The 70981-nt window shown below is 36.1% G+C and overlaps 6 protein-coding genes across 28 annotated transcripts; 4 read left to right on the forward strand and 2 right to left on the reverse strand.

Annotated features, from left to right (window-relative positions):
- Nucleotides 1-1563: 1563 nt before the first annotated feature.
- On the forward strand, nt 1564-16329 carry LOC127813970 (transcription termination factor MTEF18, mitochondrial). Of its 20 annotated transcripts, XM_052355142.1 has the most exons (6): nt 1564-3636; nt 6824-7741; nt 13866-13922; nt 15425-15448; nt 15555-15645; nt 15925-16329. In XM_052355142.1, the coding sequence occupies exon 1, from the start codon at nt 1661-1663 to the stop codon at nt 3359-3361; it is 1701 nt and encodes a 566-aa protein (XP_052211102.1). In that variant the 5' UTR covers nt 1564-1660; the 3' UTR covers nt 3362-3636; nt 6824-7741; nt 13866-13922; nt 15425-15448; nt 15555-15645; nt 15925-16329. The 20 variants fall into 20 exon arrangements, with proteins under 20 accessions (XP_052211102.1, XP_052211100.1, XP_052211097.1 ...); XM_052355140.1 differs by having other exon boundaries at nt 13866-15448; XM_052355137.1 differs by having other exon boundaries at nt 15555-16329.
- A 3357-nt stretch (nt 16330-19686) lies between these two features.
- LOC127813979 (uncharacterized) lies at nt 19687-21438 on the forward strand. Its single transcript, XM_052355172.1, has 3 exons — nt 19687-20874; nt 20972-21043; nt 21156-21438. Exons 1-3 carry the CDS (start codon nt 20086-20088, stop codon nt 21159-21161), a joined length of 867 nt encoding a protein of 288 aa, XP_052211132.1. The 5' UTR covers nt 19687-20085; the 3' UTR covers nt 21162-21438.
- A 5699-nt stretch (nt 21439-27137) lies between these two features.
- Nucleotides 27138-30021, forward strand: LOC127813986 (uncharacterized). Of its 3 annotated transcripts, none has more exons than XM_052355185.1 (3): nt 27138-27424; nt 29458-29543; nt 29700-30021. In XM_052355185.1, the coding sequence occupies exons 1-2, from the start codon at nt 27191-27193 to the stop codon at nt 29521-29523; spliced, it is 300 nt and encodes a 99-aa protein (XP_052211145.1). In that variant the 5' UTR covers nt 27138-27190; the 3' UTR covers nt 29524-29543; nt 29700-30021. The 3 variants fall into 3 exon arrangements, with proteins under 3 accessions (XP_052211145.1, XP_052211144.1, XP_052211146.1); XM_052355184.1 differs by having other exon boundaries at nt 29763-30021; XM_052355186.1 differs by lacking the exons at nt 29458-29543; nt 29700-30021 and adding an exon at nt 27532-29443.
- Nucleotides 29762-44416, reverse strand: LOC127813978 (probable mitochondrial import inner membrane translocase subunit TIM21). The gene is made up of 8 exons (XM_052355171.1): nt 44102-44416; nt 43349-43405; nt 43246-43264; nt 41688-41839; nt 40049-40227; nt 39832-39880; nt 30796-30915; nt 29762-30552 (listed from the first exon to the last, which is right to left on the reverse strand). The coding sequence occupies exons 1-8, from the start codon at nt 44264-44266 to the stop codon at nt 30394-30396; spliced, it is 900 nt and encodes a 299-aa protein (XP_052211131.1). The 5' UTR covers nt 44267-44416; the 3' UTR covers nt 29762-30393.
- LOC127813977 (transcription factor DUO1) lies at nt 30914-48265 on the forward strand. 2 transcript variants are annotated; one of them, XM_052355169.1, is made up of 4 exons: nt 30914-36864; nt 45649-45969; nt 46507-46750; nt 47588-48265. In XM_052355169.1, the coding sequence occupies exons 2-4, from the start codon at nt 45734-45736 to the stop codon at nt 48089-48091; spliced, it is 984 nt and encodes a 327-aa protein (XP_052211129.1). In that variant the 5' UTR covers nt 30914-36864; nt 45649-45733; the 3' UTR covers nt 48092-48265. The 2 variants fall into 2 exon arrangements, with proteins under 2 accessions (XP_052211129.1, XP_052211130.1); XM_052355170.1 differs by lacking the exon at nt 30914-36864 and having other exon boundaries at nt 45565-45969.
- Nucleotides 48266-50444: 2179 nt separating this feature from the next.
- On the reverse strand, nt 50445-54633 carry LOC127813980 (uncharacterized). The gene is made up of 4 exons (XM_052355174.1): nt 54243-54633; nt 51714-51872; nt 51457-51565; nt 50445-50881 (listed from the first exon to the last, which is right to left on the reverse strand). Exons 1-4 carry the CDS (start codon nt 54570-54572, stop codon nt 50664-50666), a joined length of 816 nt encoding a protein of 271 aa, XP_052211134.1. The 5' UTR covers nt 54573-54633; the 3' UTR covers nt 50445-50663.
- Nucleotides 54634-70981: the final 16348 nt, after the last annotated feature.

Genomic DNA, 70981 nt, shown 5'->3' on the forward strand with positions numbered 1-70981 from the left:
ATTTATATTTGTATTGATATAACATAAAATATAAGACATCAATGTAGAGTGCTACTTAAAGTGTCAAACTCCAATGTTTAGATAAGAATTTTCAAGATTTTATGGCTCCAATGCCATCTGAAATAAATTAATGCAAGTTTTTATGTTTTTTAAATGAAAATATGACATTTGAGATTTAGTAGAGAAGTAATTGAGATTTATGAAACTTAGATTTGAGACTTTGAACTCACCAATAGTGTCACTAACTATTAAAGCACAATTCCGATCCTTATTAATTCGAACAAAAGCGTTGTGCGTAGAGATAAAATCGAAACCCTCGAAAATAAGAAGAGTGATAGACTATTCTGTAGCAGCTTTTAGATCAAATTCAACAAATCTTATTGCTACTAGGTGCCATCTTCAATCCACCTTCCTATTTCACTCTTTATTATATTATAAATAATTCGTTCCTTATTTTGATTTTGTCTCGAAAACTGTACATGTTTTAACCACATTTTTTATTCTCCTCTCTATTTCATTCTTTATCTCACTTATTTATTAATAAATTTTAATTTTATTTATTTTACCTCACTTATAATTTTTATTACTATAAAAATTTATTATTTATTTGATAATTTAATCATAATCAAATACACACATACACATTACATTAAAATAATGAGATATACACATAATCAATAATTAAATACACAAAATATATAATCAAATACACAAAATAATCAAATATTTGCCTACAAAGAAATATATAATCAAATACACATATAGAAAATTAATAATTAAATACACAAAATATAATTCACCCCATATCTTCAATACATACAAAATATATACAAAATCAAAATATACATCACAAATGCAGGTATTTGAAAGAGGGACAGGAAATTGCTGGAGGAAGGAGTTGTTGTCGCCGTCGCTACTCCTTGCCTCACCGACGTTGTTCCTCGCCGCCAACGTTGCTTGTTGGATTTAGTGTCTGTAAGTTGGAAAAGCTCGAAAAAAACGACATTCTGCTCGTTGTCGACACCAAATCTGCTTGCTGTTCTACTCACTGTCACTGTTGTTGCTCATCGCCGACAACACGTTCAAATTCCAGATCTAATACAAAGAGCCATTGAGACAAAATGTAATAGAGAGCCAAATTAAATTCCTCATCTCTAACAAGCCGTTTTAAGTTTAGCCAAAATTTGGAAAGTGACAAGAAAGATAGAGAGGTGTGTCGGAGCTGAATTTCAATAATTTTTTTCTTAAATTTTGATTTGACGAGAATTTAGGGATAGCATTGGAGATGGTTGTAGTGATCTAATCTTTGTTGTCTTCAATTACTAGTGAGTATCACACTTGATGACTGCATATATATATATATATATTTTTATTTTTATTTTTTCTTATACAATGATGGCCTATGTCAATGGTGGATTACACCGTCGCAATAAAAAGTCGTTATAATTTTTTAAAATATAATAATAATCAATATTTTTTAAATAAAATTATCATCTTTTTCTCTTATAACCTAGCGAATCTTACATCAAACTGTGGTCCTTTTTGCTTTTCAGAATCCGAGAATCCAAACACGGTCTTAGTCTTCTTCTATTATCCACCATTTCTGCGACATCGTTTAAGCCCTAAAATCCAGGACCCCACCGTCGCTCTCCTCCCCACAATGCGCTTCCCTCCTCCCACCGCTGCGGCGTTATCTCTCTCCGCCGCCTTCTCCCGCCACCTCTCCTCCGCTGCAAAGCTCCCGAGCCTCTCCAAGATCCCCTCCAGGTACCGGCCCCAAGCGATCCAGGAAGCGCAGGTCGCCCTCACCGAATACCTCCACGCCACCCGAGCACTCCCCTTCACCTTCGCCGAGCACATCACGAAGAACGCCGTCTTCTCCCTCTACGCCATCGTTTCCAGGGTCCAGTTCTCGCCCTCCACTTTCTCCAAATCGATCCAGCGCTTCCTCATGTACCATCCCATCAACGAATTCGAATTCTTCTACGAGAGCATCGGCATTGGATATCACGAAATCAATGCGTTTTTGCCCCCTAGCAAGTTCTTTCTCTGCGAGGATTCCCGGGTCCTGGGTGTGGCCTGCGCGTTGTCTGGTTTCGGGTTTCCGTGGACCATGTTGGGGGAGTTGTACAGGAAGGAAGCTTCGGTTTTCGGGAAAGACCCAGATGAGTTGAACGAGATGCTGCGCGTGTTTGCGGGGTTTGGGTTTAGTAATGTTGCGATTATTGGGATTTGTATGGTTTTCCCCCATGTTTTTGGCGGGGATCCAGAATTGAGTGGTGAAATCAGTGCCTTGTTTGATGATTTGAGAAGGGTGTTTGTTGATTATGATTTGTTGGGCTGTGGTGAGCAGAATGTGAATGGTTACATTGAGGTTTGTCGGAAACTAAGGGTGTTTTATGACTTGGGTTGCCAAAAGGGCAAGATGGTGGAGTTGATCGGTAGGAACAAAAATGTTTTTGTCCGGTGCCCGGAAGAGGTTTTGGTCAATAAAATTGAGTTCTTTCTTAGATTGGGTGTTGATAAGAGCGATGCTGGTATGTTGGTTCTTGAGAGACCTGAGATTTTGGATTTTAATTTAGAGGAAACTGTAATCTCTGTGTTGGGCTTTCTGAGACACTTTGGGATGAGTATAAACGAACTAAAATATATCGCTAAAGAGTTTCCTTATGTTTTAGGAAGAAATAAAATGGTTAACTTGCCTTATATAATGAGAGCTTTGGATAAACATGAATGGTTCTTCAATGAGATCAGAACCGGAAATCATCATCTGTTGTGTACTTATGCAATTGGCAATTCGACAGAAGACTTGAATGAGGATTACCAAGGTGGCTTGGATAAGATTCTCTCTTCAAGAACCCCAATTCACGGTCAGAGTAAATTGAGTTTCTTGCATAGTATTGGATTCGGAGAAAACACCTTGACATTAAAAGTCCTAGTTCATTTGCACGGAACTAGTACTGAGTTACAAGAACGGTTTGACTGTCTTCTTTGTACTGGTATCCGATTCTCAAAACTTTGTAAAATGTTGAGATTGTCGCCAAAGATCTTAAACCAAAAACCAGAGATTCTTGAACAGAAAATGAAGTTCCTTTGCGAGGACAAAGGATCCTTGTGGAAGTACCTTGATGTTTTCCCAGCCTTTTTGTGTTATGATTTAGAGAAGAGAATTAAACCAAGGTACAGATTTCATATATGGCTTACAGAAAAGGGTTTGTGTGCAAAACAATACTCTCTTGCTAGCATGATTGCAACTAGTGAGAAAAATTTTGTTGCTCGTGTTTATGGAATTCACCCTGCTGCTCCAAAACATTGGTTTGAGTGTTTCTCAAAACCAAACCACATTAATGACAAGGTCTAGCTTAGGAGTCAATGTTAAAACGCTGATGATGAAATCAGAGAGCTGGATGTATTTTAGGGTGGATTGTTTACTGGCCACAGTGCAGTGTGCTGAAAGTCCCAAGTGGGAATCGCTGTTCCAAAGTCATATCACCAAGATTATCCTGAAAATATGTCTCTTGGTGGATTATCTTGGAAAAATGGAGAATCCATTTGCACTATACTGTATGACAGCATTATTTCGATCTTTGGAAGTTGTATCCAATAGAGCCGCAGAATACTTCATTCACTTTTCAGGTATCAGTCATAGTTTTATTTTTGTCAAATAGACCAGGAATTAGTTGTATATGGAATTTTAAGAGACTGTTTTACAGAGCTTTCATTTTTCATTTAAAATTTTTTTATGTTCAGTTTTGGTTTCCGTTTAAAAAAAATGGAAAGTGACATAGTTTGATGACTTTGTGTTTGTTTTCAGTTTTGTATTTGATTTGTTTTCTCCCGCCCCTATCAGTGTTGGTGACTGGAGATGCTGGAAGTCGCTGGTGAGTTGCTGACATGACTGCCAATGGCTCCCAGAAATGATCTCTAGGATTTGACGATTTCCGCCAAAGGCCATGGCTTTGGTTCTTTCAACACACTTGCCTGCCTTATCCAAACTCTCCTTTCAGAAGCAACATATGCTCTTCTCTTCTTCCATGGATCCCTTCTGATTTCTCCTTCCCAATCCCACCCACTTTCAAAATCTGCCTCTTGAGCTCTCTCAGGCAACCAACCCCTCCATAAACCAAGATCCCATCTATCTTTCCCACCTATTCCCAGCGAAACCGACTCAATTTCACCTCTTCAGAAAGGCCCAAGCCTAACATCAGGTTCATTTAAAACTCCATTGATTTCTCCAAAGAAGACCAACTCACTTCCAAGAAACAAAATTCAGCGATGGCCACCTGCCCATCTCCTCTGAGTCTCCATCTCCCGACCCCTTAAAATTTGACAAACAGCTTCTAGAAGAGAAGTTTGCAGTACTAAACATGGGTATGAATGAGTGCAGGTCTTGCAGGATACCGGTATGAATATGATGAGTTGATTTGTGACCTCTCATATTTGGTCCTGGCAGGGCTGCCCTTTGGGAGGTTGCTGGATGTCACTGCTGGGTGGCGACAATAACTGCATTCCTGATTTGGTGAGAATCAGATAGTAGCAACAGAGAAATAACTGGGGAGAAATAGAGAAGAATAGGGAAAGAGAGAACAGAGGAAGAGAAGAGAAATGAGAGAAAATTGAGAGATAATTCAGATTGTTCTTGATGAAATTTGATAATCCTCTCCAAGAGTGCCTTGGAGAGTATATACACTCTTAGCAAGGGGGCTGCCGCAGCAGATCACACCCTTCAAGTGGTTATAACAACCCCTTTTGTCCTATTCTGGCCCTCACACGTGGGCCCTCCCTAGGCTAACAATCTGATAATAGAATTACAGCTGGGAAATGGAATAACAAAATTACAGTAACAAGAAATAACATCAGTAAAAATGAAATAAAAATGACTGCAAGATAAAAAAGAAGAATTTGAATTGGGTATCTCGGTCACAGCTTGTGACACTGGAGGACTGGCAATGCCTGACTTTCAGGGCAGAAAAGACTTTCTTTTAGAGCAAGAGTGTGGAGATTGTTGGTCTTGCCTAGATCTAGGAGTCAGGCAATTCCCATAAGCTCTCTGCGAGTCGGAGACTCTCAGAAACTCTTCTTTGGGAGTCACCACAAGTGTCAAATCCTGGAGTAGGGTCCCTAGCAACTGTTGGCTGTTGTCAGTGGCCACTCTAGAGATATTCTGGCGACATCAAGTTGCTGGAGAGGAGTGGTGGGGGAGGAAAAGTAACAATGAATGAAAAATGTTAAAACTTGTCTTATTTGTTTTCAAAATTTTGAAAACAAACACTAGCAGCCAAGTGCCATTGTGATTTTCATAGTCAAAATAGTGAAATTGAAATTGAACTGAAAATGAAACGCCTATTGAACAGGCCCAAAGTGTATTTCAAGTTTTCTAGTTTCCTAGGGCTGCATCAACTCCATTGTTGCAAAATTTCTAATTAGATGAGTGATTTCCTTGAATTAATGTGTTCTGGAAATTTAAGATTGAGCTTTCCTTTCAAGTTATAAATCTTGTTTTGTTATTCATACTTCGTATGGGTTGACAACGTGATCATCATTTTTAGCAAACACAATTCATTATACCTTTCTCTGTTGAGATTGACAGAGCTAATTATTGTTGACAGCCCTTGGATTAGAAAACCAAAGGTAAGATAGAGACTTAAAGAAGGTTTGAGTTATAGCTTATAGCTTATAGCCTAACCCTAGCCCAACCAAGGTGCAAGTGAATCCAAAATTCCTAGAGCACTAGAGCACGGGCAAAAATAAAACCTTTGACCATATATCATAGAAAACTCACTGGGAGTAAGCCTTAGACCACTTGGCCAATTGCTTCATTGGCTAATTGATTTTGGCTTTTCCATTAGTCAATTGCCTCTATTTTGTGTACATTAAAACATTTGGGTGGATGCCAGATTCTGATGTGAGTTCATTGCTCTTTTTCCATTTTCAGTTACTTCTCTTATAATTTGGATTTGGTATTAAGATGAGTACCTGGTTAATTAAAGCTTGCATCTTTGGATTTTTACACTTAAAAGGTTTATGCCACTTAACATTTGACTTAAAGCTGCTTGTTTTTCTTTTCCTTTTTTTCTTACTTAGTTTAGTATTTTTTTTTCCTTTTCTAAGGAAGGGAAATATATGTCACGAGTTAGCAGTTGATCTGTGCATGCAGAGTTTTGTAGGCACAAATGTCAGCTTAAATATCATGTACACACACATACACATACATACACAGAGAGAGGGGGAGGGTGGGTGGGTAAATAAAATACGGCCTCTTAGTTATATCTGGAATGAACATGGTGCACATAGAACGTGTTTATCTATTGCCACTGGAACAGAACTGAATTGTTGTGAATATGAGATCAGTGGAGGATGGCAAATAAGAGGCAGAAGATGAAAGTGGATGTTTTCCAGAACTTTCTAATATATTCTCTATTATCAGTGAGGAGGAACTGGGTGCCCGAGTTTATAATGTAATCTTGGATGAAATTTTTAGCTAGTTTCCCATTTGAAAACCTTACCTGCTTCCAGAATGTGAGCCTTTTGTATTTCTGAAAATATCTAGATGCCATGCAGTGATATGTCTAGGTCTTTCACTCAAATTCCTCTGCATTTTTAAAGGTTACTACCCCTTATTATATGTAGCTTGTGATTTTGTGCATAGTTATTTGGATGGGTAGCAGAAAATTCCAGTCTATAACTTGGTATAACTTTTTTTGTTTTTAAATTACCAGTCTTCAGAATGGAAATTATTTTTGGGATTTACAGAGAATGGGTTTGTTTTATAACTGGAATGATGCCAGCTATTATTAATTCTGTTTTCTTTCCTTTTTGGCAGGGTCTGCTGTATCAAATTGAAGACATGAAAGCAGCAGTATGAAGGTGTCACACAATTCTGCTTCTTCCTCTTTGTTCAACTCTTTTAATTTTTATTTGTTTTATAACAAGGAATCTAGCTAGGATCACATTGAACCTGCAAAATTCAACCATGACCTGGGTATCTCCCACAAACCATCAGTGTCAAGTAAGCCTGATATCCTAGGATTTGGTTCCAAGAGTTCTGGGTTCACGGCTGATCTCAGAGTTCAGCTCCCAGTCCAATGGGCATTTTGTGCTTGTTCCTCTCATCTATCCTTTTCAAATCTAAAATTGATTTATTCAGAATTGAAGGATGAGGGTTCATGGACCGAACTAGAAGTGATACTTACCAATGCCGAACTAGAAGTGATACTTACCAATGCATCTGTTCATAATCATCCCACTGTTGGTTCTTGGCAGGGTGAAGTGATGGTTTCTTTGGTCAATAATTGCATCCATGATGTTTATCTTATCATTGAATGATAGATGATTATTTATAGGCAGAGAAATCTGATTATTATAGTCTATTAACAACTGGGCAATAGATGACAATCAATATTACCATGTATGCTCTTTAAAAAGGTTAAGTTTGGTCAATTCTCAATTGCATGTTCATTACAGTTTGTATAACTCTTCTCCCTGAGAGAAGTGGTGCAAATGGTGAAACTATGTGCACAAATTATTGGATGGTTTCTATTGAGAGAAGTTAATAGGGTTAGAATGTGGAGATATTATATCCAGCATTCTCTCTGGCAATCCCCACTGCATGCAGATGATGAAGACAGTGCAAAAATTGGTGAGTTCCGTGCATTGGAACAATCTGCATTGAGAGTCATGGACGTGCACTGCTGGCTGGTTTTGCATAAATTGTTCTTTATGGAATGTTTTATTTTCAAAGGTGAGCCAACTTCTTTAACATGTTGAATTATTAACTACCATTTGAATTTTGTATGTAAGCTTTTAGATGGGATGGGATGTTGATAAACAATTAACAATATCTAAGTACCTTAACCCATGCCCAAACTGGAACTTGACATATGCACTGATTCTTGTGCTGGTGTGAAAATTCTTACTAGTTTGGATGCTTGGCATTTATTTTCCAAGTTACTAATGAAATGTAAATGTTATTTTATGATAAGAAAAATATAATCAGGAGTAAACATGTTGCTAATTAAAATGTAGTGATCCTCTGTCTTTTGCAGCTCAGCTATGAAGAGAAGTTGGCATCTATGAGTAGCTCTCCCTGCTATTCATGAACAACTGTCATATACTTACGAGGGAAATAATAGAAGTAGGAATATTGTAATAAAACAGAATTCAATTAGTGCAGTGAGTGATTGTACACGGATAGAGAGCTGAGGTGTGTAGTACATAGGCGGTTATCAACATTGGGCAGGAAACTATGTACATGTGTGGGAAGGTTATAAATTCAAGCCAACCCCTCTATTGGAAGTATCTGGAGATTGAATGAATTTTTCCTGACTTCCCGCTCAATTCTCTCGTTCTTCCTTTCTCTTTGTCTTTCTACTCTCTTTCTCCCTCACTTTAACGAGAATTCTCTCATTTCCCCTGGTGATCTCTCTCTCATCTCAGAAGAGATCAGAATTATACAATTGCTAGATCCCTTAGGGTCTGACAATTTTGGTATCAGAGCCGATCCGGCTCACGAGATCAAAGGTGACAACGATGGCCGAAGGAACGAGGATGAATAACTTGGAGGCTCAAGTGCAACAATGTGGATCATCGATGAGTGATCTACAAGCGCAGGTGGATCAATTGGAATTGGGATCCAATCGGAACCACGAGGCCATCATGGCGGTCGATAGGAAATTGGAAGGCCCAGTGGCTTGAGTCAGGGAGGATATGGGAATTCAAATCTGTGAGTAGCTTTAGGGATTTATGGTGATGTTTGCGAGACAGAACCAGGTGAGCCTCTCTCCTGACTTCCCTCCTAGGGAGAGATTAGATCTAATTTTGCTGGGGTAGGGTAGATCGGATCCAATTCTATAGGGCTGAGGGATGAACCCGAGGATAGTTGGGACCTCTATAGGAGGGGAGGATCATGGAGAGCTAGGTGAGAATGGGTGGGATCGACGACTTGAGGTGCCAATAGGACAAAACTAGCATGGTTTGCCCATGCCTTGTTTGGAGATTCCATTATTTGATGGGGTGAGTCCACGTTGGTGGATTAGAAGGTGTGAACAAATGTTTGAGTGGTACGGGGTGGCAAAGAGGCACAAGGTGACTATAGCAACATCTTAGCTTAATGATGCAGGGGACATTTGGTATCAAGGGTGGTCCAAGGTCTGCGAGGGTTGCAGATGGGGGGATTTCATTGAGGAGTTTTGTGAGAGGTTTGGAGATCAGGGCTTGTCTGATGTAGTGGAAGAGTTCAATAAAATTAGATAGGTAGGGTAAGTGATGGAGTATCAGTTGAGGTTTGAAGAGCTGAAGGCCTTGATGCTTAACCATAATCCCTATTTGACAGAGGCCTATTTCATTTCAAGCTTCATAAGTGGCTTGAATTAGGAGTTGAGGCCAATGGTGAAAGTGCTCCAGTCTAGGACTCTCAAGCATGTTGTCGATAGTGCTAGGCTCCATGAATTAAGGGTGGAAGCATTAATAAAGAAGTAGAGAATGATGAACAAAGGAGTTGCCCCAAGGAGTCTACTGCAAGGCAAGAGCTATGTTTAAGGAGTTTGGAAGGGGATCCCTTGGAATGAAGAATTTGGCATTACCTGCCCCATCAACCAAAGTGGGAAAACTATGGAACAGAGGAGGCAAGCTGGCCTTTGTTTTAGGTGTGGGGATAAATACTTCCTTGGTCACTAATGTAAGAAACAACTCCTGTTACTGGAAGGGGAAGAAGAAGATGTAGCTGAGGAGGGGGAAGCATCCTAGCCCCAAGAAAAGGAAGAGGAGGACAATGGAGAGATATCCCTGCATGCCCTAAAGGGATTAACTAATAGTAAGATAATCAAAATAGAGGGAAAGGTGGAGGATAACCGACTTATGATCCTCATTATCAGTGGAGCACCCACAGTTTTTTGGATGAGGGGACGGTTAGAAGATTGAAATGCCCCTTGATTCCCACACAGCTATTGACAGTAACTGTAGCTAATGGAAATAAAGTCATGAGCCGATCTGCATGCACTGGGTTCTGCTAGAAGATGCAAGGAGAGAAAGGGTTTGAAGTGGATTTGAGGCTCCTAAAATTGGGAGGGTGTGATGTGGTGTTAAGGGTTGACTAGATGAAGTACGTCAGCCTGATTTGTTTTGACTTTAACCAAATAGAGGTGACATTCAAGAAAGAGGGAAGGAAGATGACACTAACAGGTAGCAAGGAGTTGGGAATTTGTAAGATGATTATGGGGAGGAAGTTACAAAAAGATGTTCAAACACAAGATGAATCAAGTGGCTCAATTGTTCTCTATCCAAGCCACTGAAAGAAAAGAAGAGGAGCTGGAAACAGAAGGGGAATTTATGTTGATTGTCAGCCCCCCCCCCCCCCCCCTCCCAAGCTGACATTGAGGTACGCAACTTTGACCTACTTAATATGCTGCTAGTTGAATTTGAGAATCTTTTTGTGGAGACTAACTCCCTACCCCCAACCCAATCTATTGACCACACAATCAACCTAAAGCCAATACAAATCTTGTTAATATCCGTGCCTATAGATACCCTCCTAACCAGAAGACAGAAATAGAAAAATTGGTTCAGGAGATGCCCACAAATCACTCATAAGGCTCAACCATAGCCCTTTTGCATCCCAAGTGTTGTTGGTTAAAAAAAAAAAATGATGGTTCTTAGTGTTTTTGCATTGATTACTGCCAGCTAAATGAAATAGTCATCAAAGACAAATTTCCCACCCCATTCATTAAAGATAAGCTAGATGAGTTAAAACATGCCACCATTTTCTCTAAGCTTGACCTAAGATCCGGTTATCACCAAATCCAGATGAACCCACCCCTTTGACATACCTAAAACTGCATTCGAACCCACCATGCCCACTACGAAGTCCTTGTCATGCTCTTTGGCCTAACAATGCTCTAGCTACCTTCCAGTCACTAATGAACCGGATTTTTGAACCTCGCCTCAGAGATTTTATCCTCATATTCTTTGATGATATATAGCCAAACTTTTGACACCCACCTAAAACATTTAAGGACTACATTTAAGATTCTCAAACTCAATCGACTATATATTAAGGGGGTTCAAAATGTGCCTTCGCACAAGGCCAAGTGGAGTATTTGGGGTACGTCATATTGGGCTTACGGGTGAGTACAAATCCAAAGAAGGTGGCAGCCATGACCAATTAGGCAAGGCCTACGACCATTAAGGCCTTGAGGGGGTTCTTGGGGCTGACTGGCTACTATAGGAGATTTGTGAAAGGGTATGGGAAAATCAACAAACCACTCACATATTTGCTAAAGAAGGACAACTTTGTGTGGGATCAAAAGGTTGAGGCAGCCTTTGAATTATTGAAGAGATCAATGAGTGAAGGTCTAGTATTGAGCTTACCAGATTTCAGTAAAGCATTTGTGGTAGAGACTGATGCAAGTGGAATGGGAATAGGGGTTGTCCTCATGCAAGAAGGTAGGCCCTTGGCCTTTATAAGTCAAGCCTTATCCCCAAGGCGTATGGGCCTCAGCATATATGAAAAAGAGTTATTAGCAGTCATCTTTGTAGTGGACAAGTGGAGACACTACTTGGAGGGGGGTAGATTTATCATTAAAATCGACCAAGAAAGTTTGAAGTTTCTACTACAATAGGAACTTTACACTCATTTGCAAAGAAAGGGGATGACTAAATTGATGGGCTTAGATTATGTTATTCAATATAAGAAGGGGAAGGAGAATATTGCAGCAGATGCTCTCTCTCGGTGCCATGAGGAGGGAACAACTTCCTCTATTTTCGCTTTAGTTCTGGAGTGGTGCCAAGAAGTGTCCAAGAGTTATGAGGGAGATGAGCAGGTCAGAGCCCTCTTGGAGCAATTAATAATTGATCCAACAAGTAAGGAAGGATATACATTGGCAAATGGGGTGATTCGATTTAAAGGAAGGCTAGTTGTTGGGAATGGCATAGAACTGAAGAAGAAGATTCTATAGGCCCTACATGAATCCCCTATTGGGGGTTATTCGGGGGTACAAACACTTATCATAAGGTGAAGCAATTATTTTGCTGGTCTAAGCTCAAAGAGGAGGTGATGAAGTTTGTCCTAGCATGTGATGTGTGTAAAACATGCAAACATGAAACTGTGGCTTATCCAGGGCTTTTACAACCTATAACCATTCCGGGGCAAGCATGGGAGTGTATATCAATGGATTTTATTGAAGGACTCCCAAAATTTGAAGGGAAGGACTGCATCTTCATAGTAGTGGACTGGTTCACAAAATTTGCCTACTTCCTAGGTCTTACCCTTACATAGCACAAGAAGTGGCTTGGTCTTCCTAGATCAAGTGGTGAAAGTGCATGGGGTCCCAAAAACTATAGTTTCTGACAAAGACAAGGTGTTTACTAGTCTTCTATGGCAGTCCTTGATGAAATCCTTGGGGGCTAAGCTTAACCCATCCTCTGCCTATCATCCCCAAATTAATGGACAGACAGAACAAGCCAATCAATGTTTGGAGACTTACCTAGGATGCTTGTGTTTTGCACACCCTAAAGGTTGCCCCAAATGGATATCTGTGGCGCAGTGGTGGTATAACTCTAGCCACTATAGTGCCATTTAGATGCCACCTTTTGAGGCCTTTTTTGGTTGCAAACCACCCCTACTGCCAGCCCTACCAGGTCCCGCAAGTGTGGTAGCTGTGGATGAACATTTGCAAATGAGACAGCAGATCCTATAGCTGCTTAAAAAGGATCTGGCCATGGCTAAAAATCAGATGAAGCAATTGGCTGACAAGGGTAGAAGTGAAAGAGAATTCAGTGTGGGAAATGAAGTCTATTTGAAGCTGAAAGGGCCCCGCCTTAAGTCTTTACCCACTGGTCCTATATCCAAGCTATGCCCCAGGTATTTTGGCCCTTTTCCTATTGTGTCTAAGGTGGATAATGTGGCCTATAAACTACAATTACTGGAGGGAACTTAGATCCATCCGGTGTTTCATGTATCGTTGTTGAAAAAAGCTGTAGGGGCATAACTGGTTAGTTCCCAGTTACCACAAGGAGCCATGGGCATTGGCCCTTCCCCAGAACCAGCAGCCATTGTGGATAGACGAGTGATCTATCAACTAGGAGCTCCAATCATGCAAGTACTTGTGAAATGGTCCAACATACATCAGGACAACAACACTTGGGAGTATCTCTCGGACTTGCTTAATCAGTTCCCTAGAGCAGCGAGCCTTCTAACCATTTCTTGAGGACAAGAAATGTCTCAAGGGAAGGGTATTGTCATGTACTTACAGGGCGAAATAATAGAAGTAGGAATATTATAATAAAGCAGAATTTAGTTAGTGCAGTGAGTGATTGTACATGGGTAGAGCTGAGGCATGTAGTACATAGGTGGTTATCAACATTGGGCGGGAAACTATGTACATGTGCAGGAAAGCTATAAATTGAAGCCAACCCCTCTATTGGAAGTATCTGGAGATTGAATGAATTTTTCCTGACTTCCCTCTCAATTCTCTCGTTCTTCGTTTCTCTGTCTTTCTACTCTCTTTCTCCCTCACTTTAATGACAATTCTCTCGTTTCCCCTGGCGATCTCTCTTCTCTTGAAAGAGATCAGAATTATACAATTTCTAGATCCCTTAGGATTTGACAACCACCTTTTGCAATAACTTATTATCCACCCAGTGCTTTCTGGAAGTGCATTTTTAACTTCTGAAGCTTGCAATTAATCTACATTTTCGATCACTTCAACAAGAAACAATGGTCAAACTAGAAACTTTCAGTTATAGTGAATACATTTCGCAAGATATCTGGGACTTTCAACATAATACCTTCATCTAAAGAACATATTTAACTTTTTTGTGACCATGGGATAATTACCTGTTTGATGAAACAATTTGTTTACTGGATGCAGTTTATGTGCAACTGTTATACTTCAAATGGGATTTGCATCAGATGCTGGAATTGTCAGGTAACTACATCTCTTTGTTTTCTTTTCTTTATTTCTTTGGATGGGGATACTTGGACTGAGTTCAGAGGGCATAAGAAGACCAGATAAAATATGGGAACCTGGACACGTTGCTTCAGATTACTAAGGTTGGGTTTCTTGAAAGCTTCCTCAATGGTGTAAAGTGACTGGTCAAATACTCTTTCATAGTCAAGTAGCAATCACATGTAGGCAATAATTCAAACTCACTTTGTTGATATGTGATTTTCCATACTTTACCAACCAGATCTTTTCCTCTACTATGCCTGCATATGTTTTTTTTATGGTAGTTCCATCTTTCGAAAGTTCAGCACCAATAAAATAATATAATATGGAATGCTAATATCTTAATCAACTCTGGATCAAGACAATTTTTTTTCTCTCTTTCATTTTCTTTCTTGAAAGGAATATATGAAGGGAGATACTAAGACTCTCAATTACAATTAGATAACATCAAGGATTTCCATTGAGTCTACCTCTTTGCTTTTGTCATGGATGAACTCAGAGCACATCCATGGAAAAGTGTCTTGGTGTATGTTATTTACAAACTGCATTGGCCCAATGGATGAGGGGAAAAAAAGACTATAATAACAAACTTGAACTTTGGAGAGAAGTGTTAGAATCCAAAGGTTAAGTTGGTTGAAAACTGAGTATGTGGAATGTGTGTTCAATAAAATTGGGAGTCTGGATGACATTATTGTGAAACTTGGAGGTCGAGTTATCTTATCTGGAAAGATGATCAATTTTGATGTCTTTGATCAATTTTTCTAAAAGAAAGGTTGATAACAAAGGAAGTTAATGTGGAGAAGTGTGTTTAACATTTTATAAGATCATAAAATGCCTTTAAAGCTAAAAGAACGGTTATATTAGATGACTATAGGACAAATTTGTATGCTCAACATCTTGTATAATTAAGTGCCAATGATTGCAAAATATGATCATAGTTGATACTATGGTGTATCTGTGGCCATATGAAAAAAGACAAGAAGAGACAAGATCTTACATAATAAGGTTAAGGTGGAGTGTGTTGAAGATAAGAGGGGAGAGATGATTAAGATGGTTTGAACTTGTGAAAAGAAGACTGATAGGATTACTTGTGAGGTGAGTCGATAGAATAGAGGAATTCATAGTAGAAGAGGGAATGAAAGACCAACAAATCTTGATGGGATATAATAGGCTTATCAATGATGTAACTATAGATAGAGATGGTTAGGGGTCTAGAATTCATGTAACTGACCCTACCTAATGGGTTTAGGGCTTGTAACTGTTCTCGTTAGGATTTAACTGCAGTTAAAGGTTTCAACAATAAAAAAAGACAAGAGACTATGAGAGTCAACGGAGCCCTATATGTGGCTCCGATATGCTATTTTAGGGTTTTTCTAACACCCCAACATTTAGTTTTAACCTACTCATCCAGAGTAAAAGGAAATATTGATTCCGGTCAACTTAGTGAATGTTTATCAAGTGACCTTTTACCTTTTATGCAGGCATCAAGCTCCAACTTCTGACAGGTCATGATTAATATAATATTGATGGGCCATCATAAATTGTTTTCTTTATACAAAATCTCAAAGTTTAGAAACTGGGTTTTGACATATTGATGGATTGTTGGAACAGAAAGCTGTTGTTTCCCAATTGAAATCCGATCTCTGTTGACGATGCCAGCCATCCGACCTTCAAATGTTTCTTAGGGGTTGAAGCACACGTCGTATGTAATGCCATATCTTGTATTACTTTATTTGTTCTTTAATTTTTACCAAGGATGAACAGAAAACTCCTATCAAGCCAAGAGATGTATTCTCATGTTTGCCGTTGGTTTTTGTTGTACATACTGAACCAGGAATGACCACAATTTTTTCTTGATTTGGTTTACAAATCAAAGGAATGTTTTTCTTCTTAAAATTTGGGACAAATAATAAGTACCTAGATCTCCATAATCTGGAGAATTTTAATGTAGTAACTGTGTACTCGTTTTACATCTATGCAGGTGCACTTGCCCTAGTGGAGGAAATAAGCCGGCAGGGTTAGCGGCTTAACAATCTGACATGGGCATCAGTAGACTAGGGATTGTTATTTACTTGCTCAGACCTGGTAATGGTAGGATGATAGGACGATGGGGCGGAAGAGAATTAGATAAAACTTAGAGGGGGGGGCAACTGGCCTCTGGTAATCGTTGCTATTTGCTCCTCCTAGCCAGGAGCTGACAGGTACGGGCCAAGTTCGTTATTAGTTCCATCATCAGAATCAGAATCGAGGCAGTTGCCATTTGCTCAATCCAAAAACCCGAAAAGATAGAAGGGGTCTTTGGAATTGAGCCATAATTCGACACTTAGCTGTGTCTCAGTCGGCTGTGCTTGACATTTAGGCTTTGTTTGGAATAAGAATATTTTTGTATGTATACAATAAGAATTCATTTTTGTTTCTTTCACGAGTCTTTGTTGCTGGATAAGTCATGAGATGGTTGATTCAGGCCCGTGTTGTTGATGATGGCAAGGTTGAAGAAGAAGCAAAAGGCTGTTTGGAAAATCTTGAAACAAGTGGCTGAGGATGGCCTTGTTAGGTGTCTCTCAATTCTTTTACCTCCCTTCTAATGGGAAAACGACGACTTACCTGCTAAAGGCATGTTTGTTTCTGAATTAATCTCTTCTCTTGTCAGCATCCTTGACCTCTCCTTCCATCCACTAACCCTATGACATGCTGCATCTTCTCCTCTCTTGCTATGGAAATATAGGGAATAAATTTGCCTTGATTTTGGATTTTTCTTCTAAACCAAAGAGCCATTTTGTTCATCCCACAAGAAACACTGTTTATATTATTTTTTTTTTCAATTGTAATCCCTCGTGTTATCAAATTTTATAATGTATGATATCAATATAATATGGATTATAAGGGTTTTATTCAAAACAAAGTTTTAAATACAAAAAATTGGTGGGTTAAATTTTACGTAGGCAATTTGCATGTTACAATGTTACGATTTTAATTTGTTGTTGTTATTGGTTGGCAAGCACATATTACTCTATTTAGATAGTATTTGTTAATCAAGATATAGATCGAAAAAAAGTAAAATATAAAAAATATTTTAAATTTTTATCTTTTTTAATATATTTGTTAAACTTATCTGATAACTCTTGTAAAAGAAATTACGTGACCTTTTATCTGTTATTGTCTAAATATATTTATCTATCTCATTTTTTCAAGATAAGTATATATTGGATCTTACATATAAGAAAAAATAATAAATAAGAAAAAATAATGAATCTCTTCTAATGCATTCTAAAAAATTTAACAAATAATTTAATAAAAAATTTAAAATATTTTTTAATGTTATATTGATCATTTTATATATTAGTTCGAAAAATATTTTAATTTTATTTTGATATAACTTTATCTTATTTATTTTAACAAACATTTTTTTAGTGGGATTAAAGGTTTGTTTGCGTTTATTTATTAATTTTTACTTTTTCGGTGAGGAGAGATAATTTATATTTTATTTTTAAGGTCAACAAATTAAATTCAATATTTGCCATTTGGGATTTTTTTTACTTACAAAGAAAATAGAAAACAAAAATAAAACAGTGTCTAGAGATAGTTATGATAGTATTCTCAAAAATTTATATTTTTAATTTAAATTAAGAAATCAAGTGTACAAACTGTAATAAAACAAAGTACATGTCTTGTTTTGATAGATGTCTGTTTCCCAAACACAAACCTTTTTTTGCAACTGTGGAAGTATAGATCAATCATCAATATCTTTGATGACCTTAAAACAATGTGTTGAGATAGGACATGATAGGTCAACAACATTGGCTACGTGGCATGTCGGTTTTGTAACGGTGGGTGATTCAACGTTAGATATATGATTAGGTTTGTTATAATTATTTGTATTTAGTTAGATGATATTTTCTTAATTGATAACAGCTTAACAATGGTAAGTTTTTAAATAAACAAACTATATACAGAAAAGTCAAATATTCTCGTGTATCGAAGAGACAACCTTGTCTTGCCCAAAAATACTCCGAGAATCTAGGTTATAGGGAAATAAAAAAATCACTATTTTCGATCTCATATCTTATTTAATTCATCTTTTTTTTTTAATCTTATACTAGCGTATTCAATCAATATCTACAATAAGATTGACAATTCTACACCTTAAGGTTGTTATTGTCAAACCAACTTACAAATCTTCACTAGCGGATTCTACATCTTGAGATTTTCATCGTTGGATCAACTTACAATTTTTTTAGTGAAATCCTAAGCTTTCAATCAGTCATGTTTGGTATAGTAACATGTAAGGTTCCATTTGGTAACCATGAGAGGTAATATTGTTTGAAGAATTAAAAATTTTAAATATATTTCTCAAACAAAAGATCTAGATCTTAGATAGAGTAGATTTATGTTCAAATATGATCTAAATGAGGTTGTATATAAAATAATAATATATTTTAATAGAAAATAAAATATTATATCATATCTTTTGTAGGTCTTTGTAATTCTCCAATACAAAAATGACACATTTTCGTGTTATTACTTGTTTCACAAGACTTTCAGTTTTCAATTTTCTAGGTTTCATTCTAGTTTTGATCTCTATTTCTATATTTTTATTAAATATGAAACTAATTTTAAATTTCAAAAAACGAGAAAATGTGTTCAAAATCATGCAGAAGAAGTGATATAGAGATTGATGGTAAACAATGAGGTGAATGGTTAAGTGCCTTGATGAAGAAAAGAGTTGTCGCCGTCACAATAGCAAAAGAAGATATGGTGGTTCTAGTATGAGAGACGAGAATGACAAGAGGAGAAGAAAAATGCGAAAGAGAAGAGGGCGTCAGTGGTGCTCATCACCATAATGGCAGGGATGAGGACGCACAAGAGAAGATGCTAGTTGTGCTTTCCGTCACGATGGTAGAAAGCAGCAAAGAAGATGAGAGGAAGCTACGGTGAGTTGGTGGGTGTGAATGAAAAATTAGGAAGCAAAAAGAAAAGCATTTTGACCATAATTTCTAAATTCTTATTTTTATAAAGATATTTTAGTAAATAGATCCTAACATTTTTTATAAATTTGATTTTTTTTAAATTTATATTTTTTATTTTTTATTCTTATCCCAAGTGTTGTTAGCAATTCATAATAGCAAGCATCAAACTAATTAAGGATATCGAAAGTAAAGATCCATTGACAAGAAGAGTTTTGGTAAATTCATTCCAAGACATCATCGAAAGATACCTCTTTGTTAGTTGTTAGTATCTCTTAGAAAATCAAAAAATTATTGTCAAGACCAATTTTGTCACCATTGGTGTCCCAAACAATTTATTAGATCATTGCGTCACATCTCGATTTTTTTAAAATGTCTTAAATATATTACTTGGTCTCATAAATTAAGAGATATCATCCTTCATCTTCTAGTTCTTTAAATAATATCATCTAATTAATGTTGCAAGTGGTGTGAGATTTAATTATGGAAAAATAATAATAATAGTTATGGTTAAAAAAATAAAAAATTTGTAAACTAAGGGCAACAGGGAGACGGACCTGCCCAGACTAAGCACGTGGCACGTGACGTTCCTCCAGGGGACACGTGTCCCCCTGAAAATCTCTAATATTTCTTATTTTTTAATAATAATTAGTGGGAAGGAAAAACAAGGGACGAGGGAGGGTAAAATTGGAAAAGCACAGAGGGAGTGTCCAAAATTTCAATTGCAAGAAAGTCCTTCTTTTCCCGTAACAAAAGCAAACCAGCATCTTCTCATCAACCGTTTCTCATTCACAACCCTTTTCTCCGCTCTCTCTCTCTCCTCTCCTCTTCTACTCACTCCCCTTTCATCTCAATCTCGTTTCTAGGGCTTTCTATCTCTCTGTCTCTCGCCGTTTTGCTCAATCTTCTCGCTCGTATATGCAATGCATGTGGATACGCAATTCAATCCGAGTTAGATGTAGGGAGAAAGAGAGAGAGGGATTTGATCTGTGCCTCTAGGAATTCTCTTGTTCTCGAGGTTTAATGGAGCGTCGCGGCCGATCGGAGATCGGATAAGAGTGGATATCCGGATCGGTTCTTGGATAATTCAGTTTGTATCTTGTTTTGATTTTTTATCTTAATTCGCTGTTTGATTGTTTGTCCAAGGGGGAGTTTGCTTGGAGTGAAGGGAGTCGGCCATGGCGTCACCTGTTCCAGCGAAGTCGCAGCCGCTGCACAACTTCTCGTTGCCGCATTTGAAATGGTCGAAGAACCAAGCGAGCAGTCAACACCAGCGCGGTAGGAGGCCGGCCGGCGGAGGGGATTCTTCGCCGCCGGTGGACGCGGCGGCGCGGCGGCAGTCTCCGCTGCTTGATATGCCGCGGCGGCATTCTCCGATGCGGGATTCGGCTTCCGAGTCGGACGCCGGGTACGCTTCCGAGAATCGGAGGAAGTCGGTGCACGAGAGTGGGGTGACTGGAATCGTGTTCCCAACTGCTGATCATAAGAACGAGAAATCGGAGAAGAAACTGGCGGTCTCGGAGGTGGATGGTGCTGGAGGTAAAGAAGGCAGATCGAAGCTCTATATTCGGCTGCCTGCGAAGAACAAGCCTAATGGTGTTCAAGATGAAGCGAAAGCCGTTGCTGAGGAAGGAGAACTGGAAGAATCGGTGGCAAAGACGTGGAATTTGAGGCCAAGAAAGCCCATAAGCAAGCAATCGAATTTGAACGGGGGACCATCCAAAGTTGGAAAACTGTTTTCTCAGGAAAACAAACCTCAATCGCAGCAGGCGATACATAATCGCATGGAGCTAATTCGCTCGCGTGGCGGTTCTGAAGCGGAGGCGGCGTCCAAGAAAGACAAGAAGCGAAAGTTCTCGGTTTCGCTTTCTCGGCAAGAGATTGAGGAGGATATCTTTGCGATTACTGGATCAAAACCAGCGAGGAAGCCAAAGAAGAGGGCCAGGGCTGTTCAGAAGCAACTAGACGTACGAACTTCTTGTACTTTAATTAATATGATTGCTCGGATTGTCTCATGTTACATGGATGGTACCTAATGCTCAGATTATGACCTCTTTTTTGCAGAACCTGTTTCCAGGTCTGTGGCTCACTTCAATAACCCCCGACTTGTACAAAGTCTCTGAAAACCCAACGAAGGTATAATTTCTTTCTGTTTGAGATATATGCATAGTTTCTGAAATAAGTTTGAGATTTGATAGTTGATCCTTCATTTTCTGGGTTTGAGAATATGATTCTGCCTTGCTTGCAGGGTTAGTAAATCTAGATGCAGATTATGGTCCTTCAGGTGCCTTCTGGAACTTTAAAGGCTTGTGACTTCTCAATTTTTGTAACCTCATTGGAAAGTAAAACTAAAGAGCAAGGCAAAGACTGAAGGAGAAATAAGTGCATTCTTCTTTTTCCCTGTTTCTTTTATCTATTTTGGGTTAAGCTTCAGAGATCAACTGCAAATGCTTACCAGTTTAGTTTCTATGAGAAGCTTTCAGATGTACATATGAATTATCTGATGACCTAATAGATGTTTGTTTTGAAAATCTTTATCTTGTCACTTAAAAAGTAATTTGCTTCTTGATTGCAAAGCATGCTGAGAAGGCCCTTCATTACTTTTGTGGTTGGAGTGCAAATACTAGGGGTGCATGGTTGAAAGTGCTCATTTTGATGACACCTTAAGTTAATTTGCTGTTCTAGGAAGAATATGTTTTTCACATTTTGTACTTGGAAAAATTGTCATGGCCTTCTATGTTTAGATCAGTTTGACCTAATTGTGTAGTCATTGCTTGCGTAGGTTTAAATCGTGGTCGTTAATGAAGTAGTATCTTTCCAGTTTTAGTTATCAGCATCTATTTGTCTTATTCGTGGATTCAACTGAAAAATAACGGAAAGAATTTTACGCATGAGGTTGTCTACTGTTATCTGCTTATTTTTAAATTGTTATCATTACTGAAGTTGTTTCTTACCTTTTTTTCCCCCCATAAAATGCTGATATATCTAAATGTGTCTTTTAAAATGTGGGAAAGTGGCTTACTTTTTATGACTTAGATCAATAGTGTAGAAAATTCGGACTGGATCAGTGGTTGGATTGCTGAGGTTTTCTCATACCTTCTATGTTGAGAAACTGTTTGTATTATCTGGAGTTTTTATATTTAAAGGGAAATATTATAACAAATAAGCATCCATTGGTCTTGAAACCAGGTCAGTTCTCTTGTTGAAAGATGCATCCAAAGTACATGGTTAATTAGGGTTCGTTTCTTTCTTATGAAAAAAAATAGGGTTCATTCTTAAGTCTCACAAACTCCACCCCACCCCCTCTTCTTGCTCCCTCCCTGGTTGCGATATGAAGTAAAATCTGGGGTTTGACAGTTCTACTAATTAAGCATCCTTAAATTGTTGAGATCTTTCCATGTTGGCTTGCTTAACTTGTAACTGGGTACCGCCTGATAGTATTGAAGTAGCTTCACTATCTGTTGCCATCATTGAGGTCCTCTAAAATTCCTTATTACCTTGTCCTGCTCCAAACCTTCTGCATGATTGTTTTCTAAGTTAAAACCTTGAGTAGTCGATGAAGTTGTAGTCTTTTTTTTCTTATTTTTATATTGCACAGGTTATAAGACAAGCGATTAGCAAAAGAGATAGAGAAGACCAAGAAAAACTTGGTGAACGACTCTTAGGTGTGAATATGGGTTATAAGGGCCTTAGAGATGATAAGGCCATAGATAGAAATGATTGGAGAGCTAGATTTTTTGTAGCTGACCCCACATAGTATGATTAAGACACACATTGTTGTTTTTAGGTTACATACTTTAGGAGGAACAAGATGTCGATCAATGTTGTTTTCATGAGTAAGAGCGTGTTCCTGGATCAAACATTGGATATGCTTATGTTTAGCCTTTTCCAGCTTGGATTGATTTGCTCGTGAGAAAAATTATCAAGGAGAAAAGTTATTTTGGTTGATGACCAGCAATGTTGGCATGCCTACCAGAGTTTGGGGAGGGTAATGTTGAGAGAGAGTGAAAGGGGGAGCCTGGAAAGTGGGACTTGGGGAGAAGTGGAGAGATAAGTTTTGGGAAGTATCAATAATAGGTTGAGAGAGAGCGAGAATCTCTGGAAAGGGAAGTAGGTGAGATGTTACAAATGTAGTTATTTGAATTGGGAGCATGGTTATGGAATTAATGTTTAATCATGGCATACTGAAATTTCCTTGTTCACTTGAGCTGCATACATACAGACACCTGAAGGGAAGTAGGTTCCTGACTAAATGCTTGCACACACTGTTCGGTTAGAACAAGTTAGAAACACCATCAACTCTAAAACTGCCATCTAATTAGTACAAGATTGGCAACTTAGGTGACATATTAGATTCAATCATTCATTAGTACAATATCGGCAACTTAGGTGACACATTTAAATACAATCATTCATTAATACTATTGATCAATATTTTATAACAAAAAATGGTAAGAAATGACTTCAGTAATTATAACAATTGAAATCTAAGTGGATAACAATTGACAACTTCATCCATAAAAGTCTCTCCGTTATTTTTAAAATTAAACCGACGAATAAGACAAATAGACATTGATAACAAAAACTTGAAAGACACTACTTCATTAATGACCATAGTTTAAACGTATGCAACGAGTACACAATTAGGTCAAACCGATCTCACACATAAGAAGGTGCGGAGGTATGAATGTTAAAACTACTTTCAGCTCCACATCGCCTCTATTCAGTATCACCGCTTCAAGAAGAGGTTATTACTTGATGCACCTGCTCTGTCATGTATTTTTTGGGCAACCTATGGAAAAAATTTCTTATCAAACTGTGTATGCATTTTGTTAAGAATGGTTGTCTTGGACTAAAGCAAAATTTAAATACCAGCATTCCCCTTTCAAATGTAGGGAAGTGGCTTCCTTTTTGTATGACATGGGTCAATATTGTTGAAAGTTCAAAGCGCATGAGTTATTGGACTGCTGAGATTTTTCCATACCTTCTTTGTTGGGAACCTGTCATATTACCTGGAGTTTTTAGATTTGAAAGGAATTATTATAACAAATAAGCATCCACTGGTTTTAAAACCAGGTCACTTCTCTTGTGGAAAGACGCATCCAAAGTGCATAGTTAACTAGGGTTCATGCTGGAGTCTCTCAAACTTTTGCCTCCCCACCCCCCACCCTCTCCTATGGTTGTGATATAAAGTAAAATCTGGGGTTTGACAGTTGTTCTATTAATTAAGCATCCTTAAATTGATGAGATCTTTCCATGGTGACTTGTTTCTGTTGCTCTAAATCATAGTTGGATGCTGCCTGATAGTATTGAAGTAGCTTCACTATCTGTTGCTTATTACTTCATCCTGTTCTTTGGCCTGCGTGATTGTTTTATGAGTTTAAACCTTAATAGTAGACGGCAACAGATCCCCCCCTTTTTTTTTTCTTTTTTTTTTTTATAAATTCTTAAATTGCACAGGTTTTATTGCTCTTAAATTGCACAGGTTTTAAGAGCATGGTTATGGAATTAATGTTTAATCATGGCATACCAGAAACAAACAGATACCTCAGGGGCAGTAGACTTTATAATAGTTATTCTCCTCCTCCATATCTGTGTGGTTGATATTTGCATAGTAATATCCTTCTCCAATAATTTGCATATGCATCTTCGGGATTGGTTTCTACTCCTGACTTCACTCTTCAGCATGTCTATATACATATTTCTTCTTTTCAATCCCCTCTTTCCAACCAATTGGGTTGGCGTGGTAATGAGAGAGATTATAGTGTGTATCCTATATCCTTTGTCTTTGTAATTACTAGTTCACATAAGTTTTTATGTGTTTACTGTGTATGCATCGTGGGTTATTACGTGAGTTTACTAAGTACATACTAAAAAAAGTAATAGTTGCAAGTTAGTCAATAAAAAAAAAAAAAAAATCATTTCCAGAAACTTTCTCATTGGACTTTTTGAGTTTCCTATCCTTCAATTTTACGTAATTGCATCACCGAGGACGCCAAGGATACTAATCTGCGAAGGATTTAGCTCCATGAGCAAATTTTACTTGATCTAATCGTTTTTTATCCAATTGTTCCTAATATAATATATATATATAAATTAACACTGATGTGATAATTTAAATATAATGATTACGTGGGGGCATACTTATTTATTTCTTTTAACATAATAACTTGATGAGGTAGATTTCATTCATATAATTATAATAGCATTGTTTAGTATAAACAAAGGAATATTGTTTAGGAAATTAAAATTATATATATATATGAGCGGTTGGAAAGCAAGGTGAAATAGTAGAGTAAATTAGGTGGTGTTTACTTTGTGTTTCATTTTTGAGTTTTGAGTTTTGAATTCATTTTGAATTTTGTGTTTTGGTTGTCTATTTTGAGATTTTTAAAAACATATTCTTTTTATCATTTTGAAAAACTATTTCCTAAAACAGAAAATTAGAATACGTGTTTATTTTGAAATTTTAAAATAATTTTTTTTTGTTATTATGATATTTTATTTAAAGTATTTGATTCAAAATAAATTATAAATATTTATTAATAAATTATAAATTTGATTCAAATACTTTAAACTATAAAATAAAATTCAAATAAAATAAAACAAAAAATCAAAATCTTAAAAATATCATTAAAAAAAATTAATACAAAAAAATAATATCATATATTCAGTTAATATTTAAATAAAATCAAATAACAAAAAAAAAAAAACAAATCGCAAACAGAGGAAATGAGAAAGGAAAGGGGGAGGACCAATGCCATGGCCAATCGCCCCATCTCCTTCTTCCCCCATCATTAAATTTCTCCTTAAACAGTGGCCACAAAGGTTGTTGTTTGAAAGGAAATGGGGAAGGAGACCAACGCCATGGCCGAGAATGAACAATTCAACCAGTCGGCCATGGTAGTGGCTTTAAACCTTCGATTGGTGAACGACAATGAAGAACAACAATGATGACCAAGATGATGACCCACGATGAAGAATGAAGCAAGGCTTATGCTCGTCGGTGACACCGATCGAATTTGGTTTTTGTCATGGCGTGAACAGAAGAGATGAGAAATGAGAAAAGAGAGGAGAGAGATGAGAGATGTGGGTCAGCACGGGGGCGGTCGATTGCGGCTTTTGACGGTGACGAGTGAGGTCGACGACCGACGAAGAGATGGCGATGAGAGATATGGCTTATGGTAGCGACGGAGATGGCGGGGCAGTCGACGGCCCATGCTTGAGAAAGTAAAGAGGAAAAAGAGAGATAACATAGAGATCTGTTTGAGATTTGGGGGAGGCTGTTTTTCGTGTTTTCTACTTTTTAGTGTATTTTTATTGAAAACAGTCAAAACAACAAAATGTTATTTTGAATTTTCTTTACAAAATCTTTAGTTGTTTTTGAAAACGTATTTTTGAAAATAACAAAAAAAACACGTCTTCAGTGTTTTAAAAAATTGAAAACAAAAAACGGCCTGAAAACGCCGAAGAGAACATGCCCTTATATTCATATTTTTTTTAGATATATATATATTTATTTTTTTTTTTTTGGGGTGGTTGAAATAGCCATTTTGCTATTAACGTGGTTAATACAAATTCAAGAAAAAGTAAAAATAACGATTGACTAGGAGATTGGGTGGTTTTCAAAACCCATCGTAATCGTCCTTGAGACGATTGGTTTCCTATTATTGTCTTTGTCAAGACCTTTAGTCTGTAATGAGATATAATAATGGTTTGGGCTATTAAAATGGGTTTGACGATCAATAATGTTTTCGAGGAAGAATTTGAGTTTGGATTAATTTGTTCATATATCGTTTTATTTTTAAATCATAAATACAATTATCTTTTATATTTTTCTGGTTTACTAAAAAAATATTTTATTTATTTAACTTTTATCATTACGTTCATATTTTGTTTTTATTTTTTTTTTAATTTTTTAATCAACTGGTCATCTTGAGTTTTCTCACAAATTAATCCCAGAACTTAAGAGAATCAGTTTTATTTTTATTGTTACGTTCACTTTTTTTTTTAAAAAAATAATTGTAATTTTAATAAAATGAAAGTATTGCGAGATTAATTTTTAAAATTAATTTCCGAAAAAGGCTCTCCACGTACATTTTTTATTTTTTAGTCAATTAGATAAACAAGGCGAGGCCCAGACTGATTGGGCTAATGGGCCCTCCCAGTCGGAGGAGCGTTGGCCCATATACCTACGAAAAGAAAAGAAAGGCCGGTGGGCTTCCAATTCGGTTCAGAATAGAAAGAGCACGCCCAGGAGATGAGGCAACGCAAGGTCCGATAATGGCGGATGCAGGAGCAGCGGCAGCGGCAGCAGGAGCAAGTGGCGGAGGAGAGTACTGGTGGTGGTGGGCTGCCAGCACTGCCCAGTTTGCCGCCGGCATCAACTTCTACCGCAAAGGTTATTGCGGCGATTCTCGCCTCATGCCTTTGAAGGCCTTCGCCGTCGCCTCTCTCTTCGTCGGCGCCTCTGCCTCCGCCGCCCTTGCCTTTCTTCGTTCCTCCGGCATCCACTCCGTAAGTGTCCCCTCCTCTCTCTCTCTCTCGATCTAATATATTGACTCTATATATATATATATTTGTGGACGATGATGTTATTGATTCGTTCAAATATTTACGTGAAGTAAATGTGATGGGGCAAATGCAGCCAAAATGAAAGAATTAGGCAGAGTGTGATTGAAAAGGGCTTCGGCTTCGAGTTGCAAGTATTTTTATCTTTTGGAGGATGTTTATGTGTTTCTTCTTTTCCTAGGGTTGAGTTCTTCTACTCTGAATATGTGAACTTTTCATTATATCTATTAAAATTCAATCGATTCAAGCCCTATTCATACTTGATTAATTAGAAGTACATTCTTTTTTTGCTCGGTATTTAGAGTTACATTCGGATTGAACACACAATTTCGACCTTCTTAGCCTTGCTCCCGAACCTCAGCTTGGACTCGTCCCTTAAGGTAGGACTCTATGAAGATGCTAAACCATTTGCGCGAACCAAGCTAAGCCTAAAAATTCCATTACTTGATTTGAGTCGGGTGGCTAATGCAGGACCATTACAGCTGGCTGTAACATACATTGGTAAATTTGCAGGACCATTACAGCTGTAAGATGCATTGGTGAATTTCACAACCATAAATGTGTCAATGTATCACAGTAGAGTCTCATGAGGCACTTGATGCCTTATAGGTACATGTTAGTCATTATTAAGTTCCTGATATTCGTATGTAAGTTTTTAGGTATTCTTTGCCTCACTGGTGAGGCTTTTCTAGGTTCCCCCCTCCCCCCCACGCCCCCCCAAAAAATCAATTTTTCTTTGTGCTTTTTCAATGTTTTCTCTTGGTTTTCTTTGATTGGAAGTTTTAAGTGATTAGAGCCTCAACAATCTTATAAACTGGTTTGTATTCAGTACGCTAAGAAATGTGCGGGGACAATTAGAGTCATTTATTTAAGGAGGGATTATCTCTAGATCTAGCTCTTTATTAGTGGGAGGTTCCAGATAATAGTTTTTAGTGAATGTTTCAAATAGCTTTACGTTCTATTCTTTGACAGGTGTGCCTTCATTTCTCTTTTATATTCAACTGTCAGATGAACTTATTATAATTTCACTTGGAAGCTACTCCTACTCATAACTACACTTTTACCTTCACTTAACTCTTTTAACTTTTCTAGGGATTGGCTACATGTATCCTTTGCCATTCTGCTTTATCAATGTCATTCACGGTTAATCCATAATTAGGACTCTTTCTTCGTTATTTCAAACTTTCAATCCAAGTCAATTTGACCTCCTTAATTCTCTAGCAATACCCTCAATGTGAATGGTAGCTCTTTTAGTTGGGTTCCCGTGATGTAAATGCTGCCTTTAACTTCAATCTACTTCTGTTTCTTTATTTCCTGTGGACGATAGCAACCTGGTTCTCTATTGCATTTGTTAGTCAATTGTTGGTAGCTTTATTTTGTGTTGTAATATCCTATATATCACATAGAATGCTCAGAAGCTTGATTGAAGCTATAAGATTTTCACTCAAGCTTCATTCGGAGGTGTGTTAGAGACGTGTAACAGATAGAGGTAGTCATGGAAGACGTGGTGGAAGGGAAATGCAAGATCTGTAGGACGATTGGAGATGCTTTGAATAGTCTGTGGAAAGGGATTGGGGAGGTTTTGGATGGCTTCACCAAATCCTTATGATTTGCTAAAGTAGTTGGTGAACCAAGGTTACTTCGGCTGCAGCTTTCTAATTGGCAATGGCATTTGGAGTGGTCTTGTGTTTGCTCGTATAGTTTGGAAGAAGGATAATCTTTAATCGTTGTTCATGTGTGTAAAGGCATAGTGAAGACTATAAATTGCATCCTGAGCATTGATATTATTGCTGAGAGGAGGAAAAAAAAAAGGGGTGCTATTAGGAAGGAGGTCATCTAGTCATCTTCAGAACTAAGACTTTTTTTTTTTGCATGAACGGTCAGTCCATGAAGCACCATTTTTTTCTATTTGCTTTTTTTTTTTTTAGTTGCATTTACCTCGATTTTCGCTTATGGGCAGTGCAATCTTTCTTTTCCAGGTGGAGGACCTCAAGGAAGCGGGTGCAAATATAAGGACCGGACTAGGCATTCCGCCAAGGGCATGAGATGAATAGCGTTTTCTTTGGTAAAAAACCTGAACAATTATGGAGAGCACTTGTTTCAATTTTCACCAACCATTTATACATTGTAGAAAGGATTCCATGCATTACTTACATACATGGCCTCACCCTCATCCTATTTTTCTTTTTTCAACTACTAACTCATTGCATATTTTTTTGAGGGCATAATGCACGCTCTTCCTCCCCTGTGCTGAATTGCCCAAATTGAATTGGCTGGCGTGCAGATTCTCATGGATTATTACATTCGCCATCAGTTAGCTAGCTTAAAACTCGTCAAATCAAAGGTCACATCGCGCCAATATTGAGCTGCTCTCAGAGTTACAAAAGGAGTTTTAAAGGAAAATATGATCCAACCAGGCTCATACTCCATCCTCTCATTGCTGAACAATACAAGCAATAATGGCAAGTGTTGTACGGGGGGCTTGTTTTTCATGTTATGAACCATAATGAAACAATTGGCAAAATTGATGTCATTTTTACCAATCACCAAATTTTCCGCAAGCAAAGCACCCATTGATTCAGCCAACCTGTACCTTAAAACAAGGGCTCAATCCACAGTTCAATTCTGGGGATGTTAGAAGTGCCCAAATGACTTCCCAAGGAAACAGAAAAGGCACAATCCATCCGTCCATCCATCCATCCATTCATCTTCAAACAAGTTACACCATTTCAGCACATGTATTCTTTTGTAGCAAACTCTACCAGTAACCAAAATTTGGACTCTGCAAATTATGCTCCCCCGAGACATAAAATTTTGGAGAACCAACCATTAATGGAGTTGGAGTTGGGGTCACAGCTTTATACACAAAGAGACCATGAGACTGGCATACGCTGGACCATTGTTGCATATACCCTTCAGGCTGGAACATAAGACTCGAGCATTAACTGCGCCGGAGAAGGTGACTTGATCTCTACAATCAAATATGTGAACTTCCATTGCTTGTCCACCTTGTCTCTGAACATCTCGGTATAAACTTTGCCGCCACCATGGGGCCCCCGAATATAGAAATTAACCTGTTTATCCAATTGGTTACACCAGCATAGAGATACATGTATATATAGTTTGGAATTTCAAGAACTACTGAGGATATCTTGACAAACTTCAGGTCAGTAGGATGTTGTAACTGGAGGATCCGAAAAAAAAAAAAAACAGATATATTGTCCAAACTTGTGTACAGCAAGATTGCGTTGCACATACTTGGGATGTTATAATCTGACACACAATATTTGAGATTTTCCAAGCATTCAAAGAGTTACCTCAACATGTTCAACTCCATCCTCGTCAGTCCAAACCCTATTTGGAATCCGTTGGCGAGCAGCACGGTTCCTACTTTCCTGGCCATAGCCCGTAACAGGTGATCCAATTCTCACCCTGACCTGATATAGAGCAAAATTTTAAATCATTTAGACCATGAAAAGGTCATGCCATCATCCACAAAATTATAAACCACCATGCAATCATTCACTATATTACAAACCTAGGCAGCCTGCATCGAGATTTGTAAATGCCACAAAAATGTAGAAATGTGATGAAAACATTCAAAAAGTAATAACCGACGAATCATAGCTTCTCATAATTGCCCATCAAACCCCAAAAGCTGCTTCTTGGAAGTTTGCGAGGCACTAATATATCTATGCTAGCTCTAAGGTAAAGCTAGTGGGCAATGCCGTAGCAACATCTTATTAGCTCGTACACAAAATGTGAAATAAGCACATATCCTTTCTAAAAGGTCATGTGAGGGAGCCCTGCCCTAAGTATGCACAATACAGTTCATGGGATTAGATATAACGGTGGGAAGGATGAGAGCTGTGACAGTTTTAGAGCTAGAAGCAATTGAGGATTGAGGTTACCAAGGACATGGAGAACCACTACATGCGGAAAGATCATGCAATGAAGGCCAGCCAACTTTGGCATGGCATGTGAATTTAGCAAGTGATCGAGTGGAAAAAAGCAGGTGACTGACTCCATGGATACCTCAACCCTGCTATTGGAGTGATCCTGCGGAATGGCACATGTATCCCATGTTGGACTTAGAGATGGGAGTAGCAAAGGTTCACTTGAGGGTATCACATTATGATCTTGTACTGGATCTTCGAGGGTTTAAAGATCTGATAAGGAGCTACGTGGAAAGGGGAGGGGGAGAGAGAATAAATGTGTCGACATTTTTTTCTATATGCAGAAAAAAGAAGTTACTTAAAAGAATATAATAAATAACATAAATATAAAGGACACAACAACAAACCAAGCCTTAGTCCCACTAAATGGGCCCAACTATATGGATTCTAACCCACCAATCATCTGTATTTATAATTGCATCTTCTTAGAGTCAGCTTAAGAATATTTGTGGCTCTAGGCAAGAATTATTTTGGTGGTCCTTTAATAATATAAATAAATATTAAAAATTATTTAAAATTTACTTTGCTTGCTTTTTGAGATGCAAAATCACTAATTAAATTTTTGTATTCAAGTTTACAAAGCAAATCTTTTTCAATTGACAATATAGACAAGAAGAAAAGATCTGAAAATGTAAGAATTAAATAAGCAAAAAAAGTGGAGAATCCACAACTAGGTTCTACAAATTAAAGTCATCGATTTACTTTTTTTTTTCTTTAATGCTCAGATCAATGCGGATTCCCTAGACGAAATTCTTGCCATCCAAATAATCGTTTTATCAAATTATCTTCCTAAAATAACATCATTTCTTATTATTTTTTTTCCATTGCCTTGCTAGTTTACACCTCACTATTTATTGCTTAACATTGAAAAATAATCCGTGAACTTAGGGAGTTGAGGGAGCTTTTTCATCTAAATAACATCTCACTATTCATTGTCTAATATTGGGAAATGATCCGTTAACTTCGAGAGTTGGAGTCCACCTCGTCCAAATGGAACAATAAAATAAACTGAGCATAAATTCAAACAAAAACCATCATGAAATAGAATTAGTGACTTTGCATATCAAAAAACAAAGGAAAAAAAATTAAACAATTAATGATTTTGGGGCCCTAGGCATAGTGGCCTATGCCTTGAGCCGGGCCTGCTTCTGTAAAGCCATTATAACTTAATATCATTTGAGAGTTTTTCATTAAGCTTTCTCTTGATCTTTCTCTAATCTCTTTTTCCTTTTACTACAAATTTTGAGGACATTTATTAGTTTTCTTCTCACATGATCAAGTCATCTTAATCACATCTCACATATCTTATCCTTAATAAGAGAGTGGCTCTTATTATAAATAGCCTCATCTCTAACTTTGTTCTTTCTCGTATGCCCACATCCATCATAACATCATTATTTCAGATATATTCATATTTTACACATGCTGATTTATTGGCCAATATCTTGTGCCATACAACACAAGTAGTTTTATAGTTGCTAGACAAAACTTTCCTTTCAAAAAATTGGCCATCACATAAAATGCCAAAAGCACTTCTTCTGTTTAACAATTTCATCTTTATTCTGTAACATCCTCATGAACCTCCCCATATTTTTGGAAAATTGATCCAATATATCTTTATATTTCCTTGGACTGGATCTTCAAGGCTCAACAATATCACACTTCTATTTTTACCAAACTTACATTTCATATATTTCCTTTGGATTATAGTATGTCTCTCCATACCTTGAACTTAAAGTTCACACCTTATTTTATATGCGTGCTTCATGAGCCCATCTATCACTAAAACAAAGAATTTTCTGAAAACTCTGGGCAGGCATTTTCTAAATCCATAAACACTATCTTTTTGTTTTTCTTCTAGACATTTCCATCAAGTGTCTCAAGAAGTATATATCACTTGCATTGTTGACCTACTAGGTGTGAATGAAATCAACGGTCTTTCAGACAAATTAATTTCTGTTCTTTTGCACAATGACCCTCTTCCAAAATTCTGTGGTGCGGCTCATTAGCTTGATTCCTTTGTCTTTTCACAACTTCAAATATCTCTTTTATTCTTGTAAATATGCAATAGAATGTTATTTCTCCGTTCATCAAGCATCCTCTTCGATTTAAGAATCACATTGAATAGTTTCATTAACCATAAAATGCCTTCTCCAATTCATTTTCATTCTTTTATAGAGATATTATTTGCTTCAACTGTTTTACCATTCTTCATCACTTTCATGGATTATTTCTCTTCTTTCAAACAAATACCTTTTATAGAATATATGATTGGAATCTGGTTCAAAATTACCAAGATGTTCTAAAATAATGTTTGTTTAACCACATTTATTGAATAGTTTCAAAAAACACTCGTGTGTGTGTTTGTGTGTGTGTTTATCCATCTTTGAGTCAAGTCAGATAAACACCTTTCACAAGCTTTTGACTTTGCATCATTGAGGGCCTTCTTTGCTTCCGTTTAATCCAAAATATGAATTCATGATGTTTGATCCAACAAATTTTGCATAGGTTATCAGCCACCAAAATATGAATTCATGATGTTTGATCCAACAAATTTTGCATAGGTTATCAGCCACCAACTTGACCTTGCTCCTATATCTTGGGACTGACTGTAACTAGACAAAATTCCTTCAACATTAGAAGGTGGTAAGAGGATTACTCAATCTAAATTTGGAGTTCTTTCTAGCCAAAATATATATTTTTAAACTTTTCAAATTAGGCCATGTCTATAACATAAAATGATAGAACACAAAATTTAAAAGTAAAATCTTAACATGTCATGAAATAAAGATTAAAAAAAAAAAGGATTGAGTAGAAGGGCCTTGTAAAATATTTTGCACTATGCACTGGTAAGAGAAAATGTAGGACGGGATAAATAGAAAAATATGGAAAAGAAATAAAAGAAAGCGTGAGTGCTATATATTAGAAAGGGTAATGCTAACCATTGCCTTAGGACAATGGTTAAGAAACATTAAATATACTTGTTTTTCAGACAATACTTATTTATTATTGCTCATTTTTAGGTTTAGACTTTTTTATTGGTATGTAATAAAACAAATGCACTTATTGTAACAAAACCAACCAATAGAAAATGTTTAGAACTAAAAACTGTTAGTGATAGTGCCCTAAATGCTAGATTTACATTACATTGATGTATGTGAATGGCACTATTGATTATTCTTGATATTAATAAAAGATCATATCTCTCCCTCTCATCTTTATGAATGAGTCCCTAGACTTCTTGGTAGACTTCCTACTCTCAAAAGTTTGAGACTATGTGACTTGGATATCTAGTCCAGAATTTTTTAAAAGTATTCTCGGTTCTTAGATTTATTAGAAGGGGACTATAATTAATCGATTGGTGGACTGGCACATAAGTTATTACCATTGTTTAGCATAGAGATGTTAATGAGATGGGATGGTGAGTCACATGCTACATTGCATGGAATGCATACAATAACCATGCGGGTGGGTGTTGGAAAAACATCCACTGAATGTGACGCCTGCGACAGATCACATGGCTTATGGATTAATGATTTGTCACTGGCTCTCGATTGTGTATCTAGTCCTTTGATTAGAGGTGACATAGTGTCTTGTGCACTGGTGTCAGTGATTTGCCGTTGAGCGGAACCATTCAGTATAAGAGGTGGGAATGTTCTTTATGCAATCTTTGTGTAGTGGTGTATGGAGGTAGATTGTTTGTAGATAGGATCCATTGACCTCCATTCGTTGGGGGCAAACAATCTATGTAATCCATGTAAGTGATTGTGATTGGAAATCCCTTGGCCATGGTGAGCATGAGATTGAAAAGAGTTCCAATGTCAGATTGGTTCTAACATGTTACCTCAATCATGTCATACTGGATCTATCATAGTTACCGAGTCCTATGGGTTTAATCAGTCCGTGACTCTCACTCGGTTGGGATGTTAGTCAGTGGAAAGACTATAGTGCACGATAATCGAGGAGCCTTAATAGGTTCATATGAAGTTGGACTGTGTTGCCATTGGGATTGTCTTGAGTCCTAATTAGAGAATACTCAGGATCTCTTAGGATGCTCTGGGGATTTGGAGAAACCCTCTTAGTAGATCGATGGGATCGGTCGACATCAAGGAGTTGACGTGTCCTGATTGCTAAATGGTTGTGAACCTAAAAAGTCACGCGCATATCAAATAATGTAGTGGATTAGTGATCCATTGCTATTAGTGTGTTTCTTGTCGCTGTTGGACAGTGATGTTGGTTGCTATATCATATGTGGGACACATGAATCTATGATTATGGGAGATGGCTATTGGATAGCAGGGCCTTAGAGGCAATTGGACGAAAATGGTGCTGTTAGACGGAATCGGTTGACAGGTTTATGGAGCGGTCGACCGTTTGGAAACAATCAACCAGTGCTCACATGCTGTCAACCGTTCGTGCTCTATCGATTGGTGCTTGAGATCATGTCAATCGTCTTGAAATGGTTGACCGATTTCCTCAAGCTGTTGACCATTTTTGCCATTAAATGCGATGCAACTTTGTCACATTAGAACATTAAATGCTCTGATGCAAATCATAAGAGACGGAATGGGAAGGGAGAGGCATGAGCAGCTGGTTGATAGAAGGGAAGGGGATTTGAAAGGGTTTGGTGGAGTAGAAGAAGGAACCCAATCGTGTGACACTTTCTCTCCACCTTCTCTCTTCTTCTTCCTTTGTTCTGCTTCTTCTTGCTTGTTGTCTGTCTCCTTCTTCTTCCTCTAAAGATGCGGCTTCTTCTTGTTCTTGCTCCAAGACAAGCCAGTGCAGCTTGTCACAGCAAAGGGGATAATATTGTAATTAGTCCTTTAGTTAGTTGAGGTAGTTAGTTACTCAGGTGTATGGATTAGTGGATGTAGAGAATCATAGCTAAGTGCACATGGCCACTTGGCTAGCCAATTGGCTGTTCTAGAAAGATGTACTAACCGCCTCCCTTATAAATAAGAAGGCTACAATGAGGATGGGGATCATGTGAGAATTCTACACTGATCTTTTCCCTCCTTTGCCTCTCTCAAATTCTGTCTCTCTTAATCCCTCTCTCTCTCTTTTCCCTCCCTTACTTCTCTTCTCCTTCTTTTCCGCCTACTCGACCTTCTCTCAATTACGGAAAGGCTCCTAATCAGATCGAGGGTCTAACACAGCTCCCTTCATCATCTTCTCCCTATAGAGTGGCTATTGGACAACCAAGAGGCAACCAAGAAGGGATTGCGCATAGCTCCAGATCACCTCCATCGAGAGGGTCCTAGCACGGCTCCGTTGGAGGCTTTCGTGGCAGCTTGGGCGTGGATCGACTAGGTCCTCTACGTTTGCAGAGGAGGGCTGGTCACCCAAGTGCTTGTAGGTACGATGCAACTAGCTAGACAGAAATGGAGGAGAGCAACGCGTAGGCAACCAGCACCAATCTTCATCCGAAAGGTATACTGAAAAACCTCCTATGGCATGGGCTATTTATGTTTTGCATGTGGGTGATAGAACCGAGTCTTACAAGGTTGATTTTGGTTTCTACTGTGTGTGTTTTATGTTTCTGTTGCACTATTTTCTGTTGAAAAATGCTTTGAAAATAAAACCCTTGCATAGATCCACACCGGGTTGGTGTTTTTGGTGCGCCTTTGGCCGCTGCCTTTCAAAAACAACATATAATAAATTCGCATTGTCTGAAAAACAAGTGTATTTAATGCTTCCTAACTATTGCCCTCAGGGCAATGGCTGCCATTACCCTAATAGAAAATAAAAGGTCAGCATGGTTTCACCAGCTCTTCTAGTTTTCTTCAGATTGTCCAATGCATAAATGTTGACTGTTCCTAATTTATGCACCTTTAGTTCATGTGAATCAGTTTTTTATTTGATTTTATTATGGTATAAGATAGACATTTAGCCAACAAGCATTAAAAAAAAAAGCACACAATAAAAAAGAAAACAAGGTCTGAATATTCAGACACCAAAATAGTAAGACTATATATTCAAAGGATTACAAAATCCAAGTTGATTATAACAAAAGGATCAGGATTTTAATAACTACAAAGCTCTCCCAAAATATCAGGAGAGACTGAGAATGCCATGTTTCTCTATCATGGTTAGAGATGGCTTCTAGCGGACATACGTACTTATACCTCTCCAAGACCAGATGAGGTGCAAGTCTTTTGAGCAAAGCCCATTGTAACAAATTCTCAATTCTACCCAGCAAGTCATGAGATCCCACTAACCTCTTGTAGGGGTCATAGACTCATAGCACATGCAAGCACCCACCCCAGCAGCACTAATGGGGTGAGGGCATATTGGACCAGGGGAAGGCCATGTGCATTTGCTTTAGAAGGCATAGTTACATAAAAAGTTCCCTCATCCAACAGATTGACCTTGAGACCAAGGGCTAGATGGAGACGATGCCTTGACTGTGCGCTAACTGCTAAGCCATTGCATGCATTAATTTCAACAATATAACTATATTATGGAATATTAACAAGTGATATCATTAGTTAGTTGTTAATACTAACACAAGGAGCCAATACCAATAGAAGGGGACAACATGACACCTATGTAGCTAGCAACTGAACCAGTTGAAGTTCACTGTTTACTATTTCACGCTCAACTACTCGCTACAATGTAGTTTTCCACGACTCTACTCTCCTATAATATCATGTTTGTCCACATGTATATATGGCCATCCATCAATAATGATGTGAAATAAAAAAGGGTAATATAGGGAACAACAATAATTGGACTTTAATGAAATCCTATTCCCATGAAATCCAACCTTTTTTCAAGGGATTCCAAAAGGCCCCTAGTCCCTTACATAGTGTTGGGAATGAAAGGATTTGATGGAATTTGTAGGGTTTGAAATGAATGGAATTTGATTTGGAAGGAATTGACAGAAAATAAGAGCATTTTGAAATCACATGAATATGATAGGATTTCATGAGAATTGGATCTCATAAAACTTAATTATTTTATTTCTCATATTACTTTTTATTTTTCTCAGTTGCTATTGATGTGAGGCTGCAGACTTACCTATGGGTCAATACAATATAGCAGGAGACCTATTTTCTCTGATAATGGAAGATCTACATTCTTTATAAGACGTAGTGTTTTTTGAATTTTTTGCTAGTACAATCTCCCTTCTTTCTATTTTTCTGTATAGTTTCCTACAAGACATAACTACTTTCAAAGCTCCATATATCTCTTGTATTAACAATTTTGCCTTATCCCTATATTAAATAATTTCACTACACTTACTCTTACAACTTTTATCTTAGTTCTACAGGTAGATTTTTATTCGTTCCGTTAATAATGTAAGAGCAAATATTGTTCTAAGTTAGCTTTCAAATTATCATTGTGTCTGGACATGATTTTATGAATTCATCTAAGCTAATATTCATTTAATGGTGGAAGCACATTTTATTTATATAATCAATATAGTTCTTCAGTGGTGTCAACAAAGTTTATCTTTTCCAATTCCTTATCATACCAAACAAAAATAATGGATTTTTTTTTCATAAATTCTAATTAGTTCTGAGCACAAACAAATGACAGGGAACTTATGAAACCCATTCTTATGTTTCCTTATTGGCAAGAAAGGGGCTTAGACATATATCTCAATCTAAAATTATTTTTTTCCTTCTTTTGTGAAACTTCTCTTCCTTAAAAAAGATATTCGAGGTTCATCTTAATTCTTTAAAACTCATGATGTCTCCAAAACCCATTCCACAACATTTGGTGCCTTCCTGTCTTTTACTTTCCCAGGAATGGCCCTGCTGGGGAAGTCATTGATGGAATCTTATTACTGGGAAGATAGGATTGCTATGTTTGGCATGTATATTTGAAAATTATAATAATACACCTATGACTTAAAAATTGAAATTTTATGTTCATAATAGAAATTTATTTAGTATTAATAATCCAAAATGACATTATCTATTATAGATTACAATAAGCATATTGCATCATATATATATTTTTATATATGTTATATATAATTATAATATACCAAGTTCTATCAAGTAGCATAATACCAATTTTTTATTTTGTTTTTCTGCATACAAGCATTAAAGAGCAATTTTGTCCGAGAAATTTGGTTTCACTTCCTATCACTTGGGAAAAGTAACTTTCCCACCCCTCTTGGTAAAGACATTCCCATAAGACATGGGAAAATGTTGCCCATCAGAAAGTCACTTTCTTAGGAATCTGGCATACCAAACGAGGGTATGTCTTTCCCACCAATTAAATTCCCAAGAAAGTAACTCACTTTCCTCATACCAAACACCACTTAAAATTAAAACAACATCCATAAACTCTAGTACTCATAACTAGTTGGTAATTAGGTACTTCAAAATTCAAACCAAAAAAAGTAACTGTAGATTGGGCAAAGAAATTATGGGGTGAACAAACCTGACTGTCATTTTGAATCCTTTCTAGAGCCTTGCCAAAAATCTTGTATCTACCAAAAAAATTATAATAATAAGTCTGGTGAATTAACAAAGAGGGGGGAAAGAGGAAAGAGAGAGAGATAGAGAGAAAGAGAGATGAAAGAACAAAAGAAATGAAAATCTTCAACCTTAAGATCCAAGCCAAAACAAAATGAACTTCAAATTAAAATGTCTCTTACTCTTTAGGTTCAAAAATGAGTTCTTTGAAAACACCATATGCTGCCACAGCAGCAATTCCAAGCCCTGCAAGAATGATTATACTATAGGAAGCTCCCTCTGTGAATGTCACAGGCTTCTCTGGGATGTTGTAAGTAGGAGCATCAAAGGGATCCTCAACTTTTGATATGTCTTTTCTAGTCTGTTAAAGGAACATGAAGGGTAAAATGAAGCACTTGATTAGAGCACAAAATTTCAAGCTACCATGATATATGGAAGCACATAAAACAGTACATGAATAGGAGCAATGTGCAATATTTTATTTCCATTGGAAAGTTCTTCCCAGAGCATCAATTAATATGCTACATTCACTCCCAGAGAAAATGTTTTCCATGCGCTAGTTAGAATAAATCAACAGAACTATCATAATTTCCAAAGAAAATGAAATTTTAACTCTACCAGATTGAAACAAAGGTCTTTCTAGACAGTTCTCATCTAAACCCAGAATAAGTGTTAGTGACTTAAAACTATGAAGCTGATAAAAGAATTATGCACCATATTTTCTTTTTTCATTCATAATTTATGATATTTGCATGATAATCTTAAAAGTTTTCAAATACAAGGTATTATCGTGCAAACAGATGCAATGCACAAGTGGCAATAGCCAATGACAAAAAACTTTCTTTGGTTGTCAATCCACACAACTGAGTGAATTGATCGGTCAAACAATCCATGACTGATTCATTATAAAGAATTTGAGTGAAACTGATATTGTACCGAATTAATGTTCAAGAGCAGGATTCTTTTCTATTCATAGGCAAAACTGAATCAGAAATGACCAGTTCACGTCTTCTTTATTTACTTCACCCTTCCATTCAAGCACATGAAAAAATTATTTGCCTGCATAATTTTATATAGGGATCACTCATTATAAAGGTTTCTTTTTAGAATGCATTTAGTTATTTGTGAAAAGCAAAGATAAAAATACCAAATTTTACAGGCTCCAAATTTGTTTTGTTAGCAGTGATGGAACATGAAATTACTTGCATCTTCATTATAGATCACTTATGAACAAGAAGTAATTATTTACCAACTAAAATTTTATATAGGGATCACCCATTATAAAGGTTTCTCTTTATAACGCATTTATTTATTTGCTAGCAATAATGCATTCATAAGTTATTAAAAAACAAAGATAAGATAACAAAGCTTTACAGGTCAATGATTTGTTAGTAATTATAAAACATGGAATTATTTGCATCTTCACTAGATAACTTATGCACACCAAGAATTTATTTGCCCGTATGACTTTTATATAAGAATTGTCCATTATAAAGGTATCTCTTCACAATGCATGTATTCTTAACTAAAAAACAAAGATAAAGAGACTAAAATTTCACAGGATCAACAACGATTTGTTAGTAGTGATAAAACATGAAAGTGAAATACATAACTGATTGTTTTAAAACTTGTAATGTAAAATAACAAAAATTATCAAGCTATTTTGGCTCAAGCACTTTCCCAATTGGCAGCAGCACTGGAAGCACATACATTGCTGTTCAGTTCCATCTTTTTCCACACACGAGTATAAATTTTGGTGTTTTTTATTCTTTTGTGTATATATTTGAGTAATCAAGTTGACAAACTCCATTTAGAGTGAACCTTGGATGAATCCCGTCGCTCTTGTTCAGAAGCTGTTGATGCAAAAGTTCTGGCAAAACAAGGACCTTTGATGTTGGCTCCATAATTTTCCAATGACCGAAAATGAACCATACTTTCACTAGTCTGTTGCCCCATAAAAGGAAAGGATGTTCCTGACAAAATACAAATATCATTAACATGAAAAGAAGAAGAAACAACCAATAATACAAAATTGTATTCCTTTCACTAAAGGATGAGCACATGTATCAATGAGTACCATTACCACTTTTGGTACCAAACAACTAGCCTTCTTACACCTATATACTTTCCTTCATCATTATTAATTTCTGATTTCCATGGATGGTCATTTCTATTCCCAATACCATGTCCAAGTCCAAGGGATACAACATGGACGAGGGCATAGGACATGTTTCCAACACTCAGATTAACATTGGATACCTAGATCATCTTGTTGTTTTAGCATTATTTAAAGAAACCAACTCCTCCGTGGACAATAAATATAAACCTCATTGTTCCTCTAAGTTCCCCTTAATTTCAAGTATGTCTCAAAATAACATCTTACTACAAAATTATATAGTAATTCACAAAGTGTCCATGCATCCATACCTAGCTTTTGGTTGCACTTCTCAATATCCTGAAATTAGAGTTTAAGTGAGTTCCAAGGATGGACTCCACACCTGCAAGCTCACCCGATACTCATATTTGAGTCCATGTAACATACACTAAACTAAACTAGAAAACCTTAGATCTAAAGTACTAAGGTTTAATCTTTTTAGCATGAATCTAAGGCCATGTTGTCCATAAGTTAAAGACCATTATGTATTTAATTACCACTCGGCCGTTTAAAGATCCACCTAATTTTGAAGGCACAACAGGTATTTATTGGATCAATATTGTAACCTGCAATTAAATGTGTCAAAAAGGAGCAGGTTCAACCACTAACCTCCCCCAAAATTGAAGACTTAAAGGCATAAAATATCAGCAAGCCAACATTCCAATGGGTTAATCTGAAAACAAACAATAAGGTTCATCTAACAACTTGATAGCTAATAATAAGAATATTATTATTAATGGTAGGATTCCTCTACCACCTTGACTGCATTCAAGATGCACTCCCAAGCTTCCAAGGAGAATGGAAAAACTTGGGGATATGCTACATATATAGGACTGTATACAGATTTTTAGACTTAACAACTCTAAGTGATCGGACAAAAGACACAGAATTGCATATATATGCATCACCAAATGCAAAACTCTGCTGTCAAACTAAGTATCTCCCAAACCTCTAAACTAACAACAGATATTTTAAAGCACTGGGTAGAGTACATGCAAGCATGAATTCTGTGGTGGGAAATGCAGGATTTGCCTACATAATCTTTAGAGGATTATCTACACCTAAAGTACATAATGAACTAGCACAAAATATATAAGTATCTCCATGTAATATCTAACTCTGGTTCCATAGATGTGCCTTAGTAAGATAAACAATTAGTAGAATAGGGAGGCCTTGTAAGTGGTACAGCAGCAAGAATATAACGCAAGATGATATATCACTAACCAGCAGCTCGAAGCACCTCCTGCAGAATTAAAGGAAAAATCTATCAGTGGCCAGTGATGTACGGATTATAGAACATGAATGTAACAACAAGATATCCATCCACCTTAGTTATAAAGCCATGAACGTTGGAGGAGCTCGCAAAGCCTGACTTCGGAACCACCTGAAAAGTATTGAAAAACCTTTGTGCATGAACATCAGATTGAATATGGCTTTTTGTGGTGAAAACAAGAAAAAAAAGAGAGAGAGAGAGAGAGAGAACTATCATTTAAATCTCAGTAAGGCATTTACAAAGCAACTATGTAAACAATGAGAGAGGATCAGGATTGATGGTTTAACTACATTCTCGGAGCAATTGCATAACATAGAAGGAATGTTTATCACAAAGTGTAGTGCATACAACTCTAATAGGCAAGTGACAGCCAAAAATAAAGTGAATTTCTGAATCCTGAGTTAGCTGTTCTAAAGAAAATCCTTCTCATCTCAACAACTAACTTCAATTAAGCCCGATTGTGCATTGCCTAAGGCAGGTATAGTTAAACCACAGAAACAACCTTGAGGAACAAACAACAACAAGAAATGAACAATTTTCCATCGTCAAAAAAGAAAGAAAAAGTTTCACTTATGTAGTTAAAGGAGAAAACTGTGACATCACATCAGAACAAACAGAATAAGATATCAGGGCTGGTAGAGGGATAGGCTGAAAGAAGAACATGAAGCATTAGAAAACGAAACGGAGTTTGTTTGTGCAAAAAAAAGTCAGAATATCAATCAACGAAAAGCCATAACCTAACCAGAATTGCCACCCAAAGAAACCCCAAAAACATAAACACTAAAAAGAGAGGTTACAATCACTTACCCCATTTACAAAATCATTACGGGCAGATGAAAAACCAACAGAACCCGCATCGGCTAGCCACTTTCTAGGATTATGCTCCATCTGGGAACACGAACCCCTGTAAGATTTCACAGCATTTGCCCATCTGTTCTTCAGTGAAAACCCAGTTCGCTTAACATAGTGCATCTTTACTGGAAAGTAATTCAAATCTATTATCCAACTCTTGCGTTTAGGGGATGTATCAACGAAACCCAGTCGCCAATTTCACTCGAAAACCATACCCACAGTTTCAAATTCCTTGCAGAGAGGTCGACTTGGTGACCCAAAAACCAGTACCCTAAACTGAGAGAGAGTAATCTAGTGGAGGCCACGTGCGGGGTACCTGAAGATGCACGTGCCACTGTATTGGGCTCTCAACCGTGGGCCCACAAAATTTTCTTCTAAGCCCAGACTGCTGAAAGACTTGGGCCTTTGGGTCCTGCAAGGCCCAATAAAAACTTAAAAAATCAAAACGCTGTTTATTTGTGTGGCCGCGTGATCAGCCTGAACCTAAAACCCGAAAGCCCAGGATTGGGCCCGATGGTGTGACCATCCGTCGGTCCATGTCATCATAAATGTACAAACTTTGTTGTAAATTATATCACAAAAGTGTTGCTTGTGGTTGTCAAATAGGCCCGGTTGTCTGGGATCTAAGTTAAGTTGCATCAAAATGAAAATATAAATAAAAAATAAATATCATATAATATAAAATAAAAATTAAAAAAAAAATATTTTAAAAAAATAAAAAATGAAATGCAAAATATAAGGTAAATGAAAAAAATATGAGACTTTTTATAAATATAATTTTTAATATATAAAATTATAAAAAATAATTATTTAGTTTAAAAATAAATATAAATCTGCATTCAAATAAATTCTATAAATAAATTTTAAAAAAATTAAAATTTTTGAGTTATTTTAAGTCTCTAACTTTGAAAACGTATTTTTTATATTTTTTAATATTGTGAAATAACGTTAAAATATTTTTAAAATTATAAAAATAATCTATAAATATTTTTTGACATTTAAAAAAAGTAACATTTCGAAAACATCAAAATGACACCCTGAAAACATCTCCATCATAACTCAATGTTATCGAGTATTAAACTCTTGTTGATATTAATTTTTAATCACACTTTTATTAATATTTTTGATATAAAAATATTATATTTTTTTAATTCATTGTAAACATTAAATTTTATTTATATAATTATATCGTTTATGTCATATTTTTTTATTTCATCATGAATAAAAAAATTAAAATAATATATTTTTTATTATTATAAAATAAACAAAATCACCATTCTTGTAATTAAACATGGGATGGGCAGGTGGTGTGAATTTCACAAGAACAGATGGGCATTTGGGTAATTTCCGATGGCCGTTTTGAAATATTGGAGAAAAACATGGGAATGTGAGCAAATATAGCAGATAGTGGGATTAGGTAGTGGGGACAAACCGCCTCAACCGCCACTTCACTTCCCATTTCCCACCACTCTCTCAGTTCTGAAGCTTTTTCATTTTCACAGATTTCGGCAATCCCAGAAGCCGACTCTCTGCGCTTCAGTTTTGCACTGAGCCGGCGATTTTCCGGTGAATGGGTTAGCAGGGAATATGGGTCGCCGTCGACGTCGTCAACGAGAAGAAGAAGCGGAGGCAGAGGGTTTCATTGGAGACGATGAGATAAAGAAGGGGCCGTGGAAAGCGGAAGAAGACGAGGTGCTGATCAGCCATGTCAACAAGCACGGCCCCAGAGACTGGAGCTCCATTCGATCCAAAGGTCTCCTCCACCGCACCGGCAAGTCGTGCCGACTCCGCTGGGTCAACAAACTCCGCCCCAACTTGAAGAAGTATGCACAAAATTACTGTTTTCGGAGTTGCATATTACGTGTTCGTAGATTTGTCTGTGTGAAAATGTCATGCCAACAGGATATTTTCAATGGTTTTCCCTTTGTGTGTGTATTATTGGAAAATGGACTTCTTCCAAAATTTTGAGAAAAATGCTATTTTTCTGGAATCTAGGTACGTGTAATGTGGTGGTAATGTTCTTATATACTAAAGGTCTTGATAGGGTTTTTCAGTGTAGCAGTTGGCGGCTTCAATTTGTTTAACAATTCTGTTTGATTTTCTATTTTCATAGCACTACTAATGCTTTAAAACAAACGACCAGAATTACTTTAGAAATTATGAGACATTGTAATTATTCTCTTGTATGAAACATTTCTGGAGAACTTCTGTCAACGTAACCTTACTATTGCACATATACATACATACATAAATACATATATATATGTTATGTTATGTTGAGAAGAGTGGTTGATGGATTTTTCTTAGAATTGTAGTTGATGTTGGTTTCTTACTCGCTGTTTTTTTTTTTTTTTGAGAAGTGGGATCAAGTTTTCAGCTGAGGAGGAGAGGATAGTGATGGAGCTGCAGGCAGAGTTTGGGAACAAATGGGCAAGAATTGCCACCTATTTGCCAGGCAGAACAGACAATGATGTGAAGAATTTTTGGAGTAGCAGGCAGAAGAGATTGGCCAGGCTTCTCCAGACACCAGCACCATCACCGTTGTCCCAATATCAGAACCCTAGTGAAGTTTCTGTTGTTCATGACATGCCTACAGATATGGAGGTAAGAAGTTGAATTCATGGGGAAAAAACTGAAAACTGAGATTTGCCTAAACCATGTTGAAATCTTGGGGGGTGGGGGGGGGTGGGGGGTTGCTAGTTTTCTTTCTTTGGCTAGGTTTTTATCGAACTTTATACATTGAAGAAAAAATTGGATTTGTTTGGTCCTTGCTAGGGATCAAAGGATTCCTTTTTCTTCTTTCAAATCCATTTTTTGTAGCTGTTGATGCATTTTAATTCAGGAGATGGATAACTGACGATCCCTGATCTCTAAAGTATGTTGAAGCAATTTGAACTCTCTTTAAGTTACATGTACATACCGGCTAGTGATTTCCCTTCAGCATGAGAGGTTGATTTGGATATTAAAGCCACTTCATTAAATTTTTTCTTCTTCTTTATAAACCTAAAATTCAATTCCATGACTGTCCCTTTTAAATTATTTGAAATAAAATTCAATCAAGACAAACAAGAAAAAATGCTTTTGAATTCATGCACATTATACAGTAATTATTCAAGTTCTGGCTGATAACTAAGATATTTCTCTCCAGACACCTATTTGTTTACTCTCTGTTTACCAGTTCCTGTCCAAGATCAATTTAGTTCCATAATTGACTGATATAGGAAAAAGCTACTGGAGTTCGGAACGTTCATCAATTCACTTCTTTGTAGAAAAAGGGCAGTTCCAGTGACCAAATAGCATTTACTAGCAAAGGTTTTTAGGAATTGCAAAGTGTTGGCACTTCTTATTGTAATGTTTGATGCAGAGTCTGAGGCTGACTCCTCTGTAAATTTCCAATTATTGCCTTTGGCCTTAGAAATCATGTGTTCTCCGCAATCTCAGGCACCGAAGTTCAGTTCTTCAACAGATGAAGAATCATCCTCAAAGTCCCAATCTTGCTCCTCATTATTAATTGACAACTCCCAAATGATGATCAAGATGGTACCACTACCTGAGCTTGCAAAACCAGACTTGCTCCACTGTGAGCAAGACTTTCTACAGCCCGAGTTCAACCCTGCTGAGAAGAATCCAGCCGAAGAGCCACAAGCATTTATCCCATTTCCCATAATTCCAGACCTCGAACCAGACCTTCCACTTGAAATGGGAAGCCAGGAACTCGCCTCTGTCCTCGGGAGCCCTAACTTACTGGAAATGTTTGGGAATGCTGATGCCTCAGATGTCGAAAACTTACCACAGATTCCTCTTGTGCCACCATATCTTGGGGATGAAGGACAAGATGGAAGGGAAGATAATGGAAACTCTTCTATCCCAGACAGCTTCTTCAGTGACTTCCCAGCTGATGTATTTGGTCATATCGAGCCACTACCCAGCCCATCAGATTGGTGATGTTCTGTCCTTCTTGTAGATATAGAAAGAAGTATAGCAATTGTATTTTGTCCCTCCCCCTTAGCTACACATTGAATGAATGGATATTGTGGGTGTTGCTATCCTTTGTACGTGACTCTTTTTCTACAATCTAAAGTTGATTGCCGGTCTCTCTATCCCGGCTAAAAAGATGGATGCCTCATGGATTGAATTGCTCACCATATGTTTCATTTTGCCTACTCAAGGGTGTGAGGTTTTTATTTATATATATGTGTGTTTGTGTGTGTGTTTGACATCACTAAGAATCTAAGGCCAAACTTCTCGATATGCATTTGGTAAACTCACAAAAATTTGTGTAGCCTCTCCTCCGAGAAGGTTTAAACTCTAGTAGTAGAGAAGACAATTATAATTTCTTACCCGTAGATGAAGAACCCTTTGAAGTGTGAGTTTTTAATCTAATAACCTCCATAATTTTAAATTAGGTAAATCACCAAAAAATGAAAGTGGCAAACTCTTGCTCATTTTTAAATTTATTCTAAAATTCAATTTTGTCAATTCATTTCTTAACATTCTAAATTTATTACAATGTCATGTTATCATTGTCCTTTCTTTAAAAGAGTTGTGCTACAATGCCCAAAAGAAATTGCCGCACGAATTTATCAAAAAATTATCAGGCGGACTTCAACATCGTTGAAATCTGCCCACTGTGTAGTGGGTGAATGATGAAATCCGCCCAGCACTGTGCTGGGCAGACTTCATCATAGATGAAAGTTCGCCTAGCACAGTGCTTGGCGAATTTCATTTATGATGAAATTCGTTCGAACTGAATAGGCGGACTTCATCTACTGCTAGGCGATGATGGATGATGAAATCCGCCCAACACTATGCTGGGCGAACTTCATCATCCAACACAGCACAACACTGTGTTGTGCTGTGCTGGATGATGAAGTCCGCCTGTTTAGTTCGAGCGGATTTTATCATAGATAAAATCCGTCCATCACTGTGCTACCCGGACTTTATTCAAATGCGCGCACGGTGTATTCGAGGCAAGACGATAATTTTAAGATAAGGATATTTTTGTTATTTGATGTCTTTAGTCATCTTGTGTGTCAATCAATTTGGGCAAAGTAGAATAATCCTCTTTAAAATTAGGATAACAACTTTTAATCTTTCCAAGTAATGGCGCGGGTTGCTTTCTAAAATGTAAGGAGGGACAAAAGAAAAATTTAGAAAATTTGTCTAAATTATTAGTTTGAAAATCTTATTTAGAAAAATTAAGATCAGTGATTATTATCGTTGTATTATTATGTATTTGGGGCAAGATTGCAAGGCCATCAATTTTCATGCCTCGAGAAGCTACACAAGTTAAAAATCTTGCATCTCAAGGTTGAAAGAAAGAAGAATAAGAGTGAGAAACAACAACAAACTCTCCAAGCACAAAAAATAACTACATAGCACATGTTTGTGATTTTTGTCATAAAACATTCTTCATTGATCATCTCATTATTGCATTTTGAAACGTCAGTTAGGCCTCCATACGTTGGTAGGAGCCAATACAATCAATATTTTCCTTTCTTATTTCAACTTATCACCGTATAAGTTGAACATGGAAGGAGTACCTAAATGTGCAGAGAACCAGCATAGGACTTCACAAGAAGAATCAATCGACAAGCAAGCACAAGATAAGGAATTGTTTGTATGATGTTTGGCTGAGACAAAAAGTCAATTGTCGTGGTGCTATAGGGGCAAAAGGAAGATTTAGAACATATGTTTAAGTTTACCTATTCAAAACCATACTTAGTGGAATAAAAATAAGGGATTATTATCGTTGTGGTGTTATCTATTTGGGGAAATACTGCAAAGGCATCAGTTTCCATGCTTGGAGAAGCTACATAGGTCGAAAATCTTGCATCTCAACTACGGGTATTCAATTAGTCGGAACCAAAACTGAAATTGACAAAAAATTCGAACTGAAAACCGAACCAGACCAGAAGAGTCCAATTTACATTCAGCAAGTATATGAGTGTATATGCAGTATACTGTATACACTACATAATACACATTGCTGTATGTATTTAGCAATACATACAATAATGTATATAGTACTGTATTTATTTGGTTTTCAGTCCAAAATCAAGACCAGACCAAACCAAATCAAAGACTAATTTTTCAAATTTTTTGGACTGAAGACTGAATCTAACTTATTCAGTCTTGGACCAGACCGGATCGAAAGACCCAATATGGTCCAATCCCATTTTTTGGTTGGACCAAAATTTAAACACCCTCAGCACAAAAAGAAAAGAATAAAAGTATGAGAAGCAACAACAAACTCTCCAAGGAAAAAAATAACTACAAAACAAACCATATTGCTGCATTTTCATCACAAAACATTCTTCATCAATCATCTTATTGTTGCATTTTGAAATGTCAGCTAGGCTTCCATAAGTTACCCAATACAATTGATACATTTTCCTTTCTTATTTCCATTTATCACCTTGTAAGTTGAACATGGAAAGAGTTCATAAGTTTGCAGAGAACCAGAATAGGACTCCACGGGAAGAATTTCAACACACAAGATGAGACAAGGAATCGTTTATATGACGTTTGGCTGAGACAAAGGATCATTTGTCGTAACGCTAGAAGGGATGTAGTTGACACCTCTTTGATCACACAGCTCAAAGTTTCCAGGAGCAAATGACTCCTTTGCATCCAAGGAGATTGGTCTTCTCAAGTGCAAGTAAGAGCAGTACTCTATGCTATGTATTGTACTGTTCTTCAAGAATGCAGAAGCTGTAACTGCAATTGCCTGGGCTGCATGAAGTACAAGATATTGTTAAGAAAACACTGTAGGCACCTGTTTAAAACTGCATGAAAACAGACACTAAAAGCAAAAAAAGGTCTTTCCCAGCAGTAGAAAACTGCCACTAAAAGTTTTTCCCAGCGGTTTTCACATTTTGTTGGGAGAAAAGGAGTTGGTGAAAGCACCCCTTTCCCGGCAGTTTCGAAAAACTGCCAGGAAAGGCTGTTCCTTTTCCCATGGTTTACGAAAACTGCTGGGAAAAGCTGTCAATGGCGGTGGTTATCAAAACCGCCTCTAAAAGATCCCTCGAGAAAAGCCCTCTTCCTTGCAATGAGATCAGTAATTTCGTTACACCATCTCATGGTACTTCACATGTAGCTATATATGTCTACGATAATCCTAAAAATATGGTGCCTAAAGGTCATAAACAGGAATGATTTTTATAAAGATAAGTAGAAGAAAACCACACACACACAAAAAAAAATAAAGCTTTATAGGTCTAGTATCTGTTCATTTCACAAATACTGCAGGGAATCTTAGCCGGTAATTAAATTTGAGAAATAACACCCTCTAAAATGAAGCTTACCATGCGTGACAAGCAATAAATTTTCAGAGGGGAATTTATCTGCCAAGGCCTTCACACTATGTGCATATCTAGCCGCTGCGCCAACTTCAGTTTCTTCCCACTGTGGCAACTGAAGTAACCCGGGGAGATAAACCATGTCAATGCTGACTAATTTTGCAGATGACTCACTTTGACTAGGTATTGAAACAATATTTTGGAAGAGATTATTTATTTTTCGGTGAAGGGAAACCAAAAAAGGTAGAATTTACAGCCCATACCTCTAGATACACTCGTTCCACAGAGTGATCCACTGTCCCAGCTGGAAACATAGCTTCCAGCTCTGATATATTGAAATCAAAGTTTCCATCTTTAGGGGCAGCATCGAGGGCTATGGCTTCTCTGTTCAACATCTCACATAGTCCATACTCGATAGAGACCTGAAAAATGTGCAGGGGCAGTTCAAGCAAGAAAGTGGCACAGGTTGTGCAAATAAAACATATTAAACCTAAGAAAAGGCAAGCAAATTCATCGCATTAGTGTATACAAAGAACCATTTACATGTACATATAGGATTATAGTTCCACTAATTTTTCTTTATCCATGAGCCAATATTTGTTCTAGAGACTATTTGCAAGCTTTTTCTTTGTTTCTGCATTAACAAATTCAATTAGATTACAAAATCTAACAAGTAATGGATGAAATGTCAATGCAATTTATTTGAATCAGCCAGGCTATTAAAAATCAGATGAGATGCGGATAATTTCCATATAATAGCTCCTGGAGAATAGGAAAATAAATATTTTTGGGATAAATTATTAGCATAGTTTGTTTATTTGTTTTAGTATGTTTTATTTCTTTCTTTGCTTTAAATCTTTCCTAAGTAGTTTTCAAAAGATTATGTTTCCATTATTTAGGATTCTAATTAGGATAGGATTTTAAATCTTGATCATGTTTACTACTTAGGTATGGTTTATAATCTATTGTCCATATAAATCCTTTCGAGATGCATTCTTAGGCAGCCTGATTATTGAATTGATATTGATTTGAGATATTGAGTTGAGATTTTAGTTTATTCTTGTTCTTACTATTGTCTTTTGCATCAATAGTGTTCGGGATGCAAATCCCATTTTCTGTTACTGCCTCGCAGCAGAACATTGTCAAATGCCTACTCTTATTGACAAAACACCTAGGGAAATTTTTAGCCGTGGGTATTCGCTCCATTAAGAAATAAGAGTAGTTGGTCGCACTTTAGTGTACAATTATTCCAATTAATGAATTAATCGAATCCAATTTTTCTTAGTTTGTCTGTTGCCTCCTCCTCTCGGAAGATAATTTTAGGAATCTGTAACTTAGGAAACAAACCCAAGTTCACAAATTTGGATTAAATTACAGCTATTTCAGCACTTTATACCTATATCCCCATAGATACCCAAAAAACACTAGCTTAACCTAGCATCAGATATGTATGAAAAAACATCAATCTGAATAATAACTGTATGGAAATTTGCTACAAAATGCAAACAGAAAACTAAGGTAAAACAACTATTCCAACCTTTGACAACTCTGTTAACCAAATAAACTTGTAAATTTCTATCAACCATGAACCATCCATTGGAGGCAAAGCGATTGAACAAGATCCCTTTAGGGTTCTTATTTCTTCACCAAACTGGCATCAATCAAGCAAAAGTGGCAATGTGACTCATGAAGAGTGAAGAGTTGGGAATGGGGAACTGATGTATTCTAACCTCCTCTCTAGTCAAAAACAAGATAATGCATCCTAAGTCGCGTACTAAATAGATAAAAACAGAATAGAGTATGATAATGCCTAATAAATTTATCTTTTGTTTGGCATTTTTTTCTACCATCACCATCAGAGATTCAACACATTAAACCTAAGCAAAAAAGAAAATATCTCATAGACATTCAGATCTTCCAATTAAATGCTATTTGTAATCCACTGCTTCCAGAAACCACTGGCTTCTCGTAGTAGATATAGCAAATATCACCTTATTGCAAAAAGAAAAAGCGATTCATCCAAGCCTTCGTATAGAATATAGAATATAGTGTTGCCTACAAAATAGCAACATAAAAATGTCCAATACCTCCCCAAAACTTTTTGGATGCTTAGAAGAATTACAGTGCCAAAAACTTCACCTAATTGGGCACATTTGATTGATTTATATCTTTGTAAAGTTTCTATTCCTCCATTCTGTAAACTAGCCATTTTACAGTATGCTTTAGCAATATTGTTGCTTGTTCTGATACCATTACAATGAAGAGGTCACCGTGGATGCAAGGACCAGTCTCTATCATTGGCTTCTTAGCCAACTAGAAAACAAACATAAAAAGGCCTCTTCCCAACTCTTCACTTCCAAATTCTGCCAAACATAGTGTTATGCAACATTATGGTCCTCGCCCAAAAGCACTACCTAAAACGTGTGATGTACCAAAAAGACCTCTTTAGTAGACTACTGATGTGATCTATCCCGGCATCTTGACAAGTTAAAAATCCAAGTCAATCTCAAACACTAAACACTAAACTTGGCTACCCAAAAGTGCTAATTAAACTAGTTATTGGATTCATGTGACCCATAAAAGTGTGCTCTAAATCTTTAACTAGATTATGAATTGGGATTGGACCATGTCAATTTTTTAACTAATCAACAATCAATTAGACTTAAATCTCAAATCAACTCATAAACCTCACAATTACTTTCAGTCAACAATAACCTGTATGAAGCATCATAAATCACAAGTTTTAAACACCGCTAAATATATTTGACAGCAAATGAATAAAATCACTTGACCTTGAGATTGGGGTGGTCGGTCGCGATCCCGTCGGAGGACTCGACGCCGTCGTCCACAGCGGAGAGGGCCGAAATGGCCTCGGAAGCGGTCTGCACGCAGCGGAGGAAGGGGGATACGATCACCCGGTGGATCGGGAACCGGAGTTCGGCGCGGAACTTCCGGCCGGTGGAGAAGGCCCGGGCCATCCCCGCAGGCACCAGAGGCGGGTCCCACGGCCTCGCCGCTGTTGCCGCCCACAGTGGCTCCAGATGGTCGATGCGGTCGCCATGCCTGAGCACGAGGATGTTTTGGTAAGTGGAAGTCATACGCTGGGTCTCCGACGCGTCCATTGGTGTTCCGGCGAAGTCATAAAAGGCTCAATGCGTATGTATAGGCGACGAAAGATTATATTCGTTCTGTATATTCTGCCGCGTGCTTTTATTCCCTCCTTTTTTTTTTTTTTTAATTCCCAAATTTTGCAGTAAATTACGAATTTGCCAATACTGATTATTTTTGTATTTTAAAAAATGTCATGTACTCTTTCTATTGTTAATAAATGTTGAAGTTACCATTTTTGCATTTGTTTTTATACTAACCTAAGCTCTTTTTATCTCTATTTTTTCTTTGTTTTCTCTTCTTCATTTCTCATTTTCTTTCTCAAAAACTCATTTTAAAGATGGTGATATGATAACTAAGTTGTAACACCGAGTGTCATTCTACATGCATTTATAAATTTTACATAATTTTATTTTTTATGCCATATAAATGATTCAATTATAATTATTATTGTCAATTATTGAGCCTTGTTATGCAGTGGAAGGAAATGGACGTCGTCACGCTCAATGTGCTAAATAGAAAAAAAAAATTATTATGATAATTTGTTAGTATGCAGTTTAATGTGTTATTATTGATTTAAGAATTTTCAAGTGTATTGTATGTTTATCAAATTCAATTCAAATGGCTAAATATATTTATTTGGGTGTGAATTATATAGCACTCAATAGGACCTAAAATACAAATTAATTTAAGGTTGAGCCTAATTTATAAAAGACTCATTTTTTCCCCAATAAGTGAAAAAAAAAAACTCAAAAGCCCAAAACCCAAATAAAACCCATCCAACTCAAAACCTAATAAAGGAAAGAGAAACCCTAATATATCTTTTCCCTCCCCAAACCTCACATCTCTCCCTCTCTCCCTCACCCATCTCACTTCCCTCTCTCCTTCACCTATCTCACTTCTCTCTTCTCCCTCAACTCACATATCACTTCTCCCCTAGAAGAAGAAGAAGAAGAAAAAAAAAAAAGAGGTAACTATCTTTTTATTTAATTTTCTCCAAAATCTACCTTTAATAAGATGGGTATTTTACATACAATATATATACATAGATGTGGCAGAATACATATGATTGGGTTGATTTTATATTGATTGGGTATTATAGAGGCATGAAATTTTGATAGATCTAATGGAACAATAATGTTGCCCAGATTTAACAGCTTTTCTAATCTTACTTTAAAAATTCGCTAAAAGTTGTATATGTCAAATTTTGGGGAGATTCAAATTGGAAAATGACTCTCTATGAGTTGTTTATCATCTAGACTTGGAATGACCTCATTTGGAGGCTCGTATAGGTTTTTATGATATTTTTCGTATACATTGACAGATTCATACGAGAACAGTATTTTGGAGGATAGAAAAATATTTTTGAACCCCAAACGTTATTGTAATGAGCTAATTTTTTTATATGATGAACTTATAAGAGTTTACTACATCCTGTATAAATTTTATAATTTTATGATATCTTTTCCTATTTTTAAATGATTTTTGAAATATTTTACTGCATGCTGCCAGAGAAGAAAAAATAAATTCTATTTGTGAATTTGAAAAAATATTTTGAGGGTCTTGTAATCTGAATCTTGATGTGAATTTAATTGAGAATGTATCTCTATGAGTTATTTAGCCCACCAAATTGGATTCACATAATTTTGTGCTAAGAATTTAAATTTATGCTTGTCTTCGTAAGGCCGACAATTTGAATTTCGTAAATGGGTAGTGTTTCACTAATAGGTCTCTAATGTAAATGTGTCATTTATGTTTTTGCATTGAATGCTATTTATACATGTAGTATTATAATAAATTCACTTGAGAAAAATATAGTAGTGAATTGGAGTCATGTTTAGAAGGTAAGGATTATTGAAAATTTTAAAATGATTGATAATGAATTAGGATTTTTGGCACATTGACGTCGTGGGCGACTAAGACTCCTCCACTTGCAAATTCAAGAAGTGAACTTTAAAGACTCCATGTAAGTAAACTCTCTCTAATTTTCACTTATGTGGAACGGTTAACGTGGAAAAAAATGGTGTTTTGTGGTTGGCTTGCAGGTATTTAATGCTAAATCTTTTCATTACTTGTGTCATTTCCTTACATACAATGAAAATGATTAAGCATGTACATATATATATCATGCCATTGCATCAATGAGCACGCATAAGTATTGATTTGAGAAAGTTAAATGTTTTCAAAGAAAGATATGTAAAGTTGCAAATTTTCTTTCAAAGATATGTAACTCAAGTTTTAAAGGAAATGGGTGAGTGTCTATGCCATGAACAATGTGAGTGGGAAATGGGGAGTGGGGGACCGGCGCACCCGATTGATAAAGTAATGTGAATGTGAAAGTGGAAAGTGGAAAGAAATTTTTAACCGCTTTGCAGTACTACCGGTGGAATGAATCTGGTTCCAAATAAGAATTGCCCATTGCATTCTGATTGGCTAGATGACACACCCTATGAGCTCACAATGGAAATGAAATGTTTTGAGAAGTTAAAGTAAAAGGGGATATAGTTTTCAAAATTTATTCAAACCTTGCATGTCACAAGCATGCATCATGTGCATGGAGTTTACTTGCTGAGCTTTAGCTCACCCGTTTATTTTTCCCACGTTTCAGGTGATGAGAGTTAGATGAATTGAGGAGATTACTTGGAGGCAAACTCACCCAGTAATCCATGGCATATGGTTTTAGTTTTGGACTTGTGGTTTATAACACTTGTTCGTTAATCATTTATTTACCCCTTTCTTTAATTGTTTAATTTTGAGATTTTGAATATGATAGTTTTGGTTTGATTGGACTCAAATCTTCTATTTGGACTGAGTTATTTACTTAGTTAGTTAATATTTCTATAGTTGTGGATGCGGTGTCCCTCTACAGGTTGGCTAAGTCAAATTTACAGGGGAGACTCTGCTGAAACTTCTATAGAATTCTTTTTAAAATAAAATATGAAATAAATATATATATATATATGTGTGTGGTAAATAAAGGAAGTAAAAAGAGATAATTTGAAGACAAATTTATTTTATTTCCACATTTAAAGTGAAGTAAATGTAAACACATCTAGGTTTAGGATTTTTAAACTCGGGGTGTTACATAAGTAGTTCTTTATGTTATCTATTCCCTCTCACTTTCATCTCACTGATATTTTTTTTGTTATCTCTTTTTATTTTCCTCGTTCAATAGTGGTCGAAGTCGTTATCCAATAGCTATCATAAAACCTTAAAAAGATTTCTAGTAATCTCATCAATGACTGAGAGTAGAATGCCAACGATGACAAAATGTAGTTTGACAATCTCTCTCTCTCTCTCTTTATATATATGTGTGTATGTTTATCTATCTCTAATTTCTATAGTATTTGTCTCTCTAATCTAGTTTTCGAATTACATGACAATATAATTTATTTTTCATCGATGGATAGTTTGTAATATAGAAGAAACCACATATATTTCTTTCTATAGTTGTATGTCTCATTTTCCATCTCATTTTTATGTACAAATCTTTTTATCAAGGTTTTAAGTGATGAAGAAAAACCCTATCACCCTATTTGTCTCTCTCTTTCTATTCCTCTTTCTTTGTTCATTTGAGTTATAGTTGAAACTTAATGCAGTAGGATTTGTCCTTATCACCAATTGTAATGCCCCACTTTTCCGGGCGCGTTTTATAACTTGGGACAATTTCGGGACAATAATATTTTTTTTTTCAAAGTTAATTCTAAATCACATCATATCTCGAATTCGTCCCAGAATTCCCATACACTAATCTCGAAAGAGAATCACTATACACATCAAATGTGGAAGCAAAGATCGAAACCTGATATCTTAACATTAATCATAAATGAATTCAACATTCCTCAAAACGTCCAGAATCTAAAGTAGCAGAACTCAAATATAGGGGCTACGTAACATACATTTCATTTCTCATACACTCTGTTAAGTGTTATTTCATGCCTTATTCATCATCGTTATCTGCTACAATTTCCATCTGGAATGTTTGAATATTCTAGGGGCAAAACCCAAGTTAGATGATGAATCATCTAAGTAAGGGTACAGAAAACATATTTCGTGTATGAATGCAATGTCTTACCTTGTAGGTGTCAACTGCACCCCTCATGCTACCTACCATTTTTGCGGCCCTCTCTTTCGAAGCCGAGGTATATGGGTGCACCCTTAGTAAAGTAGCGGTGCCAGTTCGTACTCTCTACGGCCTCAAATGCGAGTGATCAATAATATCAACGTGTATTCATGCATTTCATAGTCATGTCATGTATGTAGTCTAAGTGATGGGTACATATCAGAGCATGTTAGTATGATGAAAACATTTTCGAGGAACATAAACCAAGCATTTTCCATAAAATTAACTTTAATCGGAGAGTATCACTTACCTTCTCAAGCTTATCGGGCTACCTCGATATCCGTGCATTGCCTCGATTTGCGTGTCAACCTCAAAATTCTACAAGTCACTTTAACTTATTCCTCAAAGCATTATAATTACAATAATTATTTAAATAAATATTAAATTCTATTTTTCCATAATTTTTGGCATTTTCTATAATTTTTTCTCTATTTCTTCCTAATTTTCCTCAATAAATCCAAACTAAATATTTCTAAAAATATTTTTCTCAAATATTTCACTATGAAAATTCATAAAATAATATTCTTGAATTTATGGAATTTTTAGAGAATTTTACTTACCTTGATTTAGCCTCTCTAGTTTCCTCGGTATGCGTGCCTTGATCTCGAAAAGCGTGTCCGGACAATTTTTCCTGCCAAAATCTCTGGGATATTACCAAAATATAATTTCCTATCTTTTGGGATTTTTTTTGACATTTTTCCCATTTATTTTTCCTTTTCTTTTCCTTTTTTTTTTTTTTTCTTTTTCTCTTCTCCTCCTTCTCTTCTTCTTCTTCCTTGCAGAGACCCGCGCCTCCCCTGCAACTCGGCCCATCCACCATGCCCAACCGCCGCTTGGGCCTTCGCCCCCCGCCACTGACTTCGCCGACTGCAACCACCTCGCACGCACCCACTGCCTCGCGCTCGAGCTTCCAACGCGTTGCCTCGCGTCGGCCATGGCCGAGCCCTACCCTGACCGACCTCCATTGTTGGTTCTCCAAGCCCCCTCGGTTGCTGCCCATTGAGACCACATCTGGCCTCTCGTGCGCCTCGACCGCTGCTGCCGAGCCTTCGCCGCTGCGCCTCGCCAGCCATCCGAGCTTGCTGGAAGCTCTGCTTCGCCTTGCTCGTCCATGGATGCCGCTGCTACGCGACCATCTTTGGCCTTGCTTTCTCTCCCTCGAGCTCTCGGTCCTTCTCTCTCAATCTTACTCTCTTGATCTCCCACTTGTTTGCTGCCCTCAATCGGCCAACTTCTTTGCCTATTTATAGGCAGCCATGGACTAACGTATATATATGTATATATATATAAATTATATATCACACACAGACTCAACCTTATCATAATCTTACTGCCATTTTCCTCAAATCTTGTTGATATTTTCGCAAATCTCGGATGCTGAATCTTGTAGAAAATCCTTGGCCAGCAATTGAATAATCCAACTTGCAGCAAAATGAAGCTTCACAGGAGCTCGCACACACGCGCGCGGATGTATATATATATATATATCTGTATATTTTGTACGTCACATTTAATTGCCAAATCTCTCAAATCTTCATATGCTACCACAATCTCCCCATTTTGCAGCCAAAATCTCGACCATTTAAAGCTTCACAGAAACTAACCGTTGGCCACTCTCACGCGCACACACATATGTATATATATATCTATATAGCTATTATATAATACACCAACAAAAGGAAAATTACACTTTTAATTAAGAGAAATTATACATTAAACCCCAATTTTATCATAATATCACTTGGGTAATTTTCTTATTGCAACCGTGCCCTCAAACACTGATTAAACTTGCATTTTAATATCAAAAATTCACAATTAATAATTTAAATTTTACTCGATATAGATGATTTTGCCCCAATGTCCTTACTGGGCTGTCGTTTCATCCCAAAACCACTGAAGGATTGCTCATTACGTAAAACCGGAGCCCCCTAGGGTTTCATTGATTTTTCAGGAGTCTCTAACAACGATTCAGTTTTTCAGCCTAAATGGCAGCTGTATTTTAGTTGTACCGAAAACTGTTCTCGATCCGATTTCTTTTGATACCATAAATCCTAACTCGAAACGCATATCGAGATCATATCATTTTCCTTAGACAATTTCACTCTGAGACATTCCCTGCAGTTGATTCGGTACCTGAAATTGCTATAAAATCAATTTTTCGGTGTTCTAAACTCATTGTAATTACGTGGCAACCTTATCTAAACATAGGGTATTACATTCTCCCCTCCTTACAAAAATTTCGTCCTCGAAATTTGCCACATGTCCTAAATCTCAAAATTTCATCCTTGAAATTAACATCTGACTGATCAAATAACTAAAGAAGATCGAAACTTGTGAATACCAATGCGCATATCAAAATCCGAACCCTTGAACTGACCATGCTCATCAACCCATAGACAAGTTCACTTGTCAACCATGCATACCTTTCAAATCTTAACCGCATAACTTGGTCCTTGGCCACGAGTCTTAACCTGAACTCCTATCCAAGTCGGTACACATATCATCGTAATGAGCCTATAAATTAAGCCTATAAATTGAGATGCATTTTGGCCGATTGAGAGCAGTAAGCAAGTGGGAGATTGAGAGAGAGAGAGAGGGATCAGAGTGAGAGAGAGGGAGATGGCTGAAAGCGGCCATGGCAGTAGCAGCAAGCTGCTGTTCGGCGGCCATGGTCGTGGGCCTCAAGCTTGTCGAAGCTAAGTGACGCACGAACGGACCAAGGAGGCGGCGATGGAGGCCGGTGCAGCTGCTGGCCGGGCCAAAAGCAGCCCAGGTTGGCCGCACTGCAAGCGACCATGGCAGCCGCGACCGTTGCAGCTGGGTGGCTGAGCGCAGGTCGCGCACGGGCGGCCAGCGAAGGTGCGGGCAAGCGACAGCGAGTCCGACGAGGTACGCAGCGACCAGAGAGGTAGCGACGACCGACTGTAGCAAGCGTGCAGCGGCGGGTGGCCCGAGCGGTGCTCTGTTCGCGCGCAGGTGCTGTGCAAAGAAAGAAGAAAAGAGAAAGGAGAGGAAGAAGAAGAAGAAGAAAAGAGAAGGAAGAAGACGAAGAAGAAGAGAAGAGAAGGAAGAAGAAAAGAAAGAAAAAGAAAGAAAAAAGAAGAAGAAGAAGAAGCAGAGGAGTTGCAGGTCGCGCGGGAGGAAGAAGAGAAAAGAAAAGAAAAGAAAAAAAAAGGAAAAGAAAAGAAAAGAAAAAAAATAGAAAAAATGCTAGAAATGTTTTTAAAAAATAGGATTTGGGGATTTAGTATTTTTTTTTTTTTTGCAGATTTTGGCAAGAAAAATGGTTCGGGTACGCGTTTCGGGTATATGACTCGCATACCGAGGAAGCCGAAAAGGCTAAGTCATGGTAAGTAAAATTTTTTAGAAAATTTCAGAAATTTAGGAATATTATTTTATGAATTGTCGTAGGGAAATATTTGAGAAATATTTAATTTAGATTTATTAAGAAAAATTAGGAAGAAATTGAAAGAAAATTAAAGAAAATGCCAGAAATTATGAAAAAATAGGTTTTAATGTTTATTTAAATAATTATGGTGATTAGGATGCTTTGAGGCTTAAGTTGAAATGGCTAGTGCAAATTTTGAGATTAGGACTCAAATCGAGGAGATGCACGTATTTCGAGGCAATGCTCGAATATCGAGATAAACTTGAGAAGGTAAGTGGTACTTCCCAACTGAATTTAGTTTTATGAAAAATGTTTTGTTTGTAAGTGATTTATGTTCCTCGGGAATGCTTTCATCATATTGACATGTTCTGGTATGCACCCATCACATAGATTACACACATGACATGCTATGAAATGCATATGTACACGATGATATTATTGATCACACGCATTGAGGCCGTAGGGAGTACGAACTGGCACCGCTACTTTACCAAGGGTGCCCCCAGACACCCCGGTTTTGAAAGAGATGACCGTAAAAATGGTAGGTAGCATGAGGGGTGCAGTTGACACCTACGATGAGTAAGATATTGCATACACACATGATAAAGTATTATGTACCCTTACTTAGATGATTCATCATTTAATTTGGGGTTTGCCCCTAGAATATTCAAATGTTCTAGATGGAGAGTGTAACAGATACGAGGATGAATGAGGTATGCAATGACACTTAGCAGAGTGCATGATAAATGAAATGTATGTAACGTAGCCCCTGTATTTAAGTTCTGCTATTTTGAATTCTGAACATTTTAGGGAATGATGATTTTATGATCAATGTTAAGATATCAGGTTTCGATCATTGTTTCTGCATTTGATTTGTATAGTGATTCTCTTTTGAGAAAAAATGAATGGGAATTCTAGGACGGATTCAAGGAATGATGTGGTTTAGTTTTAAGTTTGAAAGTAAAAAGAAAAAAAATATTATTATCCCAATTTATTACGCGCCCGGGAAAGCGGGGCGTTACACCATTTATTTCTTTATCTCATTTTGGCATAAAGGTGATTGGTCAACGATGACCTCTAATCATTTAATTTTTTTAAAACTTTTGTGTAATTACAATGCATGGAGTAAGGAGAGACATTTTGAGAAAAGAGAGGAATTCATATTTGACCTAATTCAAATGTATAAAATCATTTCTGTACTTTTCGTAGAAAAAAAACGTTTTTGACTATTCAAACAAGCTAATTACACCCTATAGCCACTTTTATGCAAGATACCAGAAATACTCTTAATGAGATTTTAAAATAGAAAACCTCCTTAGCCTCCTTTATCAAAATACCCTTATCTCTTTCATATAACCTTTCTTCTCTCTCATCTTCCAACATTCATGTTACTCTCTTACTCTTCATTATCAAACTATCCAAACTCTGTAATTCTTCATACATTCAATCTTTTTACTCATTGGGTCATTCAATCTTCTTCATCAATCGCAACGACCTTATTGAAGTCCCATTCAACAAGTTTTTTTCTCTCCAACAAATAATTTCACTCAATCTCAAGATATCAATTTGATTTGTATTTGTTTTATTTTTTAAAATAATTTGTGTGTTCACATTGCTTATTAAGGCTGTGTAAAATTATTGTGATTGTGAACAGAACATATTTTGATAGATATCATTCTAAATCTGTACTAATTTTGGTCATAAAAAAAAAATTCGGAACAGCACATCGTCATTGGGTTTTGTGGGCCACAAAGCCTGATCGGGCTTTGCAACATCGGGCTTTGTGACCCACAAAGTCCCCCATCTGGCCTTGTGGTCCACGAAGCCCGATCGGGCTTTGTCCCATCGGCTTTTATGGTCCACAAAGCCTGAAAATGATATTTTTTAATTTTTCTTGATTTTTTCTTCAAATTAGTGTGATCCATTAGCACTAAAATGATGTCTTTTTATGTTTATTGGGTTAATTGAATGTATATATCACAACAAACATCATTATCTTTCACTTTGTATAAGAATGTCCATCCACTATCAACATAATCAATACATGATCAATTGTTTTAGCTAATATTGGACAAAACAAATATAATGCTACGATAATAAACTTACTCAAGAATAAAAGTGTAATTTCTTAACAATAATTTATTTTTTTAGACTACTAGTGGACAAATTAAAAAAATCCCATTGGAAAAAAAAAAAAAGATCGGGCTTTGTGGCATACAAAGTCTCCTATCGGGCCTTGTGGTCCACAAAACTCAAAAATAATTTTTTTTAATTTATCTTGATTTTTTCTTCAAATTAGCGTGTTCCATTAGCACTAAAATGATGTTTTTTTACAATTATTGGGTTAATTGAATATATATATCACAACAAACATCATTATTTTTCACTTTGTGTGAGAATGTTCATCCACTATCAACACAACCAATACATGATTAATTGTTTTAGGTAATATTGGATAAAACAAATATAATGCTACGATAATAAACTCACTCAAGAATAAAAGTGTAATTTCTTAACAATAATTTATTTTTTAAGACTATTAGTGGGCAACTTAAAAAAATCCTATTACAAAAAAAAAAAAAAAAAAAGTCAGGCTTTGTGGTACACGAAGCCCGATCAGGCTTTGTTCCATCAGGCTTTGTGGCCCACAAAGCCCGAAAATAAGTTTTTTTAATTTTTTTTTTCAAATTAGTGTGTTCTATTAACACTAAAATGATATCTTTTTACGTTTATTGGGTTAATTGAATGTATATATTACAACAAACATCATTATCTTTCACTTTGTGTGAGAATATCCATCCATTATCAACACAACCAATATATGATCAATTATTTTAGCTAATATTGGACAAAACAAATATAATGCTACGATAATAAACTTACTCAAGAATAAAAGTGTAATTTCTTAACAATAATTTATTTTTTGAGACTACTAGTGGACAACTTAAAAAAATCCCATTGCAAAAAAAAAAAATAAAAATCGGGCTTTATGGCCCACAAAGTCCCCCATCGGGCTTTGTGACCCACAAAGTCCCCCATTGGGCCTTGTGGTCCACGAAGCCCGATCGGGCTTTGTTCCATCGGACTTTGTGGCCCACAAAGCCCAAAAATAAGTTTTTTTTTTTAATTTTTTTTTCAAGTTAGTGTGTTCTATTAACACTAAAATGATGTCTTTTTTATGTTTATTGGATTAATTAAATGTATATATTACAACAAACATCATTATCTTTCACTTTGTGTGAGAATATCCATCCATTATCAACACAACTAATACATGATCAATTGTTCTAGCTAATATTGGACAAAACAAATATAATGCTACAATAATAAACTTAATCAAGAATAAAAGTGTAATTTCTTAACAATAATTTATTTTTTGAGACTATTAGTGGGCAATTTAAAAAAAATCCCATTGCAAAAAAAAAAAAAAAAAAAATCGGGTTTTGTGGTCCACAAAGTCCCTCATCGGGTATTGTGGTCAATGAAGCCCGATCGGGCTTTGTCCCATCGGGCTTTGTGGCTCACAAAGCCCAAAAATATATTTTTTTTAATTTTTCTTGATTTTTTTTTTAAATTAATGTGTTCCATTAGCACTAAAATGATGTCTTTTTACGCTTATTGGGTTAATTGAATCTATATATATATCACAACAAATGTCATTATCTTTTACTTTGTGTGAGAATGTCCATCCACTATCAACACAACCAATACATGATCAATTATTTTAGTTAATATTGGACAAAACAAATATAATGCTACAATAATAAACTTACTCAATAATAAAAGTGTAATTTCTTAACAATAATTTATTTTTTGAGACAACTAGTGGACAACTTAAAAAAATACCATTGCAAAAAAAAAAAAAATCGGGCTTTATGGCACACGAAGTCCCCCGTCGGGCTTTGTGACCCACAAAGTCCCTCATTGGGCCTTGTGGTCCACGAAACCTGATCGGGCTTTGTCCCATCGGGTTTTGTAGCCTACAAAGCCCAAAAATGATTTTTTTTAATTTTTCTTGATTTTTTTTCAAATTAGTGTGTTTTATTAACACTAAAATGATGTCTTTTTACGTATATTAGGTTAATTGAATATATATATATCACAACAAACATCATTATCTTTCACTTTGTATGAGAATGTCCATCCACTATCAACATAACCAATACATGATTAATTGTTCTAGGTAATATTGGATAAAACAAATATAATGCTATGATAATAAACTCACTCAAGAATAGAAGTGTAATTTCTTAACAATAATTTATGTTTTAAGACTATTAGTGGGCAACTTAAAAAAATCCTATTGCAAAAAAAAAAAAAAAAAAAAATCAGGCTTTGTGACCCGCAAAGTCCTCCATCGGGCTTTGTGACCCACAAAGTTCCCCATTGAGCCTGTGGTCCACGAAGCCCGATCGGGCTTTGTTCTATCAGGTTTTATGGCTCACAAAACTCGAAAATAATTTTTTTTAATTTTTCTTAATTTTTTCTTCAAATTAGTGTATTCTATTAACACTAAAATGATGTCTTTTTATGTTTATTGGATTAATTGAATGTATATATTACAACAAACATTATTAACTTTCACTTTGTGTGAGAATATCCATCCATTATCAACACAACCAATACATGATCAATTGTTCTAGCTAATTTTGGACAAAACAAATATAATGCTATGATAATAAACTTACTCAAGAATAAAAGTGTAATTTCTTAAGAATAATTTATTTTTTGAGACTACTACTGGGCAACTTAAAAAATCCCATTGCAAAAAAAAAAAAAAAAAAAAAAAAAATCGGGGTTTGTGGCCCACAAAGTCCCCCATCAAGCCTTGTGGTCAACGAAGCCCGATCAGGCTTTATCCCATCGGGCTTTGTGGCCCACAATACCAGAAAATATTTTTTTTTTAATTTTTCTTGATTTTTTCTTCAAATTAATGTGTTCCATTAACACTAAAATGATGTCTTTTTACGTTTATTGGGTTAATTGAATCTATATATCACAACAAATATCATTATCTTTTACTTTGTGTGAGAATATCCATCCACTATCAACGCAACTAATACATGATCAATTATTTTAGCTAATATTGTACAAAACAAATATAATGCTACGATAATAAACTTACTTAAGAATAAAAGTGTAATTTCTTAACAATAATTTATTTTTTGAGACTATTAGTGGACAACTTAAAAAAATCCTATTGCAAAAAAAGAAAAAAAAAATCAGGCTTTATGGCTCACAAAGTCCCCCATCAGGCCTTGTGGTCCACGAAGCCCGATCGAGCTTTGTCCCATCAGGCTTTGTGGCCCACAAAGTCTGAAAATGATTTTTTTTTAATTTTTCTTGATTTTTCTTCAAATTAGTGTATTCCATTAGCACTAACATGATGTCTTTTTACGTTTATTGGGTTAATTGAATGTATATATCACAACAAATATCATTATCTTTCACTTTGTGTGAGAATGTTCATCCACTATCAACACAACCAATACATGATCAATTGTTCTAGTTAATATTAGACAAAACAAATATAATGCTACGCTAATAAACTTACTCAAGAATAAAAATGTAATTACTTAACAATAATTTATTTTTTGAGACTACAAGTGGGCAATTTAAAAAAATCTCATTGCAAAAAAAAAAAAAAAAAAAATCGGGCTTTGTGGCCCACAAAGTCCCCCATCGGGTGTTGTGACCCACAAAGTCCCCTATCAGTTCTTGTGGTCCACGAAGCTTGATCGGGGTTTGTCCTATCGCTCTTTGTGGCCCACAAAGCCTGAAAATAATTTTTTTTTAATTTTTCTTATTTTTTTTTCAAATTAGTGTGTTCCATTAACACGAAAATGATGTATTTTTACATTTATTGGGTTAATTGAATGTATATATTACAACAAACATCATTATCTTTCACTTTATGTGAGAATGTCCATCCACTATCAACACAATCAATACATGATCAATTGTTCTAGCTAATATTGGACAAAACAAATATAATCTTACGATAATAAACTTACTCAAGAATAAAAGTGTAATTTCTTAACAATAATTTATTTTTTGAGACTACTAGTAGACAACTTAAAAAAATCACATTACAAAAAAAAAATAAAAAAAATCGGGCTTTGTGGCCCACAAAGTCCTCCACCAGGCCTTATGGTCCATGAAGTCCAATCAGGCTTTTTCCCATCGGGCTTTGTGGCCCACAAAGCCCGAAAATGAATTTTTTTAATTTTGCTTCAAATTAGTGTGTTCCATTAGTACTAAAATGATGTCTTTTTACGTTTATTGGGTTAATTGAATGTATATATCACAACAAACATCATTATCTTTCATTTTGTGTGAGAATGTTCATCCACTATCAACACGACCAATACATGATCAATTATTCTAGCTAATATTGGACAAAGTAAAGATAATGCTATGGAAATAAACTTACTCGAGAATAAAAGTGTAATTTCTTAACAATAATTTATTTTTTGAGACTATTATTGGGCAACTTTGAAAAAATCTCATTGCAAAAAAAAAAAAATAAAAAAAATTAGGCTTTGTTGCCTACAAAGTCCGCCATCGGGCTTTATGGCCCACAAAGTTCGCTATCGGGTTTTGTGGCCCGCAAAGTTCGAAAATGAAATTTTTTAATTTTTTTTGAGTTTTCCTTTGAATTAGTATGTTCCATTAGCACTGAAAATTTAAAAAATAATAATTATTAAAAAAATTATTTAGTAGTAAATTATTTTTTTAGGGGAACCGTACGTTGGTTCGAGACCCAACCAGTTATTAAATTATGAAAAAAAATAATTATTAAAAAATAATAGTAATTATTATAAAATAATAATAATTTAATAGTTGAAAATTTATTATTATAATTATGATTTGCAATTATTATTACAATTTAAAAATAAAATAATAATCATTCAATAATAATTTTTCAATTATATATTTAATAATACATATATATTTTAAAATTTTCAATTATTATTATTTAATTAATTTTATTTGTATGTAATAATATATATATTTAATAATAAAAAAGGGGTGGAGATTTCTCAGGTTTGTTGTGGGGGTTAAATAGAAATTTAATCCTTTTGTTTGTTTTGTATTGATGGTAGTTTGGGAATTCACTGTCTTTGTCTTTATTCTTTATTTTTAATTAAAGTAGGTTGTTGAAAAGTCAAAGGTTGGGGTTCAAAGTGGTAAAATGGTTATTTTTTTTAATTATTTGTTTAGAAGGGGTAAAAATATTTTTTTTTTTTTTGTAAAAAATAAGATAAAAACGAATTTTGTATGTGTGTGTGGGGGGGGGGCGGGGGGGGGGGGGGGGGGGGTTATTTTTTACAATTTCCACTTTTGAAAATTTATAAAGTCAACAATTATTAACAAACCACAATGGGTTTATTGTCGTGTAATACATAAAGTCAATAACGTATTTGAAAATATTAGGGCAGGTAGTGTAATTTGACTAAACTTCATAGATGATGTGTACTTGTTATTTAATATGGTAATTGATAAAAAAAATTGAATAGTAAGTGAATTTTAGGTTATTTTTTTGATCTATTTTGTCTAATAAATAGGTTATTTTATTAAATATATAATTTATTTTAATGTTAACTTGATTAACCGTTTTACTTAATCAACTTACTAGCTTAGCCTATTTGGTATGATGGTTTTATCGTAATTCGTTATTTATATCTTATTTTTCTTTACATCCTTGATTAGATCTTGATTTGGACTCATATTTTTAGTACATATAACTACTAAAGGCCTATTTAGATAAGATTTTGTTTTCAAATTCAAGTTTTTGTTCTCACTATTTTGAGAAATCTAAAAAAGAAAGGCATTTGATTACCTTTTTTTTTAAATAATAATTTTAATATTTTTATTTTATTTATATTCTTCTACTTTTAATTGCTAGTAACTCGATGTAATTAAAAAGTTATTGGAAGATCATCGACTCCTTTACATTAACATTGCTATTCATCGATAAGTCTAAATAAATGTTTGGAGCTCACCCAACTAAGTTGTCATCTTTTGCTAGTCACAACTTTTACGAGCTATAATAGTTATTGACATAGTCATGGGATTCGTCAATAACTTTACGATTGATGAATGGAGAAAAATATATATATCAAAAGATTAAATATACAATTTAAAGTAAAAATAAAGCTATTGAACAATGCATTAATTTTTTATTTTTAAATAAATGAACACAAAAATTAAAAGGAAACATAAAAGACACTACACTCAATTTGTTACTAATCATATCAACTCTGAGTTGTTGGCTCATATTCCATGAACTTTGGGTCTTTGAATTGGATACCTATTGAATTTTTATTTTTTATCAATTCAGTCTCGATTTTTATTTTATTTTTTTTGAAAAAGTTCAAGAATTAATTTAGAAAAAAATAAATTTTAGGGAGTGTCAAGGCCAAAAACTTGAAGTTTAGGGGCATACCATCAATTTACTTAATACAATTGATAATAATAGAGGGTTATGATAGCTAATTTTTTTAAAAAAATTAATGACTGGTTAAACTAATATTAAAATTAAAGAGATATTTGAGACAAATAACTAAAAAATTAAAAAGAATGTGTAATGACATGAAATTAAATCATGGCCAAGACCACGAAACTGCCACTCCAAGGCAAATCTTGTATATTCATCGAAAAACCATATGAGCCGTTCGATCGTTCACAATAGACGACTCAAATACAACTGTGATCTCAGCCCTAACAACCAAACCTGCTAGTGATCTCAGTCTAATCGATGCTCACAAAAATATTAGAACACACACACGAATAAAAAACGGAGAAAAAGTGCAAATTTTTAATAAAAGGCCTTCCAAGTGGGGCTCAATTGAACTGTGCCACGTAGCGTAACTAGCTCACGTGCAGGGGGTTCTATCACCATTACCACA

The sequence above is a fragment of the Diospyros lotus genome, chromosome 12 (genome assembly GCF_014633365.1).
Source record: "Diospyros lotus cultivar Yz01 chromosome 12, ASM1463336v1, whole genome shotgun sequence".
NCBI classification, from domain to species: domain Eukaryota; kingdom Viridiplantae; phylum Streptophyta; class Magnoliopsida; order Ericales; family Ebenaceae; genus Diospyros; species Diospyros lotus.

What these genes read in the sequence shown, in the direction of transcription:
- LOC127813970 (XM_052355129.1), top strand. Translation starts at nt 1,661, where the DNA reads ATGCGCTTCCCTCCTCCCACCGCTGCGGCGTTATCTCTCTCCGCCGCC.
- LOC127813979 (XM_052355172.1), top strand. Translation starts at nt 20,086, where the DNA reads ATGGCGTCACCTGTTCCAGCGAAGTCGCAGCCGCTGCACAACTTCTCG. An exon ending in CTGTTCAGAAGCAACTAGAC is followed by an intron (nt 20,875 to 20,971) that starts GTACGAACTTCT and finishes TCTTTTTTGCAG; the next exon opens with AACCTGTTTCCAGGTCTGTG.
- LOC127813980 (XM_052355174.1), bottom strand. Translation starts at nt 54,572, where the DNA reads ATGGACGCGTCGGAGACCCAGCGTATGACTTCCACTTACCAAAACATC. An exon ending in TGGAACGAGTGTATCTAGAG is followed by an intron (nt 51,566 to 51,713) that starts GTATGGGCTGTA and finishes GGGTTACTTCAG; the next exon opens with TTGCCACAGTGGGAAGAAAC. An exon ending in TTTATTGCTTGTCACGCATG is followed by an intron (nt 50,882 to 51,456) that starts GTAAGCTTCATT and finishes TACTTCATGCAG; the next exon opens with CCCAGGCAATTGCAGTTACA.
- LOC127813986 (XM_052355185.1), top strand. Translation starts at nt 27,191, where the DNA reads ATGGCGGATGCAGGAGCAGCGGCAGCGGCAGCAGGAGCAAGTGGCGGA. An exon ending in GTTCCTCCGGCATCCACTCC is followed by an intron (nt 27,425 to 29,457) that starts GTAAGTGTCCCC and finishes TTTCTTTTCCAG; the next exon opens with GTGGAGGACCTCAAGGAAGC.
- LOC127813978 (XM_052355171.1), bottom strand. Translation starts at nt 44,266, where the DNA reads ATGCACTATGTTAAGCGAACTGGGTTTTCACTGAAGAACAGATGGGCA. An exon ending in CTCATTTTTGAACCTAAAGA is followed by an intron (nt 39,881 to 40,048) that starts GTAAGAGACATT and finishes TTTTTTTGGTAG; the next exon opens with ATACAAGATTTTTGGCAAGG. An exon ending in GGATTCAAAATGACAGTCAG is followed by an intron (nt 30,916 to 39,831) that starts GTTTGTTCACCC and finishes GCTCTATATCAG; the next exon opens with GTCAGGGTGAGAATTGGATC.
- LOC127813977 (XM_052355169.1), top strand. Translation starts at nt 45,734, where the DNA reads ATGGGTCGCCGTCGACGTCGTCAACGAGAAGAAGAAGCGGAGGCAGAG. An exon ending in CTCCGCCCCAACTTGAAGAA is followed by an intron (nt 45,970 to 46,506) that starts GTATGCACAAAA and finishes TTTTTTGAGAAG; the next exon opens with TGGGATCAAGTTTTCAGCTG. An exon ending in ACATGCCTACAGATATGGAG is followed by an intron (nt 46,751 to 47,587) that starts GTAAGAAGTTGA and finishes CCGCAATCTCAG; the next exon opens with GCACCGAAGTTCAGTTCTTC.